Raw genomic sequence first — 72,089 nt, forward strand, 5'->3', positions numbered from 1 at the left:
AATGCTATCGGAAGGGTCTCAGGTTTGGAAAGGGAAGGATTTGGATTTCACATATGTTATTGGATGGTTCTCAGGTTTGGTTTTAGAAGCATTAAGATATCACATCTCGGGCTATAGGAAGGGTCTCAGGTTTGGAATGGGAAAGAGTTAGATACACATCTCATGTTATAGGAAGGATCTCAGGTTTGGTATTAGAAAAATTGTGATATCACATATCATGCTATAGGAAGGGTCTCAGGATTGGAATGGGAAGGAGTTGGATATCACATCTCATGCTAAAGGAAAGATCTCAGGTTTGGAAGGGCAAGGATTTGGATCTCACATCTCATGTTTTAGGACGGGTGTCAGGTTTGGTATTAGAAGCATTGAGATATCACATCTCATGGTATAGGAAGGGTCTCAGGATTGGAATGGGAAGGAGTTGGATATCACATCTCAAGCTATCTCAGGATTGGAATGGGAAGGAGTTTGATATCACATCTCATGCAATCGGAAGGGTCTCAGGTTTGGAATGGGAAGGAGTTGGATATCACATCTCATGTTATAGGAAGGATCTCAGGTTTATTATTAGAAGCATTGAGATATCACATCTCATGCTATAGGAAGGGTCTCAGGATTGGAATCGGAAGGAGTTGTATTTGACATCTCATGCCATAGGAAGGGTCTCAGGTTTGGTGTAAGCATTGAGATATCACATCTCTGCTATCGGAAGGGTCTCAGGATTGGAATGGGAAGGAGTTGGATATCCCATCTCATTATAGGAAGGGTCTCAGGTTTGGTATTAGAAGCATTGAGATATCACATCTCATGCTATAGGAAGGGTCTCAGGATTGGAATGGGAAGGACTTGAATATCACATCTCATGTTATAGCAAGGGTCTCAGGTTTGGTATTAGAAGCATTGAGATATCACATCTCATGCTATAGGAAGGGTCTCAGGATTGGAATGGGAACGACTTGGATATCACATCTAATGATAAAGGAAGGGTCTAAGGTTTGGAAGGGGAAGGATTTGGATATCACATCTCATGTTATAGGACCGGTCTCAGGTTTGGTATTAGAAGCATTGAGATATCAAGTCCCATGGTATAGGACGGGTCTCAGAATTGGAATGGGAAGGAGTTGGATATCACATCTCAAGCTATGGGAAGGGTGTCAGGATTGGAATGGGAAGGAGTTTGATATCACATCTCATGCCATGGTATGGGTCTCAGGTTTTGTAGAAGCATTGGGATATCACATCTCATGCTATCGGAAGGGTATCAGGATTGGATTTGGAAGGAGTTGGATATCCCATCTCATGCTATAGGAAGGGTCTCAGGTTGGAATGGGAAGGAATTGAATATCACATCTCATGTTATAGGAAGGGTATCAGGATTGGAATGGGAAGGACTTGGATATCACATCTCATGCTATAGGAAGGCTATCAGGTTTGGAAGGGGAAGGAGTTGCATATCAAATTTCATTTTAGAGGTAGGATCTCAGGTTTGGTATTAGAGGCATTGAGATATCACATCTCATGCTATAGGAAGGGTCTCACGATTGGAATGGGAAGGATTTGGATATCACATCTCATGCTATAGGAAGGGTCTCAGGTTTGGTATAAGCATTGAGATATCACATCTCATGCTATAGAAACGGTCTCAAGATTGCAATGGGAAGGAGTTGGATATCACATCTCATGTTATAGGAAGGATCTCAGATTTGGTATTAGAAGCATTGAGACATCACATCTCATGCTATAGGAAGGGTCTCAGGATTGGAATGGGAAGGAGTTGGATATCACATCTCATGTTATAGGAAGGGTCTCAGGATTGGAATGGGAAGCACTTCGATATCACATCTCATGTTATAGGAAGGCTCCCAGGTTTAGAAGGAGAAGGAGTTGGATATCACATTTCATGTTAGAGGTAGGATCTCAGGTTTGGTATTAGAGGCATTGAGATATAACATCGCATGCTATCAGAAGGGTCTCAGGATTGGAATGGGAAGGAGTTGGATATCACATCTCATGCTAAAGGGAGGGTCTCAGGTTTGGAAGGGGAAGGATTTGGATATCACATCTCATGCTATAGGAAGGGTCTCAGGATTGGAATGGGAAGGATTTGGATATCACATCTCATGCTATAGGAAGGGTCTCAGGTTTGGTATAAGCATTGAGATATCACATCTCATGCTATAGGAAGGGTCTCAGGATTGGAATGGGAAGGAGTTGGATATCACATTTCATGCTATAGGTAGGCTCTCAGTTTTGGAAAGGGAAGGTTTTGGATATCACATCTCATGCTATTGGAAGGGTCTCACGATTGGAATGGGAAGGATTTGGATATCACATCTCATGCTATAGGAAGGGTCTCAGGATTGGAATGGGAAGGAGTTGGATATCACATCTCATGCTATACGAAGGGTCTCAGGAATGGAATGGGAAGGAGTTTTATATGACATCTCATGCCATAGGAAGGATCTCAGGTTTGGTATTAGAAGCATTGAGACATCACATCTCATGTTATAGGAAGGGTCTCAGGATTGGAATGGGAAGGAGTTGGATATCACATCTCATGCTATAGGAAGGGTCTCAGGTTTGGTATACGCATTGAGATATCACATCTCATGCTATAGGAAGGGTCTCAGGATTGGAATGGGAAGGAGTTGTATATGACATCTCATGCCATAGGAAGGGTCTCAGGTTTGGTATCAGCATTGAGATATCACATCTCTGCTATCGGAAGGGTCTCAGGATTGGAATGGGAAGGAGTTGGATATCCCATCTTATGTTATAGGAAGGGTCTCAGGTTTGGTATTAGAAGCATTGAGATATCACATCTCATGCTATAGGAAGGGTCTCAGGATTGGAATGGGAAGGACTTGAATATCCCATCTCATGCTATAGGGAGGCTCTCACGTTTGGAAAGGGAAGGAGTTGGATATCACATTTCATGTTAGAGGTAGGATCTCAGGTTTGGTATTAGAGGCATTGAATATCACATCTCATGCTATCAGAAGGGTCTCAGGATTGGATTGGGAAGGAGTTGGATATCACATCTCATGCTAAAGGGAGGGTCTCAGGTTTGGAAGGGGAAGGATTTTGATATCACATCTCATGTTATAGGAAGGATCTCAGGTTTGGTATTAGAGGGATTGAGATATCACATCTCATGCTATCGGAAGGGTATCAGGATTGGATTTGGAAGTAGTTGGATATCCCATCTCATGCTATAGGAAGGGTCTCAGGTTGGAATGGGAAGGAGTTGGATATCACATCTCATGTTATAGGAAGGGTCTCAGGATTGGAATGGGAAATACTTCGATATCACATCTCATGCTATAGGAAGGCTCTCAGGTTTGCAAGGGGAAGGAGTTGGATATCACATCTCATGTCATAGGAAAGATCTCAGGTTTGGTATTAGAAGCATTGAGATATCACATCTCATGCTATAGGAATGGTCTCGGGATTGGAATGGGAAGGAGTTGGATATTAGATTCTTGCTATAGAAAGGGTCTCAGGTTTGGAACGGGAAGGAGTTGGATATCACATCTCATGTTATAGGAAGGGTCTCAGGTTTGGTCTAAGCATTGAGATATCACATCTCTGCTATCAGAAGTTTCTCAGGATTGAAATGGGAAGGAGTTGGATATCCCATCTCATTATAGGAAGGGTCTCAGGTTTGGTATTAGAAGCATTGAGATATCACATCTCATGCTATAGGAAGGGTCTCAGGATTGGAATGGGAAGGACTTGAATATCACATCTCATGTTATAGCAAGGGTCTCAGGTTTGGTATTAGAAGCATTGAGATATCACATCTCATGCTATAGGAAGGGTCTGAGGATTGGAATGGGAACGACTTGGATATCACATCTAATGATAAAGGAAGGGTCTAAGGTTTGGAAGGGGAAGGATTTGGATATCACATCTCATGTTATAGGACCGGTCTCAGGTTTGGTATTAGAAGCATTGAGATATCAAGTCCCATGGTATAGGACGGGTCTCAGAATTGGAATGGGAAGGAGTTGGATATCACATCTCAAGCTATGGGAAGGGTGTCAGGATTGGAATGGGAAGGAGTTTGATATCACATCTCATGCCATGGTATGGGTCTCAGGTTTTGTAGAAGCATTGGGATATCACATCTCATGCTATCGGAAGGGTATCAGGATTGGATTTGGAAGGAGTTGGATATCCCATCTCATGCTATAGGAAGGGTCTCAGGTTGGAATGGGAAGGAATTGAATATCACATCTCATGTTATAGGAAGGGTATCAGGATTGGAATGGGAAGGACTTGGATATCACATCTCATGCTATAGGAAGGCTATCAGGTTTGGAAGGGGAAGGAGTTGCATATCAAATTTCATTTTAGAGGTAGGATCTCAGGTTTGGTATTAGAGGCATTGAGATATCACATCTCATGCTATAGGAAGGGTCTCACGATTGGAATGGGAAGGATTTGGATATCACATCTCATGCTATAGGAAGGGTCTCAGGTTTGGTATAAGCATTGAGATATCACATCTCATGCTATAGAAACGGTCTCAAGATTGCAATGGGAAGGAGTTGGATATCACATCTCATGTTATAGGAAGGATCTCAGATTTGGTATTAGAAGCATTGAGACATCACATCTCATGCTATAGGAAGGGTCTCAGGATTGGAATGGGAAGGAGTTGGATATCACATCTCATGTTATAGGAAGGGTCTCAGGATTGGAATGGGAAGCACTTCGATATCACATCTCATGTTATAGGAAGGCTCCCAGGTTTAGAAGGGGAAGGAGTTGGATATCACATTTCATGTTAGAGGTAGGATCTCAGGTTTGGTATTAGAGGCATTGAGATATAACATCGCATGCTATCAGAAGGGTCTCAGGATTGGAATGGGAAGGAGTTGGATATCACATCTCATGCTAAAGGGAGGGTCTCAGGTTTGGAAGGGGAAGGATTTGGATATCACATCTCATGCTATAGGAAGGGTCTCAGGATTGGAATGGGAAGGATTTGGATATCACATCTCATGCTATAGGAAGGGTCTCAGGTTTGGTATAAGCATTGAGATATCACATCTCATGCTATAGGAAGGGTCTCAGGATTGGAATGGGAAGGAGTTGGATATCACATTTCATGCTATAGGTAGGCTCTCAGTTTTGGAAAGGGAAGGTTTTGGATATCACATCTCATGCTATTGGAAGGGTCTCACGATTGGAATGGGAAGGATTTGGATATCACATCTCATGCTATAGGAAGGGTCTCAGGATTGGAATGGGAAGGAGTTGGATATCACATCTCATGCTATACGAAGGGTCTCAGGAATGGAATGGGAAGGAGTTTTATATGACATCTCATGCCATAGGAAGGATCTCAGGTTTGGTATTAGAAGCATTGAGACATCACATCTCATGTTATAGGAAGGGTCTCAGGATTGGAATGGGAAGGAGTTGGATATCACATCTCATGCTATAGGAAGGGTCTCAGGTTTGGTATACGCATTGAGATATCACATCTCATGCTATAGGAAGGGTCTCAGGATTGGAATGGGAAGGAGTTGTATATGACATCTCATGCCATAGGAAGGGTCTCAGGTTTGGTATCAGCATTGAGATATCACATCTCTGCTATCGGAAGGGTCTCAGGATTGGAATGGGAAGGAGTTGGATATCCCATCTTATGTTATAGGAAGGGTCTCAGGTTTGGTATTAGAAGCATTGAGATATCACATCTCATGCTATAGGAAGGGTCTCAGGATTGGAATGGGAAGGACTTGAATATCCCATCTCATGCTATAGGGAGGCTCTCACGTTTGGAAAGGGAAGGAGTTGGATATCACATTTCATGTTAGAGGTAGGATCTCAGGTTTGGTATTAGAGGCATTGAATATCACATCTCATGCTATCAGAAGGGTCTCAGGATTGGAATGGGAAGGAGTTGGATATCACATCTCATGCTAAAGGGAGGGTCTCAGGTTTGGAAGGAGAAGGATTTTGATATCACATCTCATGTTATAGGAAGGATCTCAGGTTTGGTATTAGAGGGATTGAGATATCACATCTCATGCTATCGGAAGGGTATCAGGATTGGATTTGGAAGTAGTTGGATATCCCATCTCATGCTATAGGAAGGGTCTCAGGTTGGAATGGGAAAGAGTTGGATATCACATCTCATGTTATAGGAAGGGTCTCAGGATTGGAATGGGAAATACTTCGATATCACATCTCATGCTATAGGAAGGCTCTCAGGTTTGCAAGGGGAAGGAGTTGGATATCACATCTCATGTCATAGGAAGGATCTCAGGTTTGGTATTAGAAGCATTGAGATATCACATCTCATGCTATAGGAATGGTCTCGGGATTGGAATGGGAAGGAGTTGGATATTAGATTCTTGCTATAGAAAGGGTCTCAGGTTTGGAACGGGAAGGAGTTGGATATCACATCTCATGTTATAGGAAGGGTCTCAGGTTTGGTCTAAGCATTGAGATATCACATCTCTGCTATCAGAAGTTTCTCAGGATTGAAATGGGAAGGAGTTGGATATCCCATCTCATGTTATAGGACGGGTCTCAGGTTTGGTAATAGAATCATTGAGATATCACATCTCATGCTGTAGGAAGTGTCTAAGGATTGGAATGGGAAGGACTTGGATATCACATCTCATGCTATAGGTAGACTCTCAGGCTTGGAAAGGGAAGGAGTGGGATATCACATTTCATGTTCAAGGAAGGATATCAGGTTTGGTATTAGAGGCATTGAGATATCACATCTCATACTATAGGAAGGGTCTCAGGATTGGAATGGGAAGGATTTGGATATCACATCTCATGCTATAGGAAGGGTCTCAGGTTTGGTATAAGCATTGAGATATCACATCTCATGCTATAGGAAGGGTCTCAGGATTGGAATGGGAAGGAGTTGGATATCACATCTCATGCCATAGGAAGGGTCTCAGGTTTGGTACAAGCATTGAGATATCACATCTCTGCTATCGGAAGGGTCTCAGGATAGGAATGGGAAGGAGTTGGATATCACATCTCAAGCTATCTCAGGATTGGAATGGGAAGGAGTTTGATATCACATCTCAAGCTATAGGAAGGTTCTCAGGTTTGGAGGGGGAAGGATTTGGATCTCACATCTCATGTTTTAGGACGGGTCTCAGGTTTGGTATTAGAAGCATTGAGATATCACATCTCATGGTATAGGAAGGGTCTCAGGATTGGAATGGGAAGGAGTTGGATATCACATCTCAAGCTATCACAGGATTGGAATGGGAAGGAGTTTGATATCACATCTCAAGCTATAGGAAGGGTCTCAGGTTTGGAAAGGGAAGGATTTGGATTTCACATCTCATGTTATAGGATGGTTCTCATGTTTGGTTTTAGAAGCATTGAGATATCACATCTAATGCTATCGGAAGGGTCTCAGGTTTGGAAAGGGAAGGATTTGGATTTCACATATGTTATTGGGGTTCTCAGGTTTGGTTTTAGAAGCATTAAGATATCACATCTCATGCTATAGGAAGGGTCTCAGGTTTTGGAATGTGAAGGAGTTGGATACACATCTCATGTTATAGGAAGGATCTCAGGTTTGGTATTAGAAAAATTGTGATATCACATATCATGCTATAGGAAGGGTCTCAGGATTGGAATGGGAAGGAGTTGGATATGACATCTCATGCCACAGGAAGGGTCTCAGGTTTGGTATAAGCATTGAGATATCACATCTCTGCTATCGGAAGGGTTTTAGGATTGGAATGGGAAGGAGTTGGATATCCCATCTTATGTTATAGGAAGGGTCTCAGGTTTGGTATTAGAAGCATTGAGATATCACATCTCATGCTATCAGAAGGGTCTCAGGATTGGAATGGGAAGGAGTTGGATATCACATCTCATGCTATACGAAGGGTCTCAGGAATGGAATGGGAAGGAGTTTTATATGACATCTCATGCCATAGGAAGGATCTCAGGTTTGGTATTAGAAGCATTGAGACATCACATCTCATGTTATAGGAAGGGTCTCAGGATTGGAATGGGAAGGAGTTGGATATCACATCTCATGCTATAGGAAGGGTCTCAGGTTTGGTATACGCATTGAGATATCACATCTCATGCTATAGGAAGGGTCTCAGGATTGGAATGGGAAGGAGTTGTATATGACATCTCATGCCATAGGAAGGGTCTCAGGTTTGGTATCAGCATTGAGATATCACATCTCTGCTATCGGAAGGGTCTCAGGATTGGAATGGGAAGGAGTTGGATATCCCATTTTATGTTATAGGAAGGGTCTCAGGTTTGGTATTAGAAGCATTGAGATATCACATCTCATGCTATAGGAAGGGTCTCAGGATTGGAATGGGAAGGACTTGAATATCCCATCTCATGCTATAGGGAGGCTCTCACGTTTGGAAAGGGAAGGAGTTGGATATCACATTTCATGTTAGAGGTAGGATCTCAGGTTTGGTATTAGAGGCATTGAATATCACATCTCATGCTATCAGAAGGGTCTCAGGATTGGAATGGGAAGGAGTTGGATATCACATCTCATGCTAAAGGGAGGGTCTCAGGTTTGGAAGGGGAAGGATTTTGATATCACATCTCATGTTATAGGAAGGATCTCAGGTTTGGTATTAGAGGTATTGAGATATCACATCTCATGCTATCGGAAGGGTATCAGGATTGGATTTGGAAGTAGTTGGATATCCCATCTCATGCTATAGGAAGGGTCTCAGGTTGGAATGGGAAGGAGTTGGATATCACATCTCATGTTATAGGAAGGGTCTCAGGATTGGAATGGGAAATACTTCGATATCACATCTCATGCTATAGGAAGGCTCTCAGGTTTGCAAGGGGAAGGAGTTGGATATCACATCTCATGTCATAGGAAGGATCTCAGGTTTGGTATTAGAAGCATTGAGGTATCACATCTCATGCTATAGGAATGGTCTCGGGATTGGAATGGGAAGGAGTTGGATATTAGATTCTTGCTATAGAAAGGGTCTCAGGTTTGGAACGGGAAGGAGTTGGATATCACATCTCATGTTATAGGAAGGGTCTCAGGTTTGGTCTAAGCATTGAGATATCACATCTCTGCTATCAGAAGTTTCTCAGGATTGAAATGGGAAGGAGTTGGATATCCCATCTCATGTTATAGGACGGGTCTCAGGTTTGGTAATAGAATCATTGAGATATCACATCTCATGCTGTAGGAAGTGTCTAAGGATTGGAATGGGAAGGACTTGGATATCACATCTCATGCTATAGGTAGACTCTCAGGCTTGGAAAGGGAAGGAGTGGGATATCACATTTCATGTTCAAGGAAGGATCTCAGGTTTGGTATTAGAAGCATTGAGATATCACATCTCATACTATAGGAAGGGTCTCAGGATTGGAATGGGAAGGATTTGGATATCACATCTCATGCTATAGGAAGGGTCTCAGGTTTGGTATAAGCATTGAGATATCACATCTCATGCTATAGGAAGGGTCTCAGGATTGGAATGGGAAGGAGTTGGATATCACAACTCATGCCATAGGAAGGGTCTCAGGTTTGGTACAAGCATTGAGATATCACATCTCTGCTATCGGAAGGGTCTCAGGATAGGAATGGGAAGGAGTTGGATATCACATCTCAAGCTATCTCAGGATTGGAATGGGAAGGAGTTTGATATCACATCTCAAGCTATAGGAAGGTTCTCAGGTTTGGAGGGGGAAGGATTTGGATCTCACATCTCATGTTTTAGGACGGGTCTCAGGTTTGGTATTAGAAGCATTGAGATATCACATCTCATGGTATAGGAAGGGTCTCAGGTTTGGAAAGGGAAGGATTTGGATTTCACATATGTTATTGGATGGTTCTCAGGTTTGGTTTTAGAAGCATTAAGATATCACATCTCATGCTATAGGAAGGGTCTCAGGTTTTGGAATGGGAAGGAGTTGGATACACATCTCATGTTATAGGAAGGATCTCAGGTTTGGTATTAGAAAAATTGTGATATCACATATCATGCTATAGGAAGGGTCTCAGGATTGAAATGGGAAGGAATTGGATATGACATCTCATGCCACAGGAAGGGTCTCAGGTTTGGTATAAGCATTGAGATATCACATCTCTGCTATCGGAAGGGTCTCAGGATTGGAATGGGAAGGAGTTGGATATCCCACCTTATGTTATAGGAAGGGTCTCAGGTTTGGTATTAGAAGCATTGAGATATCACATCTCATGCTATCAGAAGGGTCTCAGGATTGGAATGGGAAGGAGTCGGATATCACATCTCATGCTAAAGGGAGGGTCTCAGGTTTGGTATTAGAAGCATTGAGATATCACATCTCATGTTATAGGAAGAATCTCTGGTTTGGTATTAGAGGCATTGAGATATCACATCTCATGCTATCAGAAGGGTCTCGGGATTGGAATGGGAAGGAGTCGGATATCACATCTCATGCTAAAGGGAGGGTCTCAGGTTTGGTATTAGAAGCATTGAGATATCACATCTCATGTTATAGGAAGAATCTCAGGTTTGGTATTAGAGGCATTGAGATATCACATCTCATGTTATAGGAAGGGTCTCAGGATTGGAATGGGAAGGATTTGGATATCACATCTCTTGCTATAGGAAGAGTCTCAGGTTTTTTATTAGAAACATTGAGATATCACATCTCATGCTAAAGGAAGGGTCTCAGGTTTGGAAGGGGAAGGATTTGGATATCATATCTCATGTTATAGGACGGGTCCCAGGTTTGGTATTAGAAGCTTTGAAATATCACATCTCATGCTATAGGAAGGGTCTCAGGATTGGAATGGGAAGGAGTTGGATATCACATCTCATGCTAAAGGAAGGGACTCAGGTTTGATAGAAGCATTGAGATATCACATCTCATGCTATAGGAAGGGTCTCAAGATTGGAATGGGAAGGAGTTGGATATCACATCTCATGCCATAGGAAGGGTCTCAGGTTTGGTCCAAACATTGAGATATCACATCTCTGCTATCGGAAGGGTCTCAGGATAGGAATGGGAAGGACTTAGATATCACATCTCATGCTATAGGGAGGGTCTCAGGTTTGGAAAGGGAAGGATTTGGATTTCACATCTCATGTTATAGGATGGTTCTCATGTTTGGTTTTAGAAGCATTGAGATATCACATCTAATGCTATCGGAAGGGTCTCAGGTTTGGAAAGGGAAGGATTTGGATTTCACATATGTTATTGGATGGTTCTCAGGTTTGGTTTTAGAAGCATTAAGATATCACATCGCAGGCTATAGGAAGGGTCTCAGGTTTGGAATGGGAAGGAGTTGGATACACATCTCATGTTATAGGAAGGATCTCAGGTTTGGTATTAGAAAAATTGTGATATCACATATCATGCTATAGGAAGGGTCTCAGGATTGGAATGGGAAGGAGTTGGATATCACATCTCATGCTAAAGGAAAGATCTCAGGTTTGGAAGGGGAAGGATTTGGACATCACATCTCATGTTTTAGGACGGGTGTCAGGTTTGGTATTAGAAGCATTGAGATATCACATCTCATGGTATAGGAAGGGTCTCAGGATTGGAATGGGAAGGAGTTGGATATCACATCTCATGCTAAAGGAAAGATCTCAGGTTTGGAAGGGGAAGGATTTGGACATCACATCTCATGTTTTAGGACGGGTGTCAGGTTTGGTATTAGAAGCATTGAGATATCACATCTCATGGTATAGGAAGGGTCTCAGGATTGGAATGGGAAGGAGTTGGATATCACATCTCATGCTAAAGGAAAGATCTCAGGTTTGGAAGGGGAAGGATTTGGACATCCCATCTCATGTTTTAGGACGGGTGTCAGGTTTGGTATTAGAAGCATTGAGATATCACATCTCATGGTATAGGAAGGGTCTCAGGATTGGAATGGGAAGGAGTTTGATATCACATCTCATGCAATCGGAAGGGTCTCAGGTTTCGAATGGGAAGGAGTTGGATATCACATCTCATGTTATAGGAAGGATCTCAGGTTTATTATTAGAAGCATTGAGATATCACATCTCATGCTATAGGAAGGGTCTCAGGATTGGAATCGGAAGGAGTTGTATTTGACATCTCATGCCATAGGAAGGGTCTCAGGTTTGGTATAAGCATTGAGATATCACATCTCTGCTATCGGAAGGGTCTCAGGATTGGAATGGGAAGGAGTTGGATATCCCATCTCATTATAGGAAGGGTCTCAGGTTTGATATTAGAAGCATTGAGATATCACATCTCATGCTATAGGAAGGGTCTCAGGATTGGAATGGGAAGGACTTGAATATCACATCTCATGTTATAGCAAGGGTCTCAGGTTTGGTATTAGAAGCATTGAGATATCACATCTCATGCTATAGGAAGGGTCTCAGGATTGGAATGGGAACGACTTGGATATCACATCTCATGATAAAGGAAGGGTCTAAGGTTTGGAAGGGGAAGGATTTGGATATCACATCTCATGTTATAGGACCGGTCTCAGGTTTGGTATGAGAAGCATTGATATATCAAGTCCCATGGTATAGGACGGGTCTCAGAATTGGAATGGGAAGGAGTTGGATATCACATCTCAAGCTATAGGAAGGGTGTCAGGATTGGAATGGGAAGGAGTTTGATATCACATCTCATGCCATGGTATGGGTCTCAGGTTTTGTAGAAGCATTGGGATATCACATCTCATGCTATCGGAAGGGTATCAGGATTCAATTTGGAAGGAGTTGGATATCCCATCTCATGCTATAGTAAGGGTCTCAGGTTGGAATGGGAAGGAGTTGGATATCACATCTCATGTTATAGGAAGGGTATCAGGATTGGAATGGGAAGGACTTGGATATCACATCTCATGCTATAGGAAGGCTATCAGGTTTGGAAGGGGAAGGAGTTGCATATCAAATTTCATTATAGAGGTAGGATCTCAGGTTTGGTATTAGAGGCATTGAGATATCACATCTCATGCTATAGGAAGGGTCTCACGATTGGAATGGGAAGGATTTGGATATCACATCTCATGCTATAGGAAGGGTCTCAGGTTTGGTATAAGCATTGAGATATCACATCTCATGCTATAGAAATGGTCTCAAGATTGCAATGGGAAGGAGTTGGATATCACATCTCATGTTATAGGAAGGATCTCAGATTTGGTATTAGAAGCATTGAGACATCACATCTCATGCTATAGGAAGGGTCTCAGGATTGGAATGGGAAGGAGTTGGATATCACATCTCATGTTATAGGAAGGGTCTCAGGATTGGAATGGGAAGCACTTCGATATCACATCTCATGTTATAGGAAGGCTCCCAGGTTTAGAAGGGGAAGGAGTTGGATATCACATTTCATGTTAGAGGTAGGATCTCAGGTTTGGTATTAGAGGCATTGAGATATAACATCTCATGCTATCAGAAGGGTCTCAGGATTGGAATGGGAAGGAGTTGGATATCACATCTCATGCTAAAGGGAGGGTCTCAGGTTTGGAAGGGGAAGGATTTGGATATCACATCTCATGCTATAGGAAGGGTCTCAGGATTGGAATGGGAAGGATTTGGATATCACATCTCATGCTATAGGAAGGGTCTCAGGTTTGGTATAAGCATTGAGATATCACATCCCATGCTATAGGAAGGGTCTCAGGATTGGAATGGGAAGGAGTTGGATATCACATCTCATGCTATAGGTAGGCTCTCAGTTTTGGAAAGGGAAGGTTTTGGATATCACATCTCATGCTATAGGAAGGGTCTCACGATTGGAATGGGAAGGATTTGGATATCACATCTCATGCTATAGGAAGGGTCTCAGGATTGGAATGGGAAGGAGTTGGATATCACATCTCATGCTATAGGAAGGGTCTCAGGATTGGAATGGGAAGGAGTTGGATATCCCATCTTATGTTATAGGAAGGGTCTCAGGTTTGGTATTAGAAGCATTGAGATATCACATCTCATGCTATAGGAAGGGTCTCAGGATTGGAATGGGAAGGACTTGAATATCCCATCTCATGCTATAGGGAGGCTCTCACGTTTGGAAAGGGAAGGAGTTGGATATCACATTTCATGTTAGAGGTAGGATCTCAGGTTTGGTATTAGAGGCATTGAATATCACATCTCATGCTATCAGAAGGGTCTCAGGATTGGAATGGGAAGGAGTTGGATATCACATCTCATGCTAAAGGGAGGGTCTCAGGTTTGGAAGGGGAAGGATTTTGATATCACATCTCATGTTATAGGAAGGATCTCAGGTTTGGTATTAGAGGGATTGCGATATCACATCTCATGCTATCGGAAGGGTATCAGGATTGGATTTGGAAGTAGTTGGATATCCCATCTCATGCTATAGGAAGGGTCTCAGGTTGGAATGGGAAGGAGTTGGATATCACATCTCATGTTATAGGAAGGGTCTCAGGATTGGAATGGGAAATACTTCGATATCACATCTCATGCTATAGGAAGGCTCTCAGGTTTGCAAGGGGAAGGAGTTGGATATCACATTTCATGTTAGAGGTAGGATCTCAGCTTTGGTATTAGAGGCATTGAGATATCACATCTCATGCTATCAGAAATGTCTCAGGATTGGAATGGGAAGGAGTTGGATATCACATCTCATGCTAAAGGGAGGGTCTCTGGTTTGGAAGGGGAAGGATTTGGATATCACATCTCATGTTATAGGAAGGATCTCAGGTTTGGTATTAGAAGCATTGAGATATCACATCTCATGCTATAGGAAGGGTCTCAGGTTTGGAATGGGAAGGAATTGGATATCACATCTCATGTCATAGGAAGGATCTCAGGTTTGGTATTAGAAGCATTGAGATATCACATCTCATGCTATAGGAATGGTCTCAGGATTGGAATGGGAAGGAGTTGGATATTAGATTCTTGCTATAGAAAGGGTCTCAGGTTTGGAACGGGAAGGAGTTGGATATCACATCTCATGTTATAGGAAGGGTCTCAGGTTTGGTCTAAGCATTGAGATATCACATCTCTGCCATCGGAAGTTTCTCAGGATTGAAATGGGAAGGAGTTGGATATCCCATCTCATGTTATAGGACGGGTCTCAGGTTTGGTAATAGAATCATTGAGATATCACATCTCATGCTGTAGGAAGTGTCTAAGGATTGGAATGGGAAGGACTTGGATATCACATCTCATGCTATAGGTAGACTCTCAGGTTTGGAAAGGGAAGGAGTGGGATATCACATTTCATGTTCAAGGAAGGATCTCAGGTTTGGTATTAGAGGCATTGAGATATCACATCTCATGCTATAGGAAGGGTCTCAGGATTGGAATGGGAAGGATTTGGATATCACATCTCATGCTATAGGAAGGGTCTCAGGTTTGGTATAAGCATTGAGATATCACATCTCATGCTATAGGAAGAGTCTCAGGATTGGAATGGGAAGGAGTTGGATATCACATCTCATGCTATAGGCAGGCTCTCAGGTTTGGAAAGGGAAGGATTTGGATATCACATTTCATGTTAGAGGAAGGATCTCAGGTTTGGTATTAGAGGCATTGAGATATCACATCTCATGCTATCGGAAGGGTCTCACGATTGGAATGGGAAGGATTTGGATAGCACATCTCATGCTATAGGAAGGGTCTCAGGTTTGGTATAAGCATTGAAATATCACATCCCATGCTATAGGAAGGGTCTCAGGATTGGAATGGAAGGAGTTGGATATCACATCTCATGTTATAGGAAGGATCTCAGATTTGGTATTAGAAGCATTGAGACATCACATCTCATGCTATAGGAAGGGTCTCAGGATTGGAATGGGAAGGAGTTGAATATCCCATCTCATGCTATAGGGAGGCTCTCACGTTTGGAAAGGGAAGGAGTTGGATATCACATTTCATGTTAGAGGTAGGATCTCAGGTTTGGTATTAGAGGCATTGAATATCACATCTCATGCTATCAGAAGGGTCTCAGGATTGGAATGGGAAGGAGTTGGATATCACATCTCATGCTAAAGGGAGGGTCTCAGGTTTGGAAGGGGAAGGATTTTGATATCACATCTCATGTTATAGGAAGGATCTCAGGTTTGGTATTAGAGGGATTGAGATATCACATCTCATGCTATCGGAAGGGTATCAGGATTGGATTTGGAAGTAGTTGGATATCCCATCTCATGCTATAGGAAGGGTCTCAGGTTGGAATGGGAAGGAGTTGGATATCACATCTCATGTTATAGGAAGGGTCTCAGGATTGGAATGGGAAATACTTCGATATCACATCTCATGCTATAGGAAGGCTCTCAGGTTTGCAAGGGGAAGGAGTTGGATATCACATTTCATGTTAGAGGTAGGATCTCAGGTTTGGTATTAGAGGCATTGAGATATCACATCTCATGCTATCAGAAATGTCTCAGGATTGGAATGGGAAGGAGTTGGATATCACATCTCATGCTAAAGGGAGGGTCTCTGGTTTGGAAGGGGAAGGATTTGGATATCACATCTCATGTTAGGTATTAGAAGCATTGAGATATCACATCTCATGCTATAGGAAGGGTCTCAGGTTTGGAATGGGAAGGAATTGGATATCACATCTCATGTCATAGGAAGGATCTCAGGTTTGGTATTAGAAGCATTGAGATATCACATCTCATGCTATAGGAATGGTCTCAGGATTGGAATGGGAAGGAGTTGGATATTAGATTCTTGCTATAGAAAGGGTCTCAGGTTTGGAACGGGAAGGAGTTGGATATCACATCTCATGTTATAGGAAGGGTCTCAGGTTTGGTCTAAGCATTGAGATATCACATCTCTGCTATCGGAAGTTTCTCAGGATTGAAATGGGAAGGAGTTGGATATCCCATCTCATGTTATAGGACGGGTCTCAGGTTTGGTAATAGAATCATTGAGATATCACATCTCATGCTGTAGGAAGTGTCTAAGGATTGGAATGGGAAGGACTTGGATATCACATCTCATGCTATAGGTAGACTCTCAGGTTTGGAAAGGGAAGGAGTGGGATATCACATTTCATGTTCAAGGAAGGATCTCAGATTTGGTATTAGAGGCATTGAGATATCACATCTCATGCTATAGGAAGGGTCTCAGGATTGGAATGGGAAGGATTTGGATATCACATCTCATGCTATAGGAAGGGTCTCAGGTTTGGTATAAGCATTGAGATATCACATCTCATGCTATAGGAAGAGTCTCAGGATTGGAATGGGAAGGAGTTGGATATCACATCTCATGCTATAGGTAGGCTCTCAGGTTTGGAAAGGGAAGGATTTGGATATCACATTTCATGTTAGAGGAAGGATCTCAGGTTTGGTATTAGAGGCATTGAGATATCACATCTCATGCTATCGGAAGGGTCTCACGATTGGAATGGGAAGGATTTGGATAGCACATCTCATGCTATAGGAAGGGTCTCAGGTTTGGTATAAGCATTGAAATATCACATCCCATGCTATAGGAAGGGTCTCAGGATTGGAATGGAAGGACTTCGATATCACATCTCATGTTATAGGAAGGCTCCCAGGTTTGGAAGGGGAAGGAGTTGGATATCACATTTCATGTTAGAGGTAGAATCTCAGGTTTGGTATTAGAGGCATTGAGATATAACATCTCATGCTATCAGAAGGGTCTCAGAATTGGAATGGGAAGGAGTTGGATATCACATCTCATGCTAAAGGGAGGGTCTCAGGTTTGGAAGAGGAAGGATTTGAATATCAAATCTCGTGTTATAGGAAGGATCTCAGGTTTGGTATAAGAAGAATTGACATATCACATCTCATGCTATCGGAAGGATCTCAGGTTTGGTATTAGAAGCATTGAGATATCACATCTCATGCTATCAGAACAGTCTCAGGATTGGAATGGGAAGGAGTTGGATATCACATCTCATGCTAAAGGGAGGGTCTCTGGTTTGGAAGGGGAAGGATTTGGATATCACATCTCATGTTATAGGAAGGATCTCAGGTTTGTTATTAGAAGCATTGAGATATCACATCTCATGCTATAGGAAGGGTCTCAGGATTGGAATGGGAAGGAGTTTTATATGACATCTCATGCCATAGGAAGGATCCCATGTTTGGTATTAGAAGCATTGAGACATCACATCTCATGTTATAGGAAGGGTATCAGGATTGGAATGGGAAGGAGTTGGATATCACATCTCATGCTATAGGAAGGGTCTCAGGTTTGGTATAAGCATTGAGATATCACATCTCATGCTATAGGAAGGGTCTCAGGATTGGAATGGGAAGGAGTTGTATATGACATCTCATGCCATAGGAAGGGTCTCAGGTTTGCTATAAGCATTGAGATATCACATCTCTGCTATCGGAAGGGTCTCAGGATTGGAATGGGAAGGACTAGGATATCACATCTCATGCTATAGGAAGGGTCTCAGGATTGGAATGGGAAGGACTTGGATATCACATCTCATGTTATAGGAAGGGTCTCAGGTTTGGTATTAGAAGCATTGAGATATCACATCTCATGCTATAGGAAGGGTCTCAGGAATGGAATGGGAAGGACTTGGATATCACATCTCATGATAAAGGAAGGGTCTAAGGTTTGGAAGGGGAAGGATTTGGATATCACATCTCATGTTATAGGACGGGTCTCAGGTTTGGTATTAGAAGCATTGTGATATCACATCTCATGCTATAGAAAGTGTCTCAGGATTGGAATGGGAAGGAGTTAGATATCACATCTCATGCTATAGGAAGGGTTTCAGGTTTGGTAGAAGCATTGAGATATCACATCTCATGCTATAGGAAGAGTCTCAGGTTTGGGAAGGGAAGGATTTGGATTTCACATCTCATGTTATAGGATGGTTCTCATGTTTGGTTTTTGAAGCATTGAGATATCACATCTCATGCTATCGGAAGGGTCTCAGGTTTGGAATGGGAAGGAGTTGGATATCACATCTCATGTTATAGGAAGGATCTCATGTTTGGTATTAGAAGCATTGAGATATCACATCTCATGTTATAGGAAGGGTATCAGGATTGGAATGGGAAGGAGTTGGATATCACATCTCATGCTATAGGAAGGGTCTCAGGTTTGGTATAAGCATTGAGATATCACATCTCATGCTATAGGAAGGGTCTCAGGATTGGAATGGGAAGGAGTTGTATATGACATCTCATGCCATAGGAAGGGTCTCAGGTTTGCTATAAGCATTGAGATATCACATCTCTGCTATCGGAAGGGTCTCAGGATTGGAATGGGAAGGACTAGGATATCACATCTCATGCTTTAGGAAGGGTCTCAGGATTGGAATGGGAAGGACTTGGATATCACATCTCATGTTATAGGAAGGGTCTCAGGTTTGGTATTAGAAGCATTGAGATATCACATCTCATGCTATAGGAAGGGTCTCAGGAATGGAATGGGAAGGACTTGGATATCACATCTCATGATAAAGGAAGGGTCTAAGGTTTGGAAGGGGAAGGATTTGGATATCACATCTCATGTTATAGGACGGGTCTCAGGATTGGAATGGGAAGGAGTTAGATATCACATCTCATGCTATAGGAAGGGTTTCAGGTTTGGTAGAAGCATTGAGATATCACATCTCATGCTATAGGAAGAGTCTCAGGTTTGGGAAGGGAAGGATTTGGATTTCACATCTCATGTTATAGGATGGTTCTCATGTTTGGTTTTTGAAGCATTGAGATATCACATCTCATGCTATCGGAAGGGTCTCAGGTTTGGAATGGGAATTAGTTGGATATCACATCTCATGTTATAGGAAGGATCTCATGTTTGGTATTAGAAGCATTGAGATATCACATCTCATGCTATAGGAAGGGTCTCCGGATTGGAATGTGAAGGATTTGGATATTACATCTCATGCTAAAGGAAGGGTCTCAGGTTTGGAATGGGAAGGAGTTGGATATGACATCTCTTGTTATAGGGAGGGTCTCAGGATTTGAATGGCAAGGAGTTGGATATCACATCTCATGCCATAGGAAGGGTCTCAGGTTTGGTATAAGCATTGAGATATCACATCTCTGCTATCGGAAGGGTCTCAGGATTGGATTGGGAAGGAGTTGGATATCCCTTCTCATGCTATAGGAAGGGTCTCAGGTTGGAATGGGAAGGAGTTGGATATCACATCTCATGTTATAGGAACGGTCTCAGGATTGGAATGGGAAGGATTTGGATATCGCATCTCTTGCTATAGGAAGGGTCTCAGGTTTTTTATTAGAAACATTGAGATATCACATCTCATGCTATAGGAAGGGTTTTAGGATTTGAATGGGAAGTATTTGGATATCACATCTCATGCTAAAGGAAGGGTCTCAGGTTTGGAAGGGGAAGGATTTGGATATCATATCTCATGTTATAGGACGGGACCCAGGTTTGGTATTAGAAGCATTGAGATATCACATCTCATGGTATAGGAAGGGTCTCAGGGTTGGAATGGGAAGGAGTTGGATATCACATCTCATCCAATAGGAAGGGTCTCAGGTTTGGAATGGGAAGGAATTGGATATCACATCTCATGTTATAGGAAGGGTCTCAGGTTTGGTAGAAGCGTTGAGATATCACATCTCTGCTATCGGAAGGGTCTCAGGATTGGATTGGGAAGGAGTTGGATATCCCTTCTCATGCTATAGGAAGGGTCTCAGGATTTGAATGGCAAGGAGTTGGGTATCACATATCATGCCATAAGAAGGGTCTCAGGTTTGGTATAAGCATTGAGATATCACATCTCTGCTATCGGAAGGGTCTCCGGATTGGATTGGGAAGGAGTTGGATATCCCTTCTCATGCTATAGGAAGTGTCTCAGGTTGGAATGGGAAGGAGTTGGATATCACATCTCATGTTATAGGAAGGGTCTCAGGATTGGAATGGGAAGGATTTGGATATCACATCTCTTGCTATAGGAAGGGTCTCAGGATTGGAATGGGTAGGAGTTGGATATTACATTCTTGCTATAGGAAGGGTCTCATGTTTGGAATGGGAAGGAGTTGGATATCACATATGCTATAGGAAGTGTCTCAGGTTTGGAACGGGAAGGAGTTGGATATCACATCTCATGTTAGAGGAAGGATCTCAGGTTTGGTATTAGAGGCCTTGAGATATCACATCTCATGCTATAGGAAGGGTCTCAGGTTTGGTATAAGCATTGAGATATCACATCTCATGCTATAGGAAGGGTCTCAGGATTGGAATGGGAAGAAGTTGGATATCACATCTCATGCTATAGGAAGGGTCTCAGGTTTGGTATAAGCATTGAGATATCACATCTCATGCTATAGGAAGGGTCTCAGGATTGGAATGGGAAGGAGTTGTATATGACATCTCATGCCATAAGAAGGGTCTCAGGTTTGGTATAAGCATTGAGATATCACATCACATGCTATAGGAAGGGTCTCAGGATTGGAATGGGAAGGACTTGGATATCACATCTCATGCTATAGGCAGGGTCTCAGGTTTGGAAAGGGAAGGAGATGGATATCACATTTCATGTTAGAGGTAGGATCTCAGGTTTGGTATTAGAGGCATTGAGATATCACATCTCATGCTAAAGGGAGGGTCTCAGGTTTGGAAGGGGAAGGATTTGGAAATCACATGTCATGTTATAGGAAGGATCTCAGGTTTGGTATTAGAAGCATTGAGATATCACATCTCATGCTATCGGAAGTATCTCAGGTTTGGTATTAGAGGCATTGAGATATCACATCTCATGCTATCATAAGGGTCTCAGGATTGGAATGGGAAGGAGTTGGATATCACATCTCATGTTATAGGAAGGATCTCAGGTTTGGTATTAGAAGCATTGAGATATCACATCTCATGCTATAGGAAGGGTCTCAGGATTGGAATGGGAAGGAGTTGGATATCACATCTCATGCTATAGGAAGGGTCTCAGATTTGGTATAAGCATTGAGATATCACATCTCATGCTATAGGAAGGGTCTCAGGATTGGATTGGGAAGGAGTTGTATATGACATCTCAGGCCATAGGAAGGGTCTCAGGTCTGGTATACGCATTGAGATATCACATCTCTGCTATCGAAAGGGTCTCAGGATTGGAATGGGAAGGAGTTGGATATCACATCTCATGATAAAGGAAGGGTCTAAGGTTTGGAAGGGGAAGGATTTGGATATCACATCTCATGTTATAGGACGGGTCTCAGGTTTGGTATTAGAAGCATTGAGATATTAAGTCTCATGGTATAGGAAGGGTCTCAGAATTGGAATGGGAAGGCGTTCGATATCACATCTCAAGCTATAGGAAGGGTCTCAGGATTGGAATGGGAAGGAGTTTGATATCACATCTTATGCCATAGTATGGGTCTCAGGTTTGGTAGAAGCATTGGGATATCACATCTCATGCTATTGGAAGGGTATCAGTATTGGATTTGGAAGGAGTTGGATATCCCATCTCATGCTATTGGAAGGGTCTCAGGTTGGAATGGGAAGGAGTTGGATATCACATCTCATGCTATAGGAAGGGTCTCAGGTTTGGTATAAGCATTGAGATATCACATCTCATGCTATAGGAAGGGTCTCAGGATTGGAATGGGAAGGAGTTGTATATGACATCTCATGCCATAAGAAGGGTCTCAGGTTTGGTATAAGCATTGAGATATCACATCACATGCTATAGGAAGGGTCTCAGGAGTGGAATGGGACGAAGTTGGATATCACATCTCATGCTATAGGAAGGGTCTCAGGTTTGGTATAAGCATTGAGATATCACATCTCATGCTATAGGAAGGGTCTCAGGATTGGAATGGGAAGGAGTTGTATATGACATCTCATGCCATAAGAAGGGTCTCAGGTTTGGTATAAGCATTGAGATATCACATCACATGCTATAGGAAGGGTCTCAGGATTGGAATGGGAAGGACTTGGATATCACATCTCATGCTATAGGCAGGGTCTCAGGTTTGGAAAGGGAAGGAGATGGATATCACATTTCATGTTAGAGGTAGGATCTCAGGTTTGGTATTAGAGGCATTGAGATATCACATCTCATGCTAAAGGGAGGGTCTCAGGTTTGGAAGGGGAAGGATTTGGAAATCACATGTCATGTTATAGGAAGGATCTCAGATGTGGTATTAGAAGCATTGAGATATCACATCTCATGCTATCGGAAGTATCTCAGGTTTGGTATTAGAGGCATTGAGATATCACATCTCATGCTATCATAAGGGTCTCAGGATTGGAATGGGAAGGAGTTGGATATCACATCTCATGTTATAGGAAGGATCTCAGGTTTGGTATTAGAAGCATTGAGATATCACATCTCATGCTATAGGAAGGGTCTCAGGATTGGAATGGGAAGGAGTTGGATATCACATCTCATGCTATAGGAAGGGTCTCAGATTTGGTATAAGCATTGAGATATCACATCTCATGCTATAGGAAGGGTCTCAGGATTGGATTGGGAAGGAGTTGTATATGACATCTCAGGCCATAGGAAGGGTCTCAGGTTTGGTATACGCATTGAGATATCACATCTCTGCTATCGAAAGGGTCTCAGGATTGGAATGGGAAGGAGTTGGATATCACATCTCATGATAAAGGAAGGGTCTAAGGTTTGGAAGGGGAAGGATTTGGATATCACTACTCATGTTATAGGACGGGTCTCAGGTTTGGTATTAGAAGCATTGAGATATCAAGTCTCATGGTATAGGAAGGGTCTCAGAATTGGAATGGGAAGGAGTTGGATATCACATCTCAAGCTATAGGAAGGGTCTCAGGATTGGAATGGGAAGGAGTTTGATATCACATCTTATGCCATAGTATGGGTCTCAGGTTTGGTAGAAGCATTGGGATATCACATCTCATGCTATTGGAAGGGTATCAGTATTGGATTTGGAAGGAGTTGGATATCCCATCTCATGCTATTGGAAGGGTCTCAGGTTCGAATGGGAAGGAGTTGGATATCACATTTCATGTTATAGGAAGGGTCTCAGAATTGGAATGGGAAGGACGTGGATATCATATCTCATGCTATAGGAAGGCTCTCAGGTTTGGAAGGGGAAGGAGTTGGATATCACATTTCATGTTAGAGGAAGGATCTCAGGTTTGGTATTAGAGGCCTTGAGAAATCACATCTCATGCTATAGGAAGGGTCTCAGGATTGGAATGGGAAGGAGTTGGATATCACATCTCAAGCAATAGGAAGGGTCTCAGGTTTGGTATACGCATTGAGATATCACATCTCATGCTATAGGAAGGGTCTCAGGATTGGATTGGGAAGGAGTTGTATATGACATCTCAGGCCATAGGAAGGGTCTCAGGTTTGCTATACGCATTGAGATATCACATCTCTGCTATCGGAAGGGTCTCAGGATTGGAATGGGAAGGAGTTGGATATCCCATCTCATGTTATAGGAAGGGTCTCAGGTTTGGTATTAGAAGCATTGAGATATCACATCTCATGCTATAGGAAGGGTCTCAGGATTGGAATGGGGAGGACTTGGATGTCACATCTCATGCTATAGGGAGGGTCTCAAGTTTGATATTAGAAGCATTGAGATAACAAATCTCATGATATCGGAAGGGTCTCAGGATTGGAATGGGAAGGAGTTGGATATCACATCTCATGATAAAGGAAGGGTCTAAGGTTTGGAAGGGGAAGGATTTGGATATCACATCTCATGTTATAGGACGGGTCTCAGGTTTGGTATTAGAAGCATTGAGATATCAAGTCTCATGGTATAGGAAGGGTCTCAGAATTGGAATGGGAAGGAGTTGGATATCACATCTCAAGCTATAGGAAGGGTCTCAGGATTGGAATGGGAAGGAGTTTGATATCACATCTTATGCCATAGTATGGGTCTCAGGTTTGGTAGAAGCATTGGGATATCACATCTCATGCTATTGGAAGGGTATCAGTATTGGATTTGGAAGGAGTTGGATATCCCATCTCATGCTATAGGAAGGGTCTCAGGTTGGAATGGGAAGGAGTTGGATATCACATTTCATGTTATAGGAAGGGTCTTAGGATTGGAATGGGAAGGACTTGGATATCATATCTCATGCTATAGGAAGGCTCTCAGGTTTGGAAGGGGAAGGAGTTGGATATCACATTTCATGTTAGAGGAAGGATCTCAGGTTTGGTATTAGAGGCCTTGAGATATCACATCTCATGCTATAGGAAGGGTCTCAGGATTGGAATGGGAAGGAGTTGGATATCACATCTCAAGCTTTAGGAAGGGTCTCAGGTTTGGTATAAGTATTGAGATAGCACATCTCATGCTATAGGAAGGGTCTCAGGATTGGAATGGGAAGGAGTTGGATATCACATCTCATGTTATAGGAAAGATCTCAGGTTTGGTATTAGAAGCATTGAGACATCACATCTCATGTTATAGGAAGGGTCTCAGGATTGGAATGGGAAGGAGTTGGATATCACATCTCATGCTATAGGAAGGGTCTCAGGTTTGGAACGGGAAGGAGTTAGATATCACATCTCATGTTATAGGAAGAGTCTCAGGTTTGGTATAAGCATTGAGATATCACATCTCTGCTATCGGAGAAGTCTCAGGATTGGGATGGGAAGGAGTTGGATATCCCTTCTCATGCTATAGGAAGGGTCTCAGGATTTGAATGGCAAGGAGTTGGATATCACATATCATGCCATAGGAAGGGTCTCAGGTTTCGTATAAGCATTGAAATATCACATCTCTGCTATCGGAAGGGTCTCCGGATTGGATTGGGAAGGAGTTGGATATCCCTTCTCATGCTATAGGAAGTGTCTCAGGTTGGAATGGGAAGGAGTTGGATATCACATCTCATGTTATAGGAAGGGTCTCAGGATTGGAATGGGAAGGATTTGGATATCACATCTCTTGATATAGGAAGGGTCTCAGGATTGGAATGGGTAGGAGTTGGATATTACATTCTTGCTATAGGAAGGGCCTCATGTTTGGAATGGGAAGGAGTTGGATATCACATATGCTATAGGAAGTGTCTCAGGTTTGGAACGGGAAGGAGTTGGATATCACATCTCATGTTAGAGGAAGGATCTCAGGTTTGGTATTAGAGGCCTTGAGATATCACATCTCATGCTATAGGAAGGGTCTCAGGTTTGGTATAAGCATTGAGATATCACATCTCATGCTATAGGAAGGGTCTCAGGATTGGAATGGAAAGAAGTTGGATATCACATCTCATGCTATAGGAAGGGCCTCAGGTTTGGTATAAGCATTGAGATATCACATCTCATGCTATAAGAAGGGTCTCAGGTTGGAATGGGAAGGAGTTGGATATCACATCTCATGTTATAGGAAGGGTATCAGGATTGGAATGGGAAGGACTTGGATATCACATCTCATGCTATAGGAAGGCTATCAGGTTTGGAAGGGGAAGGAGTTGCATATCAAATTTCATTTTAGAGGTAGGATCTCAGGTTTGGTATTAGAGGCATTGAGATATCACATCTCATGCTATAGGAAGGGTCTCACGATTGGAATGGGAAGGATTTGGATATCACATCTCATGCTATAGGAAGGGTCTCAGGTTTGGTATAAGCATTGAGATATCACATCTCATGCTATAGGAAGGGTCTCAGGATTGGAATGGGAAGGAGTTGTATATGACATCTCATGCCATAGGAAGGGTCTCAGGTTTGGTATCAGCATTGAGATATCACATCTCTGCTATCGGAAGGGTCTCAGGATTGGAATGGGAAGGAGTTGGATATCCCATCTTATGTTATAGGAAGGGTCTCAGGTTTGGTATTAGAAGCATTGAGATATCACATCTCATGCTATAGGAAGGGTCTCAGGATTGGAATGGGAAGGACTTGAATATCCCATCTCATGCTATAGGGAGGCTCTCACGTTTGGAAAGGGAAGGAGTTGGATATCACATTTCATGTTAGAGGTAGGATCTCAGGTTTGGTATTAGAGGCATTGAATATCACATCTCATGCTATCAGAAGGGTCTCAGGATTGGAATGGGAAGGAGTTGGATATCACATCTCATGCTAAAGGGAGGGTCTCAGGTTTGGAAGGGGAAGGATTTTGATATCACATCTCATGTTATAGGAAGGATCTCAGGTTTGGTATTAGAGGGATTGAGATATCACATCTCATGCTATCGGAAGGGTATCAGGATTGGATTTGGAAGTAGTTGGATATCCCATCTCATGCTATAGGAAGGGTCTCAGGTTGGAATGGGAAGGAGTTGGATATCACATCTCATGTTATAGAAATGGTCTCAGGATTGGAATGGGAAATACTTCGATATCACATCTCATGCTATAGGAAGGCTCTCAGGTTTGCAAGGGGAAGGAGTTGGATATCACATTTCATGTTAGAGGTCGGATCTCAGGTTTGGTATTAGAGGCATTGAGATATCACATCTCATGCTATCAGAAATGTCTCAGGATTGGAATGGGAAGGAGTTGGATATCACATCTCATGCTAAAGGGAGGGTCTCTGGTTTGGAAGGGGAAGGATTTGGATATCACATCTCATGTTATAGGAAGGATCTCAGGTTTGGTATTAGAAGCATTGAGATATCACATCTGATGCTATAGGAAGGGTCTCAGGTTTGGAATGGGAAGGAATTGGATATCACATCTCATGTCATAGGAAGGATCTCAGGTTTGGTATTAGAAGCATTGAGATATCACATCTCATGCTATAGGAATGGTCTCAGGATTGGAATGGGAAGGAGTTGGATATTAGATTCTTGCTATAGAAAGGGTCTCAGGTTTGGAACGGGAAGGAGTTGGATATCACATCTCATGTTATAGGAAGGGTCTCAGGTTTGGTCTAAGCATTGAGATATCACATCTCTGCTATCGGAAGTTTCTCAGGATTGAAATGGGAAGGAGTTGGATATCCCATCTCATGTTATAGGACGGGTCTCAGGTTTGGTAATAGAATCATTGAGATATCACATCTCATGCTGTAGGAAGTGTCTAAGGATTGGAATGGGAAGGACTTGGATATCACATCTCATGCTATAGGTAGACTCTCAGGTTTGGAAAGGGAAGGAGTGGGATATCACATTTCATGTTCAAGGAAGGATCTCAGGTTTGGTATAAGCATTGAGATATCACATCTCATGCTATAGGAAGGGTCTCAGGATTGGAATGGGAAGGAGTTGGATATCACATCTCATGCTATAGGTAGGCTCTCAGGTTTGGAAAGGGAAGGATTTGGATATCACATTTCATGTTAGAGGAAGGATCTCAGGTTTGGTATTAGAGGCATTGAGATATCACATCTCATGCTATAGGAAGGGTCTCACGATTGGAATGGGAAGGATTTGGATATCACATCTCATGCTATAGGAAGGGTCTCAGGTTTGGTATAAGCATTGAAATATCACATCCCATGCTATAGGAAGGGTCTCAGGATTGGAATGGAAGGAGTTGGATATCACATCTCATGTTATAGGAAAGATCTCAGGTTTGGTATTAGAAGCATTGAGACATCACATCTCATGTTATAGGAAGGGTCTCAGGATTGGAATGGGAAGGAGTTGGATATCACATCTCATGCTATAGGAAGGGTCTCAGGTTTGGAACGGGAAGGAGTTAGATATCACATCTCATGTTATAGGAAGAGTCTCAGGTTTGGTATAAGCATTGAGATATCACATCTCTGCTATCGGAGAAGTCTCAGGATTGGGATGGGAAGGAGTTGGATACCCCTTCTCATGCTATAGGAAGGGTCTCAGGATTTGAATGGCAAGGAGTTGGATATCACATATCATGCCATAGGAAGGGTCTCAGGATTGGAATGGGTAGGAGTTGGATATTACATTCTTGCTATAGGAAGGGCCTCATGTTTGGAATGGGAAGGAGTTGGATATCACATATGCTATAGGAAGTGTCTCAGGTTTGGAACGGGAAGGAGTTGGATATCACATCTCATGTTAGAGGAAGGATCTCAGGTTTGGTATTAGAGGCCTTGAGATATCACATCTCATGCTATAGGAAGGGTCTCAGGTTTGGTATAAGCATTGAGATATCACATCTCATTCTATAGGAAGGGTCTCAGGATTGGAATGGGAAGAAGTTGGATATCACATCTCATGCTATAGGAAGGGCCTCAGGTTTGGTATAAGCATTGAGATATCACATCTCATGCTATAGGAGGGTCTCAGGTTGGAATGGGAAGGAGTTGGATATCACATCTTATGTTACAGGAAGGGTATCAGGATTGGAATGGGAAGGACTTGGATATCACATCTCATGCTATAGGAAGGCTATCAGGTTTGGAAGGGGAAGGAGTTGCATATCAAATTTCATTTTAGAGGTAGGATCTCAGGTTTGGTATTAGAGGCATTGAGATATCACATCTCATGCTATAGGAAGGGTCTCACGATTGGAATGGGAAGGATTTGGATATCACATCTCATGCTATAGGAAGGGTCTCAGGTTTGGTATAAGCATTGAGATATCACATCTCATGCTATAGGAAGGGTCTCAGGATTGGAATGGGAAGGAGTTGTATATGACATCTCATGCCATAGGAAGGGTCTCAGGTTTGGTATCAGCATTGAGATATCACATCTCTGCTATCGGAAGGGTCTCAGGATTGGAATGGGAAGGAGTTGGATATCCCATCTTATGTTATAGGAAGGGTCTCAGGTTTGGTATTAGAAGCATTGAGATATCACATCTCATGCTATAGGAAGGGTCCCAGGATTGGAATGGGAAGGACTTGAATATCCCATCTCATGCTATAGGGAGGCTCTCACGTTTGGAAAGGGAAGGAGTTGGATATCACATTTCATGTTAGAGGTAGGATCTCAGGTTTGGTATTAGAGGCATTGAATATCACATCTCATGCTATCAGAAGGGTCTCAGGATTGGAATGGGAAGGAGTTGGATATCACATCTCATGCTAAAGGGAGGGTCTCAGGTTTGGAAGGGGAAGGATTTTGATATCACATCTCATGTTATAGGAAGGATCTCAGGTTTGGTATTAGAGGGATTGAGATATCACATCTCATGCTATCGGAAGGGTATCAGGATTGGATTTGGAAGTAGTTGGATATCCCATCTCATGCTATAGGAAGGGTCTCAGGTTGGAATGGGAAGGAGTTGGATATCACATCTCATGTTATAGGAAGGGTCTCAGGATTGGAATGGGAAATACTTCGATATCACATCTCATGCTATAGGAAGGCTCTCAGGTTTGCAAGGGGAAGGAGTTGGATATCACATTTCATGTTAGAGGTCGGATCTCAGGTTTGGTATTAGAAGCATTGAGATATCACATCTCATGCTATAGGAATGGTCTCAGGATTGGAATGGGAAGGAGTTGGATATTAGATTCTTGCTATAGAAAGGGTCTCAGGTTTGGAACGGGAAGGAGTTGGATATCACATCTCATGTTATAGGAAGGGTCTCAGGTTTGGTCTAAGCATTGAGATATCACATCTCATGCTATCAGAAATGTCTCAGGATTGGAATGGGAAGGAGTTGGATATCACATCTCATGCTAAAGGGAGGGTCTCTGGTTTGGAAGGGGAAGGATTTGGATATCACATCTCATGTTATAGGAAGGATCTCAGGTTTGGTATTAGAAGCATTGAGATATCACATCTGATGCTATAGGAAGGGTCTCAGGTTTGGAATGGGAAGGAATTGGATATCACATCTCATGTCATAGGAAGGATCTCAGGTTTGGTATTAGAAGCATTGAGATATCACATCTCATGCTATAGGAATGGTCTCAGGATTGGAATGGGAAGGAGTTGGATATTAGATTCTTGCTATAGAAAGGGTCTCAGGTTTGGAACGGGAAGGAGTTGGATATCACATCTCATGTTATAGGAAGGGTCTCAGGTTTGGTCTAAGCATTGAGATATCACATCTCTGCTATCGGAAGTTTCTCAGGATTGAAATGGGAAGGAGTTGGATATCACATCTCATGCTATAGGTAGACTCTCAGGTTTGGAAAGGGAAGGAGTGGGATATCACATTTCATGTTCAAGGAAGGATCTCAGGTTTGGTATTAGAGGCATTGAGATATCACATCTCATGCTATAGGAAGGGTCTCAGGATTGGAATGGGAAGGATTTGGATATCACATCTCATGCTATAGGAAGGGTCTCAGGTTTGGTATAAGCATTGAGATATCACATCTCATGCTATAGGAAGGGTCTCAGGATTGGAATGGGAAGGAGTTGGATATCACATCTCATGCTATAGGTAGGCTCTCAGGTTTGGAAAGGGAAGGAGTTGGATATCACATTTCATGTTAGAGGAAGGATCTCAGGTTTGGTATTAGAGGCATTGAGATATCACATCTCATGCTATAGGAAGGGTCTCACGATTGGAATGGGAAGGATTTGGATATCACATCTCATGCTATAGGAAGGGTCTCAGGTTTGGTATAAGCATTGAAAAATCACATCCCATGCTATAGGAAGGGTCTCAGGATTGGAATGGAAGGAGTTGGATATCACATCTCATGTTATAGGAAGGATCTCAGATTTGGTATTAGAAGCATTGAGACATCACATCTCATGCTATAGGAAGGGTCTCAGGATTGGAATGGGAAGGAGTTGGATATCACATCTCATGTTATAGGAAGGGTCTCAGGTTTGGTATAAGCATTGAGATATCACATCTCATGCTATAGGAAGGGTCTCAGGATTGGAATGGGAAGGAGTTGGATATCACATCTCATGCTATAGGTAGGCTCTCAGGTTTGGAAAGGGAAGGATTTGGATATCACATTTCATGTTAGAGGAAGGCTCCCAGGTTTGGAAGGGGAAGGAGTTGGATATCACATCTCATGTTATAGGAAGGATCTCAGATTTGGTATTAGAAGCATTGAGACATCACATCTCATGCTATAGGAAAGGTCTCAGGATTGGAATGGGAAGGAGTTGGATATCACATCTCATGTTATAGGAAGGGTCTCAGGATTGGAATGGGAAGGACTTCGATATCACATCTCATGTTATAGGAAGGCTCCCAGGTTTGGAAGGGGAAGGAGTTGGATATCACATTTCATGTTAGAGGTAGAATCTCAGGTTTGGTATTAGAGGCATTGAGATATAACATCTCATGCTATCAGAAGGGTCTCAGGACTGGAATGGGAAGGAGTTGGATATAACATCTCATGCTAAAGGGAGGGTCTCAGGTTTGGAAGGGGAAGGATTTGAATATCACATCTCGTGTTATAGGAAGGATCTCAGGTTTGGTATTAGAAGAATTGAAATATCACATCTCATGCTATCGGAAGGATCTCAGGTTTGGTATTAGAAGCATTGAGATATCACATCTCATGCTATCAGAACGGTCTCAGGATTGGAATGGGAAGGAGTTGGATATCACATCTCATGCTAAAGGGAGGGTCTCTGGTTTGGAAGGGGAAGGATTTGGATATCACATCTCATGTTATAGGAAGGATCTCAGGTTTGTTATTAGAAGCATTGAGATATCACATCTCATGCTATAGGAAGGGTCTCAGGATTGGAATGGGAAGGAGTTGGATATCATATCTCATGCTATAGGAAGGGTCTCAGGAATGGAATGGGAAGGAGTTTTATATGATATCTCATGCCATAGGAAGGATCTCATGTTTGGTATTAGAAGCATTGAGACATCACATCTCATGTTATAGGAAGGGTATCAGGATTGGAATGGGAAGGAGTTGGATATCACATCTCATGCTATAGGAAGGGTCTCAGGTTTGGTATAGGCATTGAGATATCACATCTCATGCTATAGGAAGGGTCTCAGGATTGGAATGGGAAGGAGTTGTATATGACATCTCATGCCATAGGAAGGGTCTCAGGTTTGGTATAAGCATTGAGATATCACATCTCTGCTATCGGAAGGGTCTCAGGATTGGAATGGGAAGGACTAGGATATCACATCTCATGCTTTAGGAAGGGTCTCAGGATTGGAATGGGAAGGACTTGGATATCACATCTCATGTTATAGGAAGGGTCTCAGGTTTGGTATTAGAAGCATTGAGATATCACATCTCATGCTATAGGAAGGGTCTCAGGAACGGAATGGGAAGGACTTGGATATCACATCTCATGATAAAGGAAGGGTCTAAGGTTTGGAAGGGGAAGGATTTGGATATCACATCTCATGTTATAGGACGGGTCTCAGGTTTGGTATTAGAAGCATTGTGATATCACATCTCATGCTATAGGAAGTGTCTCAGGATTGGAATGGGAAGGAGTTGGATATCACATCTCATGCTATAGGAAGGGTTTCAGGTTTGGTAGAAGCATTGAGATATCACATCTCATGCTATAGGAAGAGTCTCAGGTTTGGGAAGGGAAGGATTTGGATTTCACATCTCATGTTATAGGATGGTTCTCATGTTTGGTTTTTGAAGCATTGAGATATCACATCTCATGCTATCGGAAGGGTCTCAGGTTTGGAATGGGAAGGAGTTGGATATCACATCTCATGTTTTAGGAAGGATCTCATGTTTGGTATTAGAAGCATTGAGATATCACATCTCATGCTATAGGAAGGGTCTCCGGATTGGAATGTGAAGGATTTGGATATTACATCTCATGCTAAAGGAAGGGTCTCAGGTTTGGAATGGGAAGGAGTTGGATATGACATCTCTTGTTATAGGGAGGGTCTCAGGATTTGAATGGCAAGGAGTTGGATATCACATCTCATGCCATAGGAAGGGTCTCAGGTTTGGTATAAGCATTGAGATATCACATCTCTGCTATCGGAAGGGTCTCAGGATTGGATTGGGAAGGAGTTGGATATCCCTTCTCATGCTATAGGAAGGGTCTCAGGATTGGAATGGGAAGGATTTGGATATCGCATCTCTTGCTATAGGAAGGGTCTCAGGTTTTTTTTAGAAACATTGAGATATCACATCTCATGCTATAGGATGGGTTTTAGGATTGGAATGGGAAGTATTTGGATATCACATCTCATGCTAAAGGAAGGGTCTCAGGTTTGGAAGGGGAAGGATTTGGATATCACATCTCTTGCTATAGGAAGGGTCTCAGGATTGGAATGGGTAGGAGTTGGATATTACATTCTAGCTATAGGAAGGGTCTCATGTTTGGAATGGGAAGGAGTTGGATATCACATATGCCTTAGGAAGTGTCTCAGGTTTGGAACGGGAAGGAGTTGGATATCACATCTCATGTTAGAGGAAGGATCTCAGGTTTGGTATTAGAGGCCTTGAGATATCACTTCTCATGCTATAGGAAGGGTCTCAGGTTTGGTATAAGCATTGAGATATCACATCTCATGCTATAGGAAGGGTCTCAGGATTGGAATGGGAAGAAGTTGGATATCACATCTCATGCTATAGGAAGGGTCTCAGGTTTGGTATAAGCATTGAGATATCACATCTCATGCTATAGGAAGGGTCTCAGGATTGGAATGGGAAGGAGTTGTATATGACATCTCATGCCATAAGAAGGGTCTCAGGTTTGGTATAAGCATTGAGATATCACATCACATGCTATAGGAAGGGTCTCAGGATTGGAATGGGAAGGACTTGGATATCACATCTCATGCTATAGGCAGGGTCTCAGGTTTGGAAAGGGAAGGAGATGGATATCACATTTCATGTTAGAGGTAGGATCTCAGGTTTGGTATTAGAGGCATTGAGATATCACATCTCATGCTAAAGGGAGGGTCTCAGGTTTGGAAGGGGAAGGATTTGGAAATCACATGTCATGTTATAGGAAGGATCTCAGGTTTGGTATTAGAAGCATTGAGATATCACATCTCATGCTATCGGAAGTATCTCAGGTTTGGTATTAGAGGCATTGAGATATCACATCTCATGCTATCATAAGGGTCTCAGGATTGGAATGGGAAGGAGTTGGATATCACATCTCATGTTATAGGGAGGATCTCAGGTTTGGTATTAGAAGCATTGAGATATCACATCTCATGCTGTAGGAAGGGTCTCAGGATTGGAATGGGAAGGAGTTGGATATCACATCTCATGCTATAGGAAGGGTCTCAGATTTGGTATAAGCATTGAGATATCACATCTCATGCTATAGGAAGGGTCTCAGGATTTGATTGGGAAGGAGTTGTATATGACATCTCAGGCCATAGGAAGGGTCTCAGGTTTGGTATACGCATTGAGATATCACATCTCTGCTATCGAAAGGGTCTCAGGATTGGAATGGGAAGGAGTTGGATATCCCATCTCATGTTATAGGAAGGGTCTCAGGTTTGGTATTAGAAGCATTGAGATATCACATCTCATGCTATAGGGAAGGTCTCAAGTTTGATATTAGAAGCATTGAGATAACAAATCTCATGATATCGGAAGGGTCTCAGGATTGGAATGGAAAGGAGTTGGATATCACATCTCATGATAAAGGAAGGGTCTAAGGTTTGGAAGGGGAAGGATTTGGATATCACATCTCATGTTATAGGACGGGTCTCAGGTTTGGTGTTAGAAGCATTGAGATATCAAGTCTCATGGTATAGGAAGGGTCTCAGAATTGGAATGGGAAGGAGTTGGATATCACATCTCAAGCTATAGGAAGGGTCTCAATATCCAACTCCTTCCCATTCCAATCCTGAGACCCTTCCTATAGCATGAGATGTGATGTCTCAATGCTTCTAATACCAAATCTGAGATCCTTCCTATAACATGAAATGTGATATCCAACTCCTTCCCATTGCAATCTTGAGACCGTTTCTATAGCATGAGATGTGATATCTCAATGCTTATACCATACCTGAGACCCTTCCTATAGCATGAGATGTGATATCCAAATCCTTCCCATTCCAATCGTGAGACCCTTCCTATAGCATGAGATGTGATATCTCAATGCCTCTAATACCAAACCTGAGATCCTACCTCTAAAATGAAATTTGATATGCAACTCCTTCCCCTTCCAAACCTGATAGCCTTCCTATAGCATGAGATGTGATATCCAAGTCCTTCCCATTCCAATCCTGATACCCTTCCTATAACATGAGATGTGATATCCAACTCCTTCCCATTCCAACCTGAGACCCTTCCTATAGCATGAGATGTGATATCTCAATGCTTATACCAAACCTGAGGCCCTTCCTATAGCATGAGATGTGATATCCAACTTCTTCCCATTCCAATCCTGAGACTCTTCCTATAGCATGAGATGTGATATCTCAATGCTTATACCAAACCTGAGACCCTTCCTATAGCATGAGATGTGATATCTCAAGGCCTCTAATACCAAACCTGAGATCCTTCCTCTAACATGAGATGTGATATCCAAATCCTTCCCGTTCCAAACCTGAGACACTTCCTATAGCATATGTGATATCCAACTCCTTCCCATTCCAAACATGAGGCCCTTCCTATAGCAAGAATGTAATATCCAACTCCTACCCATTCCAATCCTGAGACCCTTCCTATAGCAAGAGATGTGATATCCAAATCCTTCCCATTCCAATCCTGAGACCCTTCCTATAACATGAGATGTGATATCCAACTCCTTCCCATTCCAACCTGAGACACTTCCTATAGCATGAGAAGGGATATCCAACTCCTTCCCAATCCAATCCGGAGACCCTTCCGATAGCAGATATGTGATATTTCAATGCTTATACGAAACCTGAGACCCTTCCTATGGCATGATATGTGATATCCAACTCCTTGCCATTCAAATCCTGAGACCCTTCCTATAGCATGAGAAGGGATATCCAACTCCTTCCCATCCCAATCCTGAGACTTCTCCGATAGCAGAGATGTGATATCTCAATGCTTATACCAAACCTGAGACTCTTCCTATAACATGAGATGTGATATCTAACTCCTTCCCGTTCCAAACCTGAGACCCTTCCTATAGCTTGAGATGTGATATCCAACTCCTTCCCATTCCAATCCTGAGACCCTTCCTATAACATGAGATGTGATGTCTCAATGCTTCTAATACCAAACCTGAGATCTTTCCTATAACATGAGATGTGATATCCAACTCCTTCCCATTCCAATCCTGAGACCCTTCCTATAGCATGAGATGTGCTATCTCAATGCTTATACCAAACCTGAGACCCTTCCTAAAGCTTGAGATGTGATATCCAACTCCTTCCCATTCCAATCCTGAGACCCTTCCTATAGCATATGTGATATCCAACTCCTTCCCATTCCAAACATGAGACCCTTCCTATAGCAAGAATGTAATATCCAACTCCTTCCCATTCCAATCCTGAGACCATTCCTATAGCATGAGATGTGATATCTCAATGCTTCTAATACCAAACCTGAGATCCTTCCTATGACATGAGATGTGATATCCAATTCCTTCCCATTCCAAACCTGAGAACCTTCCTACAGCATGCGATGTGATATCTCAATGCTTCTAATACCAAACCCGAGACCAGTCCTATAACATGAGATTGGATATCCAACTCCTTCCCCTTCCAAACCTGAGACCCTTCCTATAGCATGAGATGTGATATCCAACTTCTTCCCGTTCCACTCCTGAGACCCTTTCTATAACATGAGATGTGATGTCTCAATGCTTCTAATACCAAACCTGAGATCTTTCCTATAACATGAGATGTGATATCCAACTCCTTCCCATTCCAATCCTGAGACCCTTCCTATAGCATGAGATGTGATATCTCAATGCTTATACCAAACCTGAGACCCTTCCTATAGCTTGAGATGTGATATCCAACTCCTTCCCATTCCAATCCTGAGACCCTTCCTATAGCATGAGATGTGATATCTCAAGGCCTCTAATACCAAACCTGAGATCCTTCCTCTAACATGAAATGTGATATCCAACTCCTTCCCCTTCCAAACCTGAGAGCCTTCCTATAGCATGAGATATGATATCCAAGTCCTTCCCATCCAATCCTGAGACCCTTCCTATAACATGAAATGTGATATCCAACTCCTTCCCATTCCAACCTGAGACCCTTCCTATAGCATGAGATGGGATATCCAACTCCTTCCAAATCCAATACTGATACCCTTCCGATAGCATGAGATGTGATATTCCAATGCTTCTACCAAACCTGAGACCCATACTATGGCATGAGATGTGATATCAAACTCCTTCCCATTCCAATCCTGAGACCCTACCTATAGCTTGAGATGTGATATCCAACTCCTTCCCATTCCAATTCTGAGACCCTTCCTATACCATGAGACTTGATATCTCAATGCTTCTAATACAAAACCTGAGACCCGTCCTATAATATGAGATGTGATATCCAAATCCTTCCCCTTCCAAACCTTAGACCCTTCCTTTATCATGAGATGTGATATCCAATTCCTTCCCATTCCAATCCTGAGACCCTTCCGATATCATGAGATTTGTTATCTCAATGCTTCTAATATCAAACTTGAGACCCTCCCTATAGCATGAGATGTGACATCCAAGTCTTCCCCATTCCAATCCTGAGACTCTTCCTATAGCATGAGATCATGAGATGTGATATCTCAATGCTTCTAATACCAAACCTGAGACCCTTCCTATAACATGAGATGGGATATCCAACTCCTTCCCATTCCAATCCTGAGACCCTTCCTATAGCATGAGATGTGATATCTCAATGCTTATACCAAACCTGAGACCCTTCCTATAGCATGAGATGTGATATCCAACTTCTTCCCATTCCAATCCTGAGACCCTTCCTATAACATGAGATGTGATGTCTCAATGCTTCTAATACCAAACCTGAGTCCCTTCCTATAACATGAGATGGGATATCCAACTCCTTCCCATTCCAATCCTGAGACCCTTCCGATAGCAGAGATGTGATATCTCAATGCTTATACCAAACCTGAGACCCCTCCTATGGCCTGAGATGTCATATACAACTCCTTCCCATTCCAATCCTGAGACCGTTCCTATAGCATGAGATGTGATATCTCAATGCTTATACCAAATCTGAGACCCTTCCTATAGCATGAGATGTGATATCCAACTCCTTCCCATTCCAATCCTGAGACCCTTCCTATAGCATGAGATGTGATATCTCAATGCTTATACCAAACCTGAGACCCTTCCTATGGCATGAGATGTCATATACAACTCCTTCCCATTCCAATCCTGAGACCCTTCCTATAGCATGAGATGTGATATCTCAATGCTTATACCAAACCTGAGACCCTTCCTATAGCATGAGATGTGATATCCAACTTCTTCCCATTCCAATCCTGAGACCCTTCCTATAACATGAGATGTGATGTCTCAATGCTTCTAATACCAAACCTGAGACCCTTCCTATAACATGAGATGGGATATCCAACTCCTTCCCATTCCAATCCTGAGACCCTTCCGATAGCAGAGATGTGATATCTCAATGCTTATACCAAACCTGAGACCCCTCCTATGGCCTGAGATGTCATATACAACTCCTTTCCATTCCAATCCTGAGACCGTTCCTATAGCATGAGATGTGATATCTCAATGCTTATACCAAATCGGAGACCCTTCCTATAGCATGAGATGTGATATCCAACTCCTTCCCATTCCAATCCTGAGACCCTTCCTATAGCATGAGATGTGATGTCTCAATGCTTCTAATACCAAACCTGAGATCCTTCCTATAACATGAGATGTGATATCCAACTCCTTCCCATTCCAATCCTGAGACCCTTATGATAGCATGAGATGTGATATCTCAATGCCTCTAATACCAAACCTGAGATACTTCCGATAGCATGAGATGTGATATCTCAATGCCTCTAATACCAAACCTGAGATACTTCTGATAGCATGAGATGTGATATTTCAATGCCTCTAATACCAAACCTGAGATCCTACCTCTAACATGAAATGTGATATCCATCTCCTTCCCTTTCCAAACCTGAGACCCTGCCTATAGCATGAGATGTGATATCCAAGTCCTTACCATTACAATCCTGAGACCCTTCCTATAGCATGTGATGTGATATCTCAATGATTATACCAAACCTGAGACCCTTCCTATGGCATGAGATGTCATATACAACTCCTTCCCATTCCAATCCTGAGACCCTTCCTATAGCATGAGATGTGATATCTCAATGCTTATACCAAACCTGAGACCCTTCCTATAGCATGAGATGTGATATCCAACTTCTTCCCATTCCAATCCTGAGACCCTTCCTATAACATGAGATGTGATGTCTCAATGCTTCTAATACCAAACCTGAGATCTTTCCTATAACATGAGATGTGATATCCAACTCCTTCCCATTCCAATCCTGAGACCCTTCCTATAGCATGAGATGTGATATCACAATGCTTATACCAAACCTGAGACCGTTCCTATAGCTTGAGATGTGATATCCAACTCCTTCCCATTCCAATCCTGAGACCCGTCCTATAGCATGAGATGTGATATCTCAAGGCCTCTAATACCAAACCTGAGATCGTTCCTCTAACATGAAATGTGATATCCAACTCCTTCCCCTTCCAAACCTGAGAGCCTTCCTATAGCATGAGATATGATAGCCAAGTCCTTCCAATTCCAATCCTGAGACCCTTCCTATAACATGAAATGTGATATCCAACTCCTTCCCATTCCAACCTGAGACCCTTCCTATAGCATGAGATGGGATATCTCAATGCTTCTAATACCAAACCTGAGACTCTTCCTATAACATGAGATGGGATATCCAACTCCTTCCCATTCCAATCCTGAGACCCTTCCGATAGCAGAGATGTGATATCTCAATGCTTATACCAAACCTGAGACCCTTCCTATGGCCTGAGATGTGATAACCAACTGCTTCCCATTCCAATCCTGAGACCCTTCCTATAGCATGAGATGTGATATCTCAATGCTTATACCAAATCTGAGACCCTTCCTATAGCATGAGATGTGATATCCAACTCCTTCCCATTCCAATCCTGAGACCCTTCCTATAGCATGAGATGTGATGTCTCAATGCTTCTAATACCAAACCTGAGATCCTTCCTATAACATGAGATGTGATATCCAACTCCTTCCGATTCCAATCCTGAGACCCTTATGATAGCATGAGATGTGATATCTCAATGCTTCTAATACCAAACCTGAGATCCTTCCTATAACATGAGATGTGATTTCCAAATCCTTCCCCTTCCAAACCTGAGACCCTCCCTTTAGCATGAGATGTGATATCCAACTCCTTCCCATTCCAATCCTGAGACCCTTCTGATAGCATGAGATGTGATATCTCAATGCCTCTAATACCAAACCTGAGATCCTACCTCTAACATGAAATGTGATATCCATCTCCTTCCCTTTCCAAACCGGAGACCCTGTCTATAGCATGAGATGTCATATACAACTCCTTCCCATTCCAAACCTGAGACCCTTCCTATAGCACGAGATGTGATATCTCAATGCTTATACCAAACCTGAGACCCTTCCTATAGCATGAGATGTGATATCCAACTCCTTCCCATTCCAATCCTGAGACCCTTCCTATAGCATGAGATGTGATATCCAACTCCTTCCCATTCCAATCCTGAAACCCTTCCTATAGCCTGAGATGTGATATCTCAATGCCTCTAATACCAAACCTGAGATCCTTCCTCTAACATGAAATGTGATATCCAACTCCTTCCCTTTCCAAACCTGAGAGCCTATCTATAGCATGAGATGTGATATCCAAGTCCTTCCCATTCCAATCCTGAGACACTTCCGATAGCAGAGATGTGATATCTCAATGCTTATACCAAACCTGAGACCCTTCCTATAACATGAGATGTGATATCCAACTCCTTCCCGTTCCAAACCTGAGACCCTTCCTTTAGCATGAGATGTGATATCCAGCTCCTTCCCATTCCAATCCTGAGACACTTCCGATAGCATGAGATGTGACATCTCAATGCTTCTAATATCAAAACTGAGACCCTTCCTTTAGCATGAGATGTGATAACCAACTCCTTCCCATTCCAATCCTGAGACCCTTCCTATAGCATGAGATGTGATATCTCAATACTTCTAATACCAAACCTGAGATCCTTCCGATAACATGAGATGTGATATCCAAATCCTTCCCCTTCCAAACCTGAGACCCTCCCTTTAGCATGAGATGTGATATCCAACTCCTTCCCATTCCAATCCTGAGACCCTTCTGATAGCATGAGATGTGATATCTCAATGCTTCTATACCAAACCTGAGATCCTTCCGATAGCATGAGATGTGATATCTCAAATCCTGCTAATACCAAACCTGAGATCCTTCCTATAACATGAGATGTGATATCCAAATCCTTCCCCTTCCAAACCTGAGACCCTCCCTTTAGCATGAGATGTGATATCCAACTCCTTCCCATTCCAATCCTGAGACTCTTCTGATAGCATGAGATGTGATATCTCAATGCCTCTAATACCAAACCTGAGATCCTACCTCTAACATGAAATGTGATATCCAACTCTTTCCCCTTCCAAACCTGAGAGCCTTCCTATAGCATGAGATGTGATATCCAAGTTCTTCCCATTCCAATCCTGAGACCCTTCCTATAACATGAGATGTGATATCCAACTCCTTCCCATTCCAACCTGAGAGCCTTCCTATAGCATGAGATGGGATATCCAACTCCTTCCAAATCCAATCCTGATACCCTTCCGATAGCATGAGATGCGATATCCCAATGCTTCTACCAAACCTGAGACCCATACTATGGCATGAGATGTGATATCAAACTCCTTCCCCTTCCAAACCTTAGACCCTTCCTTTATCATGAGAGGTGATATCCAACTCCTTCCCATTCCATCCCTGAGACCCTTCCGATATCATGAGATGTGATATCTCAATGCTTCTAATATCAAACTTGAGACCCTCCCTATAGCATGAGATGTGATATCCAAGTCCTTCCCATTCCAATCCTGAGACCCTTCCTATAGCATGAGATGTGATATATCAATGCTTCTAATACCAAACCTGAGACCCTTCCTATAACATGAGATGGGAATATCCAACTCCTTCCATTCCAATCCTGAGACCCTTCCGATAGCAGAGATGTGATATCTCAATGCTTATACCAAACCTGAGATCCTTCCTATAACATGAGATGTGATATCCAACTCCTTCCCATTCCAATCCTGAGACACTTCCTATAGCATGAGATGTGATATCTCACTGCTTATACCAAACCTGAGACCCTTCCTATAGCATGAGATGTGATATCCAACTCCTTCCCATTCCAATCCTGAGACCCTTCCTATAGTATGAGATGTGATATCTCAATGCTTCTAATATCAAACTTGAGACCCTCCCTATAGCATGAGATGTGATATCCAAGTCCTTCCGATTCCAATCCTGAGACACTTCCTATAGCATGAGATGTGATATCTCAATGCTTCTAATACCAAACCTGAGACTCTTCCTATAACATGAGATGGGATATCCAACTCCTTCCCATTCCAATCCTGAGACCCTTCCGATAGCATGAGATGTGATGTCTCAATGCTTCTAATACCAAACCTGAGATCCTTCCTATAACATGAGATGTGATATCCAACTCCTTCGCATTCCAATCCTGAGACCCTTCCTATAGCATGAGATGTGATATCTCAATGCTTATACCAAACCTGAGACCCTTCCTATAGCATGAGATGTGATATCCAACTCCTTCCCATTCCAATCCTGAGACCCTTCCTATAGCATGATATGTGATATCTCAATGCCTCTAATACCAAACCTGAGATCCTTCCTCTAACATGAAATGTGATATCGAACTCCTTCCCTTTCCAAACCTGAGAGCCTACCTATAGAATGAGATGTGATATCCAAGTCCTTCCTATTCCAATCCTTAGACCCTTCCTACAGCATGCAATATGATATCTCAATGATTCTAATAACAAACCTGAGACCCGTCCTATAACATGAGATGGGATATCCAACACCTTCCCATTCCAATCCTGAGACACTTCCGATAGCAGAGATGTGATATCTCAATGCTTATACCAAACCTGAGACACTTCCTATAACATGAGATGTGATATCCAACTCCTTCCCGTTTCAAACCTGAGACCCTTCCTATAGCATATGTGATATCCAACTCCTTCCCATTCCAAACATGAGACCCTTCCTATAGCAAGAATGTAATATCCAACTCCTTCCCATTCCAATCCTGAGACCATTCCTATAGCATGAGATGTGATATCTCAATGCTTCTAATACCAAACCTGAGATCCTTCCTATGACATGAGATGTGATATCCAATTCCTCCCCATTCCAAACCTGAGAACCTTCCTACAGCATGCGATGTGATATCTCAATGCTTCTAATACCAAACCTGAGACCAGTCCTATAACATGAGATTGGATATCCAACTCCTTCCCCTTCCAAACCTGAGAGCCTTCCTATAGCATGAGATGTGATATCCAAGTTCTTCCCATTCCAATCCTGAGACCCTTCCTATAACATGAGATGTGATATCCAACTCCTTCCCATTCCAACCTGAGAGCCTTCCTATAGCATGAGATGGGATATCCAACTCCTTCCAAATCCAATCCTGATACCCTTCCGATAGCATGAGATGTGATATCCCAATGCTTCTACCAAACCTGAGACCCATACTATGGCATGAGATGTGATATCAAACTCCTTCCCCTTCCAAACCTTAGACCCTTCCTTTATCATGAGAGGTGATATCCAACTCCTTCCCATTCCATCCCTGAGACCCTTCCGATATCATGAGATGTGATATCTCAATGCTTCTAATATCAAACTTGAGACCCTCCCTATAGCATGAGATGTGATATCCAAGTCCTTCCCATTCCAATCCTGAGACCCTTCCTATAGCATGAGATGTGATATCTCAATGCTTCTAATACCAAACCTGAGACCCTTCCTATAACATGAGATGGGAATATCCAACTCCTTCCATTCCAATCCTGAGACCCTTCCGATAGCAGAGATGTGATATCTCAATGCTTATACCAAACCTGAGATCCTTCCTATAACATGAGATGTGATATCCAACTCCTTCCCATTCCAATCCTGAGACACTTCCTATAGCATGAGATGTGATATCTCACTGCTTATACCAAACCTGAGACCCTTCCTATAGCATGAGATGTGATATCCAACTCCTTCCCATTCCAATCCTGAGACCCTTCCTATAGTATGAGATGTGATATCTCAATGCTTCTAATATCAAACTTGAGACCCTCCCTATAGCATGAGATGTGATATCCAAGTCCTTCCGATTCCAATCCTGAGACACTTCCTATAGCATGAGATGTGATATCTCAATGCTTCTAATACCAAACCTGAGACTCTTCCTATAACATGAGATGGGATATCCAACTCCTTCCCATTCCAATCCTGAGACCCTTCCGATAGCATGAGATGTGATGTCTCAATGCTTCTAATACCAAACCTGAGATCCTTCCTATAACATGAGATGTGATATCCAACTCCTTCGCATTCCAATCCTGAGACCCTTCCTATAGCATGAGATGTGATATCTCAATGCTTATACCAAACCTGAGACCCTTCCTATAGCATGAGATGTGATATCCAACTCCTTCCCATTCCAATCCTGAGACCCTTCCTATAGCATGATATGTGATATCTCAATGCCTCTAATACCAAACCTGAGATCCTTCCTCTAACATGAAATGTGATATCGAACTCCTTCCCTTTCCAAACCTGAGAGCCTACCTATAGAATGAGATGTGATATCCAAGTCCTTCCCATTCCAATCCTTAGACCCTTCCTACAGCATGCAATATGATATCTCAATGATTCTAATAACAAACCTGAGACCCGTCCTATAACATGAGATGGGATATCCAACACCTTCCCATTCCAATCCTGAGACACTTCCGATAGCAGAGATGTGATATCTCAATGCTTATACCAAACCTGAGACACTTCCTATAACATGAGATGTGATATCCAACTCCTTCCCGTTTCAAACCTGAGACCCTTCCTATAGCATATGTGATATCCAACTCCTTCCCATTCCAAACATGAGACCCTTCCTATAGCAAGAATGTAATATCCAACTCCTTCCCATTCCAATCCTGAGACCATTCCTATAGCATGAGATGTGATATCTCAATGCTTCTAATACCAAACCTGAGATCCTTCCTATGACATGAGATGTGATATCCAATTCCTCCCCATTCCAAACCTGAGAACCTTCCTACAGCATGCGATGTGATATCTCAATGCTTCTAATACCAAACCTGAGACCAGTCCTATAACATGAGATTGGATATCCAACTCCTTCCCCTTCCAAACCTGAGACCCTTCCTATAGCATGAGATGTGATATCCAACTTCTTCCCATTCCAATCCTGAGACCCTTCCTATAACATGAGATGTGATGTCTCAATGCTTCTAATATCAAACCTGAGATCTTTCCTATAACATGAGATGTGATATCCAACTCCTTCCCATTCCAATCCTGAGACCCTTCCTATAGCATGAGATGTGCTATCTCAATGCTTATACCAAACCTGAGACCCTTCCTAAAGCTTGAGATGTGAAATCCAACTCCTTCCCATTCCAATCCTGAGACCCTTCCTATAACATGAAATGTGATATCCAACTCCTTCCCATTCCAACCTGAGACCCTTCCTATAGCATGAGATGGGATATCCAACTCCTTCCAAATCCAATACTGATACCCTTCCAATAGCATGAGATGTGATATCCCAATGCTTCTACCAAACCTGAGAACCATACTATGGCATGAGATGTGATATCAAACTCCTTCCCATTCCAATCCTGAGACTCTTCCTATAGCTTGAGATGTGATATCCAAATCCTTCCCATTCCAATTCTGAGACCCTTCCTATACCATGAGACTTGATATCTCAATGCTTCTAATACCAAACCTGAGACCCGTCCTATAACATGAGATGTGATATCCAAATCTTTCCCCTTCCAAACCTTAGACCCTTCCTTTATCATGAGATGTGATATCCAACTCCTTCCCATTCCAATCCTGAGACCCTTCCGATATCATGAGATTTGTTATCTCAATGCTTCTAATATCAAAATTGAGACCCGTCCTATAACATGAGATTTGATATCCAAATCTTTCCCCTTCCAAACCTTAGACCCTTCCTTTATCATGAGATGGGATATCCAACTCCTTCCCATTCCAATCCTGAGACCCTTCCGATAGCAGAGATGTGATATCTCAATGCTTATACCAATCCTGAGACCCTTCCTATGGCCTGAGATGTCATATACAACTCCTTCCCAATCCAATCCTGAGACCCTTCCTATATCATGAGATGTGATATCTCAATGCTTATACCAAATCTGAGACCCTTCCTATAGCATGAGATGTGATATCCAACTCCTTCCCATTCCAATCCTGAGACCCTTCCTATAGCATGAGATGTGATGTCTCAATGCTTCTAATACCAAACCTGAGATCCTTCCTATAACATGAGATGTGATATCCAACTCCTTCCCATTCCAATCCGGAGACCCTTCCTATAGCATGAGATGTGATGTCTCAATGCTTCTAATACCAAACCTGAGAACCTTCCTACAGCATGCGATGTGATATCTCAATGCTTCTAATACCAAACCTGAGACCAGTCCTATAACATGAGATTGGATATCCAACTCCTTCCCCTTCCAAACCTGAGACCCTTCCTATAGCATGAGATGTGATATCCAACTTCTTCCCATTCCAATCCTGAGACCCTTCCTATAACATGAGATGTGATGTCTCAATGCTTCTAATACCAAACCTGAGATCTTTCCTATAACATGAGATGTAATATCCAACTCCTTCCCATTCCAATCCTGAGACCCTTCCTATAGCATGAGATGTGCTATCGCAATGCTTATACCAAACCTGAGACCCTTCCTAAAGCTTGAGATGTGATATCCAACTCCTTCCCATTCCAATCCTGAGACCCTTCCTATAGCATGATATGTGATATCTCAATGCCTCTAATACCAAACCTGAGATCCCTCCTCTAACATGAAATGTGATATCGAACTCCTTCCCTTTCCAAACCTGAGAGCCTACCTATAGCATGAGATGTGATATCCAAGTCCTTCCCATTCCAATCCTTAGACCCTTCCTACAGCATGCAATATGATATCTCAATGATTCTAATAACAAACCTGAGACCCGTCCTATAACATGAGATGGGATATCCAACACCTTCCCATTCCAATCCTGAGACACTTCCGATAGCAGAGATGTGATATCTCAATGCTTATAACAAACCTGAGACCCTTCCTATAACATGAGATGTGATATCCAACTCCTTCCCGTTTCAAACCTGAGACCCTTCCTATAGCATATGTGATATCCAACTCCTTCCCATTCCAAACATGAGACCCTTCCTATAGCAAGAATGTAATATCCAACTCCTTCCCATTCCAATCCTGAGACCATTCCTATAGCATGAGATGTGATATCTCAATGCTTCTAATACCAAACCTGAGATCCTTCCTATGACATGAGATGTGATATCCAATTCCTCCCCATTCCAAACCTGAGAACCTTCCTACAGCATGCGATGTGATATCTCAATGCTTCTAATACCAAACCTGAGACCAGTCCTATAACATGAGATTGGATATCCAACTCCTTCCCCTTCCAAACCTGAGACCCTTCCTATAGCATGAGATGTGATATCCAACTTCTTCCCATTCCAATCCTGAGACCCTTCCTATAACATGAGATGTGATGTCTCAATGCTTCTAATATCAAACCTGAGATCTTTCCTATAACATGAGATGTGATATCCAACTCCTTCCCATTCCAATCCTGAGACCCTTCCTATAGCATGAGATGTGCTATCTCAATGCTTATACCAAACCTGAGACCCTTCCTAAAGCTTGAGATGTGAAATCCAACTCCTTCCCATTCCAATCCTGAGACCCTTCCTATAACATGAAATGTGATATCCAACTCCTTCCCATTCCAACCTGAGACCCTTCCTATAGCATGAGATGGGATATCCAACTCCTTCCAAATCCAATACTGATACCCTTCCAATAGCATGAGATGTGATATCCCAATGCTTCTACCAAACCTGAGAACCATACTATGGCATGAGATGTGATATCAAACTCCTTCCCATTCCAATCCTGAGACTCTTCCTATAGCTTGAGATGTGATATCCAAATCCTTCCCATTCCAATTCTGAGACCCTTCCTATACCATGAGACTTGATATCTCAATGCTTCTAATACCAAACCTGAGACCCGTCCTATAACATGAGATGTGATATCCAAATCTTTCCCCTTCCAAACCTTAGACCCTTCCTTTATCATGAGATGTGATATCCAACTCCTTCCCATTCCAATCCTGAGACCCTTCCGATATCATGAGATTTGTTATCTCAATGCTTCTAATATCAAAATTGAGACCCGTCCTATAACATGAGATTTGATATCCAAATCTTTCCCCTTCCAAACCTTAGACCCTTCCTTTATCATGAGATGGGATATCCAACTCCTTCCCATTCCAATCCTGAGACCCTTCCGATAGCAGAGATGTGATATCTCAATGCTTATACCAATCCTGAGACCCTTCCTATGGCCTGAGATGTCATATACAACTCCTTCCCAATCCAATCCTGAGACCCTTCCTATATCATGAGATGTGATATCTCAATGCTTATACCAAATCTGAGACCCTTCCTATAGCATGAGATGTGATATCCAACTCCTTCCCATTCCAATCCTGAGACCCTTCCTATAGCATGAGATGTGATGTCTCAATGCTTCTAATACCAAACCTGAGATCCTTCCTATAACATGAGATGTGATATCCAACTCCTTCCCATTCCAATCCTGAGACCCTTCCTATAGCATGAGATGTGATGTCTCAATGCTTCTAATACCAAACCTGAGAACCTTCCTACAGCATGCGATGTGATATCTCAATGCTTCTAATACCAAACCTGAGACCAGTCCTATAACATGAGATTGGATATCCAACTCCTTCCCCTTCCAAACCTGAGACCCTTCCTATAGCATGAGATGTGATATCCAACTTCTTCCCATTCCAATCCTGAGACCCTTCCTATAACATGAGATGTGATGTCTCAATGCTTCTAATACCAAACCTGAGATCTTTCCTATAACATGAGATGTAATATCCAACTCCTTCCCATTCCAATCCTGAGACCCTTCCTATAGCATGAGATGTGCTATCGCAATGCTTATACCAAACCTGAGACCCTTCCTAAAGCTTGAGATGTGATATCCAACTCCTTCCCATTCCAATCCTGAGACCCTTCCTATAGCATGATATGTGATATCTCAATGCCTCTAATACCAAACCTGAGATCCCTCCTCTAACATGAAATGTGATATCGAACTCCTTCCCTTTCCAAACCTGAGAGCCTACCTATAGCATGAGATGTGATATCCAAGTCCTTCCCATTCCAATCCTTAGACCCTTCCTACAGCATGCAATATGATATCTCAAGGATTCTAATAACAAACCTGAGACCCGTCCTATAACATGAGATGGGATATCCAACACCTTCCCATTCCAATCCTGAGACACTTCCGATAGCAGAGATGTGATATCTCAATGCTTATAACAAACCTGAGACCCTTCCTATAACATGAGATGTGATATCCAACTCCTTCCCGTTTCAAACCTGAGACCCTTCCTATAGCATATGTGATATCCAACTCCTTCCCATTCCAAACATGAGACCCTTCCTATAGCAAGAATGTAATATCCAACTCCTTCCCATTCCAATCCTGAGACCATTCCTATAGCATGAGATGTGATATCTCAATGCTTCTAATACCAAACCTGAGATCCTTCCTATGACATGAGATGTGATATCCAATTCCTCCCCATTCCAAACCTGAGAACCTTCCTACAGCATGCGATGTGATATCTCAATGCTTCTAATACCAAACCTGAGACCAGTCCTATAACATGAGATGTGATATCCAACTTCTTCCCATTCCAATCCTGAGACCCTTCCTATAACATGAGATGTGATGTCTCAATGCTTCTAATACCAAACCTGAGATCTTTCCTATAACATGAGATGTGATATCCAACTCCTTCCCATTCCAATCCTGAGACCCTTCCTATAGCATGAGATGTGCTATCTCAATGCTTATACCAAACCTGAGACCCTTCCTAAAGCTTGAGATGTGATATCCAACTCCTTCCCATTCCAATCCTGAGACCCTTCCTATAACATGAAATGTGATATCCAACTCCTTCCCATTCCAACCTGAGACCCTTCCTATAGCATGAGATGGGATATCCAACTCCTTCCAAATCCAATACTGATACCCTTCCAATAGCATGAGATGTGATATCCCAATGCTTCTACCAAACCTGAGAACCATACTATGGCATGAGATGTGATATCAAACTCCTTCCCATTCCAATCCTGAGACTCTTCCTATAGCTTGAGATGTGATATCCAAATCCTTCCCATTCCAATTCTGAGACCCTTCCTATACCATGAGACTTGATATCTCAATGCTTCTAATACCAAACCTGAGACCCGTCCTATAACATGAGATGTGATATCCAAATCTTTCCCCTTCCAAACCTTAGACCCTTCCTTTATCATGAGATGTGATATCCAACTCCTTCCCATTCCAATCCTGGGACTCTTCCAATATCATGAGATTTGTTATCTCAATGCTTCTAATATCAAAATTGAGACCCGTCCCCTAACATGAGATGTGATATCCAACTCCTTCCCATTCCAATCCTGAGACCCTTCCTATAGCATGAGATGTGATATCACAATGCTTATACATAACCTGAGACCGTTCCTATAGCTTGAGATGTGATATCCAACTCCTTCCCATTCCAATCCTGAGACCCTTCCTATAGCATGAGATGTGATATCTCAAGACCTCTAATACCAAACCTGAGATCGTTCCTCTAACATGAAATGTGATATCCAACTCCTTCCCCTTCCAAACCTGAGAGCCTTCCTATAGCATGAGATATGATAGCCAAGTCCTTCCAATTCCAATCCTGAGACCCTTCCTATAACATGAAATGTGATATCCAACTCCTTCCCATTCCAACCTGAGACCCTTCCTATAGCATGAGATGGGATATCTCAATGCTTCTAATACCAAACCTGAGACTCTTCCTATAACATGAAATGTGATATCCATCTCCTTCCCTTTCCAAACCTGAGACCCTGTCTATAGCATGAGATGTCATATACAACTCCTTCCCATTCCAATCCTGAGACCCTTCCTATAGCATGAGATGGGATATCCAACTCCTTCCAAATCCAATACTGATACCCTTCCAATAGCATGTGATGTGATATCCCAATGCTTCTACCAAACCTGAGACCCATACTCTGGCATGAGATGTGATATCAAACTCATTCCCATTCCAATCCTGAGACTCTTCCTATAGCTTGAGATGTGATATCCAACTCCTTCCCATTCCAATTCCGAGACCCTTCCTATGCCATGAGACTTGATATCTCAATGCTTCTAATACCAAACCTGAGACCCGTCCTATAACATGAGATGTGATATCCAAATCTTTCCCCTTCCAAACCTTAGACCCTTCCATTATCATGAGATGTGATATCCAACTCCTTCCCATTCCAATCCTGAGACCCTTCCGATATCATGAGATTTGTTATCTCAATGCTTCTAATATCAAACTTGAGACCCTCCCTATAGCATGAGATGTGACATCCAAGTCCTCCTCATTCCAATCCTGAGACCCTTCCTATAGCATGAGATGTGATATCTCAATGCTTCTAATACCAAACCTGAGACCCTTCCTATAACATGAGATGTGATTTCCAAATCCTTCTCCTTCCAAACCTGAGACCCTCCCTTTAGCATGAGATGTGATATACAACTCCTTCCCATTCCAATCCTGAGACCCTTCTGATAGCATGAGATGTGATATCTCAATGCCTCTAATACCAAACCTGAGATCCTATCTCTAACATGAAATGTGATATCCATCTCCTTCCCTTTCCAAACCTGAGACCCTGCCTATAGCATGAGATGTGATATCCAAGTCCTTCCCATTCCAATCCTGAGACCCTTCCTATAGCATGTGATGTGATATCTCAATGCTTATACCAAACCTGAGACCCTTCCTATGGCATGAGATGTCATATACAACTCCTTCCCATTCCAATCCTGAGACCCTTCCTATAGCATGAGATGTGATATCCAACTTCTTCCCATTCCAATCCTCAGACCCTTCCTATAACATGAGATGTGATGTCTCAATGCTTCTAATACCAAACCTGAGATATTTCCTATAATATGAGATGTGATATCCAACTCCTTCCCATTCCAATCCTGAGACCCTTCCTATAGCATGAGATGTGATATCTCAATGCTTATACCAAACCTGAGACCCTTCCTATAGCTTGAGATGTGATATCCAACTCCTTCCCATTCCAATCCAGAGACCCTTCTTATAGCATGAGATGTGATATCTCAAGGCCTCTAATACCAAACCTGAGATCCTTCCGCTAACATGAAATGTGATATCCAACTCCTTCCCCTTCCAAACCTGAGAGCCTTCCTATAGCATGAGATATGATATCCAAGTCCTTCCCATTCCAATCCTGAGACCCTTTCTATAACATGAAATGTGATATCCAACTCCTTCCCATTCCAACCTGAGACCCTTCCTATAGCATGAGATGGGATATCCAACTCCTTCCAAATCCAATACTGATACCCTTCCGATAGCATGAGATGTGATATCCCAATGCTTCTACCAAACCTGAGACCCATACTATGGCATGAGATGTGATATCAAACTCCTTCCCATTCCAATCCTGAGACCCTTCCTATAGCTTGAGGTGTGATATCCAACTCCTTCCCATTCCAATTCTGAGACCCTTCTTATACCATGAGACTTGATATCTCAATGCTTGTAATACCAAACCTGAGACCCGTCCTATAACATGAGATGTGATATCCAAATCCTTCCCCTTCCAAACCTCAGACCCTTCCTTTATCATGAGATGTGATATCCAAATCCTTCCCCTTCCAAACCTCAGACCCTTCCTTTATCATGAGATGGGATATCCAACTCCTTCCCATTCCAATCCTGAGCCACTTCCGATAGCAGAGATGTGATATCTCAATGCTTATACCAAACCTGAGACCCTTCCTATAACATGAGATGTGATATCCAACTCCTTCCCGTTCCAAACCTGAGACACTAACTATAGCATATGTGATATCCAACTCCTTCCCATTCCAAACATGAGACCCTTCCTATAGCAAGAAAGTAATATCCAACTCCTACCCATTCCAATCCTGAGACCCTTCCTATAGCAAGAGATGTGATATCCAAATCCTTCCCATTCCAATCCTGAGACCCTTCCTATAACATGTGATGTGATATCCAACTCCTTCCCATTCCAACCTGAGACACTTCCTATAGCATGAGAAGGGATATCCAACTCCTTCCCAATCCAATCCTGATACCCTTCCGATAGCAGAGATGTGATATCTCAATGCTTATACCAAACCTGAGACCCTTCCTATAGCATGAGAAGGGATATCCAACTCCTTCCCAATCCAATCCTGAGACCCTTCCGATAGCAGAGACGTGATATCTCAATGCTTCTACCAAACCTGAGACCCTTCCTTTAGCATGAGATGTGATATCCAAATCCTTCACATTCCAATCCTGAGACCCTTCCTATAGCATGAGAAGGGATATCTCAATGCTTCTAATACCAAATCTGAGATCCTTCCTATAACATGAGATGTGATATCCAATTCCTTCCCATTCCAATCCTGAGACCCTTCCGATAGCAGAGATGTGATATCTCAATGCTTATACCAAACCTGAGACCCTTCCTATGGCCTGAGATGTCATATACAACTCCTTCCCATTCCAATCCTGAGACCCTTCCTATAGCATGAGATGTGATATCTCAATGCTTATACCAAATCTGAGACCCTTCCTATAGCATGAGATGTGATATCCAACTCCTTCCCATTCCAATCCTGAGACCCTTCCTATAGCATGAGATTTGATATCTCAATGCTTCTAATACCAAACCTGAGATCCTTCCTATAACATGAGATGTGATATCCAACTCCTTCCCATTCCAATCCTGAGACCCTTATGAAAGCATGAGATGTGATATCTCAATGCTTCTAATACAAAACCTGAGATCCTTCCTATAACATGAGATGTGATTTCCAAATCCTTCCCCTTCCAAACCTGAGACCCTCCCTTTAGCATGAGATGTGATATCCAACTCCTTCCCATTCCAATCCTGAGACCCTTCTGATAGCATGAGATGTGATATCTCAATGCCTCTAATACCAAACCTGAGATCCTACCTCTAACATGAAATGTGATATCCATCTCATTCCCTTTCCAAACCTGAGACCCTGCCTATAGCATGAGATGTGATATCCAAGTCCTTCCCATTCCAATCCTGAGACCCTTCCTATAGCATGTGATGTGATATCTCAATGCTTATACCAAACCTGAGACCCTTCCTATGGCATGAGATGTCATATACAACTCCTTCCCATTCCAATCCTGAGACCCTTCCTATAGCATGAGATGTGATATCTCAATGCTTATACCAAATCTGAGACCCTTCCTATAGCAAGAGATGTGATATCCAACTTCTTCCCATTCCAATCCTGAGACCCTTCCTATAACATGAGATGTGATGTCTCAATGCTTCTAATACCAAACCTGAGATCTTTCCTATAACATGAGATGTGATATCCAACTCCTTCCCATTCCAATCCTGAGACCCTTCCTATAGCATGAGATGTGATATCACAATGCTTATACCAAACCTGAGACTGTTCCTATAGCTTGAGATGTGATATCCAACTCCTTCCCATTCCAATCCTGAGACCCTTCCTATAGCATGAGATGTGATATCTCAAGGCCTCTAATACCAAACCTGAGATCCTTCCTCTAACATGAAATGTGATATCCAACTCCTTCCCCTTCCAAACCTGAGAGCCTTCCTATAGCATGGGATATGATATCCAAGTCCTTCCCATTCCAATCCTGAGACCCTTCCTATAACATGAAATGTGATATCCAACTCCTTCCCATTCCAACCTGAGACCCTTCCTATATCATGAGATGGGATATCTCAATGCTTCTAATACCAAACCTGAGACTCTTCCTATAACCTGAGATGGGATATCCAACTCCTTCCCATTCCAATCCTAAGACCCTTTCGATAGCAGAGATGTGATATCTCAATGCTTATACCAAACCTGAGACCCTTCCTACGGCATGAGATGTCATATACAACTCCTTCCCATTCCAATCCTGAGACCCTTCCTATAGCACGAGATGTGATATCTCAATGCTTATACCAAACCTGAGACCCTTCCTCTAGCATGAGATGTGATATCCAACTCCTTCCCATTCCAATCCTGAGACCCTTCCTATAGCATTAGATGTGATATCCAACTCCTTCCCATTCCAATCCTGAGACCCTTCCTATAGAAAGAGATGTGATATCCAACTTCTTCCCATTCCAATCCTGAGACCCTTCCTATAACATGAGATGTGATGTCTCAATGCTTCTAATACCAAACCTGAGATCTTTCCTATAACATGAGATGTGATATCCAACTCCTTCCCATTCCAATCCTGAGACCCTTCCTATAGCATGAGATGTGATATCACAATGCTTATACCAAACCTGAGACTGTTCCTATAGCTTGAGATGTGATATCCAACTCCTTCCCATTCCAATCCTGAGACCCTTCCTATAGCATGAGATGTGATATCTCAAGGCCTCTAATACCAAACCTGAGATCCTTCCTCTAACATGAAATGTGATATCCAACTCCTTCCCCTTCCAAACCTGAGAGCCTTCCTATAGCATGGGATATGATATCCAAGTCCTTCCCATTCCAATCCTGAGACCCTTCCTATAACATGAAATGTGATATCCAACTCCTTCCCATTCCAACCTGAGACCCTTCCTATATCATGAGATGGGATATCTCAATGCTTCTAATACCAAACCTGAGACTCTTCCTATAACCTGAGATGGGATATCCAACTCCTTCCCATTCCAATCCTAAGACCCTTTCGATAGCAGAGATGTGATATCTCAATGCTTATACCAAACCTGAGACCCTTCCTACGGCATGAGATGTCATATACAACTCCTTCCCATTCCAATCCTGAGACCCTTCCTATAGCACGAGATGTGATATCTCAATGCTTATACCAAACCTGAGACCCTTCCTCTAGCATGAGATGTGATATCCAACTCCTTCCCATTCCAATCCTGAGACCCTTCCTATAGCATTAGATGTGATATCCAACTCCTTCCCATTCCAATCCTGAGACCCTTCCTATAGCCTGAGATCTGATATCTCAATGCCTCTAATACCAAACCTGAGATCCTTCCTCTAACATGAAATGTGATATCCAACTCCTTCCCTTTCCAAACCTGAGAGCCTATCTATAGCATGAGATGTGATATCCAAGTCCTTCCCATTCCAATCCTGAGACACTTCCGATAGCAGAGATGTGATATCTCAATGCTTCTACCAAACCTGAGACCCTTCCTTTAGCATGAGATGTGATATCCAAATCCTTCACATTCCAATCCTGAGACCCTTCCTATAGCATGAGAAGGGATATCTCAATGCTTCTAATACCAAATCTGAGATCCTTCCTATAACATGAGATGTGATATCCAATTCCTTCCCATTCCAATCCTGAGACCATTCCGATAGCAGAGATGTGATATCTCAATGCTTATACCAAACCTGAGACCCTTCCTATGGCCTGAGATGTCATATACAACTCCTTCCCATTCCAATCCTGAGACCCTTCCTATAGCATGAGATGTGATATCTCAATGCTTATACCAAATCTGAGACCCTTCCTATAGCATGAGATGTGATATCCAACTCCTTCCCATTCCAATCCTGAGACCCTTCCTATAGCATGAGATTTGATGTCTCAATGCTTCTAATACCAAACCTGAGATCCTTCCTATAACATGAGATGTGATATCCAACTCCTTCCCATTCCAATCCTGAGACCCTTATGAAAGCATGAGATGTGATATCTCAATGCTTCTAATACCAAACCTGAGATCCTTCCTATAACATGAGATGTGATTTCCAAATCCTTCCCCTTCCAAACCTGAGACCCTCCCTTTAGCATGAGATGTGATATCCAACTCCTTCCCATTCCAATCCTGAGACCCTTCTGATAGCATGAGATGTGATATCTCAATGCCTCTAATACCAAACCTGAGATCCTACCTCTAACATGAAATGTGATATCCATCTCATTCCCTTTCCAAACCTGAGACCCTGCCTATAGCATGAGATGTGATATCCAAGTCCTTCCCATTCCAATCCTGAGACCCTTCCTATAGCATGTGATGTGATATCTCAATGCTTATACCAAACCTGAGACCCTTCCTATGGCATGAGATGTCATATACAACTCCTTCCCATTCCAATCCTGAGACCCTTCCTATAGCATGAGATGTGATATCTCAATGCTTATACCAAATCTGAGACCCTTCCTATAGCAAGAGATGTGATATCCAACTTCTTCCCATTCCAATCCTGAGACCCTTCCTATAACATGAGATGTGATGTCTCAATGCTTCTAATACCAAACCTGAGATCTTTCCTATAACATGAGATGTGATATCCAACTCCTTCCCATTTGAATCCTGAGACCCTTCCTATAGCATGAGATGTGATATCACAATGCTTATACCAAACCTGAGACTGTTCCTATAGCTTGAGATGTGATATCCAACTCCTTCCCATTCCAATCCTGAGACCCTTCCTATAGCATGAGATGTGATATCTCAAGGCCTCTAATACCAAACCTGAGATCCTTCCTCTAACATGAAATGTGATATCCAACTCCTTCCCCTTCCAAACCTGAGAGCCTTCCTATAGCATGGGATATGATATCCAAGTCCTTCCCATTCCAATCCTGAGACCCTTCCTATAACATGAAATGTGATATCCAACTCCTTCCCATTCCAACCTGAGACCCTTCCTATATCATGAGATGGGATATCTCAATGCTTCTAATACCAAACCTGAGACTCTTCCTATAACCTGAGATGGGATATCCAACTCCTTCCCATTCCAATCCTAAGACCCTTTCGATAGCAGAGATGTGATATCTCAATGCTTATACCAAACCTGAGACCCTTCCTATGGCATGAGATGTCATATACAACTCCTTCCCATTCCAATCCTGAGACCCTTCCTATAGCACGAGATGTGATATCTCAATGCTTATACCAAACCTGAGACCCTTCCTCTAGCATGAGATGTGATATCCAACTCCTTCCCATTCCAATCCTGAGACCCTTCCTATAGCATTAGATGTGATATCCAACTCCTTCCCATTCCAATCCTGAGACCCTTCCTATAGCAAGAGATGTGATATCCAACTTCTTCCCATTCCAATCCTGAGACCCTTCCTATAACATGAGATGTGATGTCTCAATGCTTCTAATACCAAACCTGAGATCTTTCCTATAACATGAGATGTGATATCCAACTCCTTCCCATTCCAATCCTGAGACCCTTCCTATAGCATGAGATGTGATATCACAATGCTTATACCAAACCTGAGACTGTTCCTATAGCTTGAGATGTGATATCCAACTCCTTCCCATTCCAATCCTGAGACCCTTCCTATAGCATGAGATGTGATATCTCAAGGCCTCTAATACCAAACCTGAGATCCTTCCTCTAACATGAAATGTGATATCCAACTCCTTCCCCTTCCAAACCTGAGAGCCTTCCTATAGCATGGGATATGATATCCAAGTCCTTCCCATTCCAATCCTGAGACCCTTCCTATAACATGAAATGTGATATCCAACTCCTTCCCATTCCAACCTGAGACCCTTCCTATATCATGAGATGGGATATCTCAATGCTTCTAATACCAAACCTGAGACTCTTCCTATAACCTGAGATGGGATATCCAACTCCTTCCCATTCCAATCCTAAGACCCTTTCGATAGCAGAGATGTGAAATCTCAATGCTTATACCAAACCTGAGACCCTTCCTACGGCATGAGATGTCATATACAACTCCTTCCCATTCCAATCCTGAGACCCTTCCTATAGCACGAGATGTGATATCTCAATGCTTATACCAAACCTGAGACGCTTCCTCTAGCATGAGATGTGATATCCAACTCCTTCCCATTCCAATCCTGAGACCCTTCCTATAGCATTAGATGTGATATCCAACTCCTTCCCATTCCAATCCTGAGACCCTTCCTATAGCCTGAGATCTGATATCTCAATGCCTCTAATACCAAACCTGAGATCCTTCCTCAAACATGAAATGTGATATCCAACTCCTTCCCTTTCCAAACCTGAGAGCCTATCTATAGCATGAGATGTGATATCCAAGTCCTTCCCATTCCAATCCTGAGACACTTCCGATAGCAGAGATGTGATATCTCAATGCTTATACCAAACCTGAGACCCTTCCTACGGCATGAGATGTCATATACAACTCCTTCCCATTCCAATCCTGAGACCCTTCCTATAGCACGAGATGTGATATCTCAATGCTTATACCAAACCTGAGACCCTTCCTCTAGCATGAGATGTGATATCCAACTCCTTCCCATTCCAATCCTGAGACCCTTCCTATAGCATGAGATGGGATATCTCAATGCTTCTAATACCAAACCTGAGACTCTTCCTATAACCTGAGATGGGATATCCAACTCCTTCCCATTCCAATCCTAAGACCCTTTCGATAGCAGAGATGTGATATCTCAATGCTTATACCAAACCTGAGACCCTTCCTACGGCATGAGATGTCATATACAACTGCTTCCCATTCCAATCCTGAGACCCTTCCTATAGCACGAGATGTGATATCTCAATGCTTATACCAAACCTGAGACCCTTCCTCTAGCATGAGATGTGATATCCAACTCCTTCCCTTTCCAAACCTGAAAGCCTATCTATAGCATGAGATGTGATATCCAAGTCCTTCCCATTCCAATCCTGAGACACTTCCGATAGCAGAGATGTGATATCTCAATGCTTATACCAAACCTGAGACCCTTCCTATAACATGAGAAATGATATCCAACTCCTTCCCGTTCCAAACCTGAGACCCTTCCTTTAGCATGAGATGTGATATCAGCTCCTTCCCATTCCAATCCTGAGACACTTCCGATAGCATGAGATGTGATATCTCAATGCTTCTACCAAACCTGAGACCCTTCCTTTAGAATGGGATGTGATAACCAACTCCTTCCCATTCCAATCCTGAGACCCTTCCTATAGCATGAGATGTGATATCTCAATACTTCTAATACCAAACCTGAGATCCTTCTGATAACATGAGATGTGATATCCAAATCCTTCCCCTTCCAAACCTGAGACCCTCCCTTTAGCATGAGATGTGATATCCAACTCCGTCCCATTCCAATCCTGAGAACCTTCTGATAGCATGAGATGTGATATCTCAATGCTTCTATACCAAACCTGAGATCCTTCCGATAGCATGAGATGTGATATCTCAATGCTTCTAATACCAAACCTGAGATCCTTCCTATAACATGAGATGTGATATCCAAATCCTTCCCCTTCCAAACCTGAGACCCTCCCTTTAGCATGAGATGTGATATCCAACTCCTTCCCATTCCAATCCTGAGACTCTTCTGATAGCATGAGATGTGATATCTCAATGCCTCTAATACCAAACCTGAGATCCTACCTCTAACATGAAATGTGATATCCAACTCTTTCCCCTTCCAAACCTGAGAGCCTTCCTATAGCATGAGATGTGATATCCAAGTCCTTCTAATTCCAATCCTGAGACCCTTCCTATAACATGAGATGTGATATCCAACTCCTTCCCATTCCAACCTGAGACCCTTCCTATAGCATGAGATGGGATATCCAACTCCTTCCAAATCCAATCCTGATACCCTTCCGATAGCATGAGATGTGATATCCCAATGCTTCTACCAAACCTGAGACCCATACTATGGCATGAGATGTGATATCAAACTCCTTCCCCTTCCAAACCTTAGACACTTCCTTTATCATGAGATGTGATATCCAAATCCTTCCCATTCCATCCCTGAGACGCTTGCGATATCATGAGATGTGATATCTCAATGCTTCTAATATCAAACTTAAGACCCTCCTTATAGCATGAGATGTGATATCCAAGTCCTTCCCATTCCAATCCTGAGACCCTTCCTATAGCATGAGATGTGATATCTCAATGCTTCTAATACCAAACCTGAGACCCTTCCTATAACATGAGATGTGATATCCAACTCCTTCCCATTCCAATCCTGAGACACTTCCTATAGCATGAGATGTGATATCTCACTGCTTATACCAAACCTGAGACCCTTCCTATAGCATGAGATGTGATATCCAACTCCTTCCCATTCCATCCCTGAGACCCTTCCCAAATCATGAGATGTGATATCTCAATGCTTCTAATATCAAACTTGAGACCCTCCCTATAGCATGAGATGTGATATCCAAGTCCTTCCCATTCCAATCCTGAGACCCTTCCGATAGCATGAGATGTGATGTCTCAATGCTTCTAATACCAAACCTGAGATCCTTCCTATAACATGAGATGTGATATCCAACTCCTTCCCATTCCAATCCTGAGACCCTTCCTATAGCATGAGATGTGATATCTCAATGCTTATACCAAACCTGAGACCCTTCCTATAGCATGAGATGTGATATCCAAGTCCTTCCCATTCCAATCCTGAGACCCTTCCGATAGTAGCGATGTGATATCTCAATGCTTATACCAAACCTGAGATCCTTCCTATAACATGAGATGTGATATCCAACTCCTTCCCATTCCAATCCTGAGACACTTCCTATAGCATGAGATGTGATATCTCACTGCTTATACCAAACCTGAGACCCTTCCTATAGCATGAGATGTGATATCCAACTCCTTCCCTTTCCAATCCTGAGACCCTTCCTATAGCATGAGATATGATATCTCAATGCTTCTAATATCAAACTTGAGACCCTCCCTATAGCATGAGATGTGATATCCAAGTCCTTCCCATTCCAATCCTGAGACCCTTCCGATAGCATGAGATGTGATGTCTCAATGCTTCTAATACCAAACCTGAGATCCTTCCTATAACATGAGATGTGATATCCAACTCCTTCCCATTCCAATCCTGAGACCCTTCCTATAGCATGAGATGTGATATCTCAATGCTTATAGCAAACCTGAGACCCTTCCTATAGCATGAGATGTGATATCCAACTCCTTCCCATTCCAATCCTGAGACCCTTCCTATAGCATGAGATGTGATATCTCAATGCCTCTAATACCAAACCTGAGATCCTTCCTCTAACATGAAATGTGATATCCAACTCCTTCCCCTTCCAAACCTGAGAGCCTTCCTATAGCATGGGATATGATATCCAAGTCCTTCCCATTCCAATCCTGAGACCCTTCCTATAACATGAAATGTGATATCCAACTCCTTCCCATTCCAACCTGAGACCCTTCCTATATCATGAGATGGGATATCTCAATGCTTGTAATACCAAACCTGAGACTCTTCCTATAACCTGAGATGGGATATCCAACTCCTTCCCATTCCAATCCTAAGACCCTTTCGATAGCAGAGATGTGATATCTCAATGCTTATACCAAACCTGAGACCCTTCCTACGGCATGAGATGTCATATGCAACTCCTTCCCATTCCAATCCTGAGACCCTTCCTATAGCACGAGATGTGATATCTCAATGCTTATACCAAACCTGAGACCCTTCCTCTAGCATGAGATGTGATATCCAACTCCTTCCCATTCCAATCCTGAGACCCTTCCTATAGCATTAGATGTGATATCCAACTCCTTCCCATTCCAATCCTGAGACCCTTCCTATAGCCTGAGATCTGATATCTCAATGCCTCTAATACCAAACCTGAGATCCTTCCTCTAACATGAAATGTGATATCCAACTCCTTCCCTTTCCAAACCTGAGAGCCTATCTATAGCATGAGATGTGATATCCAAGTCCTTCCCATTCCAATCCTGAGACACTTCCGATAGCAGAGATGTGATATCTCAATGCTTATACCAAACCTGAGACCCTTCCTACGGCATGAGATGTCATATACAACTCCTTCCCATTCCAATCCTGAGACCCTTCCTATAGCACGAGATGTGATATCTCAATGCTTATACCAAACCTGAGACCCTTCCTCTAGCATGAGATGTGATATCCAAATCCTTCCCATTCCAATCCTGAGACCCTTCCTATAGCATGAGATGGGATATCTCAATGCTTCTAATACCAAACCTGAGACTCTTCCTATAACCTGAGATGGGATATCCAACTCCTTCCCATTCCAATCCTAAGACCCTTTCGATAGCAGAGATGTGATATCTCAATGCTTATACCAAACCTGAGACCCTTCCTACGGCATGAGATGTCATATACAACTCCTTCCCATTCCAATCCTGAGACCCTTCCTATAGCACGAGATGTGATATCTCAATGCTTATACCAAACCTGAGACCCTTCCTCTAGCATGAGATGTGATATCCAACTCCTTCCCTTTCCAAACCTGAAAGCCTATCTATAGCATGAGATGTGATATCCAAGTCCTTCCCATTCCAATCCTGAGACACTTCCGATAGCAGAGATGTGATATCTCAATGCTTATACCAAACCTGAGACCCTTCCTATAACATGAGATGTGATATCCAACTCCTTCCCGTTCCAAACCTGAGACCCTTCCTTTAGCATGAGATGTGATATCAGCTCCTTCCCATTCCAATCCTGAGACACTTCCGATAGCATGAGATGTGATATCTCAATGCTTCTACCAAACCTGAGACCCTTCCTTTAGCATGGGATGTGATAACCAACTCCTTCCCATTCCAATCCTGAGACCCTTCCTATAGCATGAGATGTGATATCTCAATACTTCTAATACCAAACCTGAGATCCTTCTGATAACATGAGATGTGATATCCAAATCCTTCCCCTTCCAAACCTGAGACCCTCCCTTTAGCATGAGATGTGATATCCAACTCCGTCCCATTCCAATCCTGAGAACCTTCTGATAGCATGAGATGTGATATCTCAATGCTTCTATACCAAACCTGAGATCCTTCCGATAGCATGAGATGTGATATCTCAATGCTTCTAATACCAAACCTGAGATACTTCCTATAACATGGGATGTGATATCCAAATCCTTCCCCTTCCAAACCTGAGACCCTCCCTTTAGCATGAGATGTGATATCCAACTCCTTCCCATTCCAATCCTGAGACTCTTCTGATAGCATGAGATGTGATATCTCAATGCCTCTAATACCAAACCTGAGATCCTACCTCTAACATGAAATGTGATATCCAACTCTTTCCCCTTCCAAACCTGAGAGCCTTCCTATAGCATGAGATGTGATATCCAAGTCCTTCTAATTCCAATCCTGAGACCCTTCCTATAACATGAGATGTGATATCCAACTCCTTCCCATTCCAACCTGAGACCCTTCCTATAGCATGAGATGGGATATCCAACTCCTTCCAAATCCAATCCTGATACCCTTCCGATAGCATGAGATGTGATATCCCAATGCTTCTACCAAACCTGAGACCCATACTATGGCATGAGATGTGATATCAAACTCCTTCCCCTTCCAAACCTTAGACACTTCCTTTATCATGAGATGTGATATCCAAATCCTTCCCATTCCATCCCTGAGACGCTTGCGATATCATGAGATGTGATATCTCAATGCTTCTAATATCAAACTTGAGACCCTCCTTTTAGCATGAGATGTGATATCCAAGTCCTTCCCATTCCAATCCTGAACCCTTCCTATAGCATGAGATGTGATATCTCAATGCTTCAAATACCAAACCTGAGACCCTTCCTATAACATGAGATGTGATATCCAACTCCTTCCCATTCCAATCCTGAGACACTTCCTATAGCATGAGATGTGATATCTCACTGCTTATACCAAACCTGAGACCCTTCCTATAGCATGAGATGTGATATCCAACTCCTTCCCATTCCATCCCCGAGACCCTTCCCAAATCATGAGATGTGATATCTCAATGCTTCTAATATCAAACTTGAGGCCCTCCCTATAGCATGAGATGTGATATCCAAGTCCTTCCCATTCCAATCCTGAGACCCTTCCGATAGCATGAGATGTGATGTCTCAATGCTTCTAATACCAAACCTGAGATCCTTCCTATAACATGAGATGTGATATCCAACTCCTTCCCATTCCAATCCTGAGACCCTTCCTATAGCATGAGATGTGATATCTCAATGCTTATACCAAACCTGAGACCCTTCCTATAGCATGAGATGTGATATCCAAGTCCTTCCCATTCCAATCCTGAGACCCTTCCGATAGTAGAGATGTGATATCTCAATGCTTATACTAAACCTGAGATCCTTCCTATAACATGAGATGTGATATCCAACTCCTTCCCATTCCAATCCTGAGACACTTCCTATAGCATGAGATGTGATATCTCACTGCTTATACCAAACCTGAGACCCTTCCTATAGCATGAGATGTGATATCCAACTCCTTCCCTTTCCAATCCTGAGACCCTTCCTATAGCATGAGATATGATATCTCAATGCTTCTAATATCAAACTTGAGACCCTCCCTATAGCATGAGATGTGATATCCAAGTCCTTCCCATTCCAATCCTGAGACCCTTCCGATAGCATGAGATGTGATGTCTCAATGCTTCTAATACCAAACCTGAGATCCTTCCTATAACATGAGATGTGATATCCAACTCCTTCCCATTCCAATCCTGAGACCCTTCCTATAGCATGAGATGTGATATCTCAATGCTTATACCAAACCTGAGACCCTTCCTATAGCATGAGATGTGATATCCAACTCCTTCCCATTCCAATCCTGAGACCCTTCCTATAGCATGAGATGTGATATCTCAATGCCTCTAATACCAAACCTGAGATCCTTCCTCTAACATGAAATGTGATATCCAACTCCTTCCCATTCCAATCCTGAGACACTTCCTATAGCATGAGATGTGATATCTAAATGCTTCTAATACCAAACTTGAGACTCTTACTATAACATGAGATGGGATATCCAACTCCTTCCCATTCCAATCCTTAGACCCTTCCTACAGCATGCAATATGATATCTCAATGATTCTAATAACAAACCTGAGACCCGTCCTATAACATGAGATGGGATATCCAACACCTTCCCATTCCAATCCTGAGACACTTCCGATAGCAGAGATGTGATATCTCAATGCTTATACCAAACCTGAGACCCTTCCTATAACATGAGATGTGATATCCAACTCCTTCCCGTTCCAAACCTGAGACCCTTCCTATAGCATATGTGATATCCAACACATTCCCATTCCAAACATGAGACCCTTCCTATAGCAGGAATGTAATATCCAACTCCTTCCCATTCCAATCCTGAGACCATTCCTATAGCATGAGATGTGATATCTCAATGCTTCTAATACCAAACCTGAGATCCTTCCTATGACATGAGATGTGATATCCAATTCCTCCCCATTCCAAACCTGAGAACCTTCCTACAGCATGCGATGGGATATCTCAATGCTTCTAATACCAAACCTGAGACCAGTCCTATAACATGAGATTGGATATCCAACTCCTTCCCCTTCCAAACCTGAGACCCTTCCTATAGCATGAGATGTGATATCCAACTTCTTCCCATTCCAATCCTGAGACCCTTCCTATAACATGAGATGTGATGTCTCAATGCTTCTAATACCAAACCTGAGATCTTTCCTATAACATGAGATGTGATATCCAACTCCTTCCCATTCCAATCCTGAGACCCTTCCTATAGCATGGGATGTGCTATCTCAATGCTTATTCCAAACCTGAGACCCTTCCTAAAGCTTGAGATGTGATATCCAACTCCTTCCCATTCCAATCCTGAGACCCTTCCTATAACATGAAATGTGATATCCAACTCCTTCCCATTCCAACCTGAGACCCTTCCTATAACATGAAATGTGATATCCAACTCCTTCCCTTTCCAAACCTGAGACCCTCCCTTTAGCATGAGATGTGATATCCAACTCCTTCCCATTCCAATCCTGAGACCCTTCTGATAGCATAAGATATATCTCAATGCTTCTATACCAAACCTGAGATCCTTCCGATAGCATGAGATGTGATATCTCAATACTTCTAATACCAAACCTGAGATCCTTCCTATAACATGAGATGTGATATCCAAATCCTTATCTTCCAAACCTGAGACCCTCCCTTTAGCATGAGATGTGATATCCAACTCCTTCCCATTCCAATCCTGAGACTCTTCTGATAGCATAAGATATGATATCTCAATGCTTCTATACCAAACCTGAGATCCTTCTGATAGCATGAAATGTGATATCCAACTCTTTCCCCTTGCAAACCTGAGAGCCTTCCTATAGCATGAGATGTGATATCCAAGTACTTCCCATTCCAATCCTGAGACCCTTCCTATAACATGAGATGTGATATCCAACTCCTTCCCATTCCAACCTGAGACCCTTCCTATAGCATGAGATGGGATATCCAACTCCTTCCAAATCCAATCCCGATACCCTTCCGATAGCATGAGATGTGATATCCCAATGCTTCTACCAAACCTGAGACCCATACTATGGCATGAGATGTGATATCAAACTCCTTCCCATTCTAATCCTGAGACCCTTCCTATAGCTTGAGATGTGATATCCAACTCCATCCCATTCCAATCCTGAGACCCTTCCTATACCATGAGACTTGATATCTCAATGCTTCTAATACCAAACCTGAGACCCGTCCTATAACATGAGATGTGATATCCAAATCCTTCCCCTTCCAAACCTTAGACCCTTCCTTTATCATGAGATGTGATATCCAACTCCTTCCCATTCCAATCTTGAGACCCTTCCGAAATCATGAAATGTGATACCTCAATGCTTCTAATATCAAACTTGAGACCCTCCCTATAGCAAGAGATGTGATATCCAAGTCCTTCCCATTCCAATCCTGAGACCCTTCCGATAGCATGAGATGTGATGTCTCAATGCTTCTAATACCAAACCTGAGATCCTTCCTATAACATGAGATGTGATATCCAACTCCTTCCCATTCCAATCCTGAGACCCTTCCTATAGCATGAGATGTGATATCTCAATGCTTATACCAAACCTGAGACCCTTCCTATAGCATGAGATGTGATATCCAACTCCTTCCCATTCCAATCCTGAGACCCTTCCTATAGCATGAGATGTGATATCTCAATGCCTCTAATACCAAACCTGAGATCCTTCCTCTAACATGAAATGTGATATCCAACTCCTTCCCATTCCAATCCTGAGACATTTCCTATAGCATGAGATGTGATATCTAAATGCTTCTAATACCAAACTTGAGACTCTTACTATAACATGAGATGGGATATCCAACTCCTTCCCATTCCAATCCTTAGACCCTTCCTACAGCATGCAATATGATATCTCAATGATTCTAATAACAAACCTGAGACCCGTCCTATAACATGAGATGGGATATCCAACACCTTCCCATTCCAATCCTGAGACACTTCCGATAGCAGAGATGTGATATCTCAATGCTTATACCAAACCTGAGACCCTTCCTATAACATGAGATGTGATATCCAACTCCTTCCCGTTCCAAACCTGAGACCCTTCCTATAGCATATGTGATATCCAACACATTCCCATTCCAAACATGAGACCCTTCCTATAGCAGGAATGTAATATCCAACTCCTTCCCATTCCAATCCTGAGACCATTCCTATAGCATGAGATGTGATATCTCAATGCTTCTAATACCAAACCTGAGATCCTTCCTATGACATGAGATGTGATATCCAATTCCTCCCCATTCCAAACCTGAGAACCTTCCTACAGCATGCGATGGGATATCTCAATGCTTCTAATACCAAACCTGAGACCAGTCCTATAACATGAGATTGGATATCCAACTCCTTCCCCTTCCAAACCTGAGACCCTTCCTATAGCATGAGATGTGATATCCAACTTCTTCCCATTCCAATCCTGAGACCCTTCCTATAACATGAGATGTGATGTCTCAATGCTTCTAATACCAAACCTGAGATCTTTCCTATAACATGAGATGTGATATCCAACTCCTTCCCATTCCAATCCTGAGACCCTTCCTATAGCATGGGATGTGCTATCTCAATGCTTATACCAAACCTGAGACCCTTCCTAAAGCTTGAGATGTGATATCCAACTCCTTCCCATTCCAATCCTGAGACCCTTCCTATAACATGAAATGTGATATCCAACTCCTTCCCATTCCAACCTGAGACCCTTCCTATAACATGAAATGTGATATCCAACTCCTTCCCTTTCCAAACCTGAGACCCTCCCTTTAGCATGAGATGTGATATCCAACTCCTTCCCATTCCAATCCTGAGACCCTTCTGATAGCATAAGATATATCTCAATGCTTCTATACCAAACCTGAGATCCTTCCGATAGCATGAGATGTGATATCTCAATACTTCTAATACCAAACCTGAGATCCTTCCTATAACATGAGATGTGATATCCAAATCCTTATCTTCCAAACCTGAGACCCTCCCTTTAGCATGAGATGTGATATCCAACTCCTTCCCATTCCAATCCTGAGACTCTTCTGATAGCATAAGATATGATATCTCAATGCTTCTATACCAAACCTGAGATCCTTCTGATAGCATGAAATGTGATATCCAACTCTTTCCCCTTGCAAACCTGAGAGCCTTCCTATAGCATGAGATGTGATATCCAAGTACTTCCCATTCCAATCCTGAGACCCTTCCTATAACATGAGATGTGATATCCAACTCCTTCCCATTCCAACCTGAGACCCTTCCTATAGCATGAGATGGGATATCCAACTCCTTCCAAATCCAATCCCGATACCCTTCCGATAGCATGAGATGTGATATCCCAATGCTTCTACCAAACCTGAGACCCATACTATGGCATGAGATGTGATATCAAACTCCTTCCCATTCTAATCCTGAGACCCTTCCTATAGCTTGAGATGTGATATCCAACTCCATCCCATTCCAATCCTGAGACCCTTCCTATACCATGAGACTTGATATCTCAATGCTTCTAATACCAAACCTGAGACCCGTCCTATAACATGAGATGTGATATCCAAATCCTTCCCCTTCCAAACCTTAGACCCTTCCTTTATCATGAGATGTGATATCCAACTCCTTCCCATTCCAATCTTGAGACCCTTCCGATATCATGAAATGTGATACCTCAATGCTTCTAATATCAAACTTGAGACCCTCCCTATAGCAAGAGATGTGATATCCAAGTCCTTCCCATTCCAATCCTGAGACCCTTTCTATAGCATGAGATGTGATATCTCAATGCTTCTAATACCAAACCTGAGACCCTTCCTATAACATAAGATGGGAATATCCAACTCCTTCCCTTTCCAATCCTGAGACCCTTCCGATAGCAGAGATCTGATATCTCAATGCTTATACCAAACCTGAGATCCTTCCTATAACATGAGATGTGATATCCAACTCCTTCCCATTCCAATCCTGAGACACTTCCTATAGCATGAGATGTGATATCTCACTGCTTATACCAAACCTGAGACCCTTCCTATAGCATGAGATGTGATATCCAACTCCTTCCCATTCCAATCCTGAGACCCTTCCTATAGCATGAGATGTGATATCTCAATGCTTCTAATATCAAACTTGAGACCCTCCCTATAGCATGAGATGTGATACCCAAGTCCTTCCCATTCCAATCCTGAGACACTTCCTATAGCATGAGATGTGATATCTCAATGCTTCTAATACCAAACCTGAGACTCTTCCTATAACATGAGATGGGATATCCAACTCCTTCCCATTCCAATCCTGAGACCCTTTCGATAGCAGAGATGTGATATCTCAATGTTTATACCAAACCTGAGACCCTCCCTACGGCATGAGATGTCATATACAACTCCTTCCCATTCCAATCCTGAGACCCTTCCTATAGCATGAGATGTGATATCCAACTCCTTCCCATTCCAATCCTGAGACCCTTCCTATAGCATGAGATGTGATGTCTCAATGCTTCTAATACCAAACCTGAGATCCTTCCTATAACATGAGATGTGATATCCAACTCCTTCCATTCCAATCCTGAGACCCTTCCTATAGCATGAGATGTGATATCTCAATGCTTATAACAAAACCTGGGACCCTTCCTATAGCATGAGATGTGATATCCAACTCCTTCCCATTCCAATCCTGAGACCCTTCCTATAGCCTGAGATGTGATATCTCA

This window comes from Ambystoma mexicanum, chromosome 2p (assembly GCF_040938575.1).
Source record: "Ambystoma mexicanum isolate Mex_15411 chromosome 2p, UKY_AmexF1_1, whole genome shotgun sequence".
Classification (NCBI taxonomy): Eukaryota; Metazoa; Chordata; class Amphibia; order Caudata; family Ambystomatidae; genus Ambystoma; species Ambystoma mexicanum.